This window comes from Mustela nigripes, chromosome 16 (genome assembly GCF_022355385.1).
Source record: "Mustela nigripes isolate SB6536 chromosome 16, MUSNIG.SB6536, whole genome shotgun sequence".
Taxonomy (NCBI): domain Eukaryota; kingdom Metazoa; phylum Chordata; class Mammalia; order Carnivora; family Mustelidae; genus Mustela; species Mustela nigripes.
The window spans coordinates 59,676,386-59,745,192 of NC_081572.1; the positions used below are offsets into that span (position 1 = coordinate 59,676,386).

Sequence of the window (68,807 nt, forward strand, 5' to 3'; positions counted from 1 at the left end):
GCAAGCGGGGTCCGCAGAGGAAGGGTCTTGACCAGGCTGCCCCCGAGAGCCTCATGGGTTCATGCCTTCCGCCAGCGAACTGCAAACAGGTACTGGGCTCCTGTTCTGTCCCAGCTCCCGTCTGGGGCCAGGATGCAGACAACACCTCCTCTGTCACTTTCTTCTTCCCTCCCTTCTCCTCTGCCTGCCCTGTCTGTCTCATTCTGCAGCTCTGTGTTGGGGGGCCTTGCCCAGCTTGTGACTGAACCCCAGGCTGCTCCTTAGTTGTCACAGCCCTGGTGCTGGAGCCCCAGACCCCTGCTTTCCCAGCCTTTCCCAGCCTGGTTGTGCGTGGGGACACCTCCTACATCAGGTGCATGACTTTTCCTGTGACCCCCACTCAAGGAGGTCCACCAGACCCCTCCTGCCAGCATATGTTTCCTTCCTCCCCATGGGCGTGCACTCAGAGCCTAGACCAAGTAGTTTCAGCAGTAGAGAGATCTTTCCTTCATTAAATCTGCTAAACACGGGGCCCTGGGTGGCTCAGTCATTAAGCATCTGCCTTGGGCTTGGGTCGTGATCCCTGGCTCCTGGGATTGAGTCCCACATCGGGCTCCCTGCTAGGTGGGAAACCTGCTTCTCCCTCCCCCACTCCCCCTGCTTTTGTTCCCTCTCTTGCTGTGTCTCTCTCTGTGGAACAAATAAATAAAATCTTTTAAAATAAGGAAATAAATAAGTTAAACACTTAAGAACAGTTTGATGTTAATATCTAATAAAGGAATAAAATTATTTCTCATTTTTTATTCATGAGTTTTAGTTAGTTATTCTCAAAAGCTGAACATAAAGTTTCAATTTGTCTAAAGATTTTTATTTGAGAGTGAGTGGGAGAGGGAGGAACAGACTCACCGTTGAACAGGGAGCCTGACTGAGGATTTGATGCCTGGACCCTGGGACCATGACCTGAGCTGAAGTTTAACCAACTGAGCCACTCAGGCATTCCCTAAAGGTTTGATCTTCAAATGCAAATGTATTTACCAAAAGAATACTCTACTTTTTTTTTCAAACTCCCACTTACAAAAAACTTATATTTTTGGCCTGTTATGTTGCATGGTAACAAAAGAAGTAATGAAAAGCAACGTGTAAATTCATACGTTGTATTGATGACTTACCAATAAATGGATTAACTATATTAGGTATCGAACATTGCATCACAATGTGTCTGCTTTGAGTATCCATCATGAGATCTATTCTGGTTTTTTTTTTCCTTCAGTTTTTTAAAAAAAATAATGTTTCTCAAAATATGAATACAAACATTAGAATATATTTCTTGATCATAAAAAATAAGTAGTTCCCTAACTAAAAACATGTTGTTACTGATATACATATACTGATATATACTGATATAAAATTAAAAGTATTTTGGAATATTTAGTCATAATGATATGTCATCTGTAATTGTGTAATGGAACTTTTATCCTCTTCTGAATAATTTAATAGAAATTTAGTCTTAGAACTGAGGTAGTAAAAGTCTATTTATTGGTATAACTTTTTTTTATTCAGGTTGTATTTCCTCAGTTTGATCTCAGTTTCAATTTGCAGTTGTTACTTTCTGATCCGAAGTAGCTGGTATTGTATGCAATATAAATTCTTGAAAATTTGCCAGCCTGTGGGTGAATTTCTAATACACTGAAATGGGGGTGTTGATGAAAGGGAGATGAGAATTCTCTTCGGTACACAAAGGTGACAGATGCAATTTCTCATGGAAGCAGACTCCAGAAATTATGCAAAAAGAGTAAGTTTTTCAGTTGCACAAGACCCAGGTACAACCGCTTCAAAACTTAGAGCGGAACCCTGGGGTCATGCTGAGCCCTGTATGCCACCTCCCCAGCAAGAACAGAACAAGGGTTCTGTTTCTGTCTGAGAAAGAGTTTGGCCGTCTCGTATGAAGTTGGACATTTACTATAAAACCCAGCAACTGGGGCGCCTGGGTGGATGGATGGATGGATGTCTGCCTTAAGCTCAGGTCATGATCCTGGAGTCCCGGCATCGAGTCCTGCATCGCAACGGGCTCCCTGCTCAGCAGGGGGTCTGCTTCTCCCTCCGCCTTTCCCTCTCCTGCCCTCCCCTCTCCTGCCCTCTTTCTCTCTCTCAAATAAATAAATAAAAATATTTTTTTAAAAAAACAGCATCACGGTCCTGCAGATCTATCCTAGAGAAAGGAGAGCGTAGACACACACCAGCCTGATTGTATACAGGTTCCCCACAGTTGCATGAGCAACGGCTCCAAGCTAGGAACCATGACCTGTGCTTCTGCAGGTGGGGGCGCGAACAGCCTGCTCTCAGTCCCAACAGTGGGAAACTGCTCTGCAGTCAGACGGTCCAAGGGGATTATGTTGGGTGCGGGGAGAGAAGACCCACACCCGTCTCAAAGGCTACCTACGGCATTACCCCCTTTACTTAACATATCACGAACAGAAGTGTTGAGAGGGGGGCAGAATGCAGCCTTGGCTGCTGGGACCAGGGTTAGGGGAGGGGGTGGCTCTGGAAAATGGACGGAACATTCTCTATCCTAATCGTGGCGATGGACGCACGAGTCTACAGGTGAGCCGGAGCTGCGCTGACGCACACACTGTGCATACAAAAATCATCACATCCAGACACAGTCCGCCGCGGAGCTGGTGGTGTTCTGCCTGCATCGATTTCCTGCTTCTAAAAACTTCCTGCTGAGCGGACTGCTGCCCCAGGGCCGTCTGGCGCGTGGCACTGGGCAAGCCTCGGGAAGATTTTGCAAATCCTTATGAATCCAACTATTTCAAAGTTTTAAAAAATCTTACTTTCAGGGATCATTTCTATAGTTTGTTACTAGAGAAGTTTCTCTGAATGTGTAGAGTACTTAAAAAGATTTTTAAAAAATTTTTTGAAAAAATCTTTTTAAAATTGCAGTAAATAAGAAAATACTTGAGACGGATGCATCCAATCCCTCCCCGTTCCCAGTTTACGGCTGATACCGCAGCAAAGAAACGGCATTGCCGGGGAGACTGGGACATGCCTGGAGAAGCTGCCAGTGAGTAGGTTTTCCTAGACTTTGGATATTTCCCTGTGAGTCTGTTTGCCGAGATCTGGGCACAGTAAAAACATTCCTCTGGGTAGGGCTTCTCCAGCGGCTGGTCACTAGAACGGGTGACTTGTTTCCATAATTAACTTAGAAACATTGTTTTAGTGCAAACATATCTTGGTTGCTAAAAAGCCAGGGCCTGCTTTTTGCAGAATGTTGGGTGTGGCGCCTAGAAGAGAGTGTGGGTCAACTTCCCCCAGGTCAGGTTTGCAACAACAAATATTTACTCGAGGGCTGCAGCCCGGCTGGCTGTGGTCCGGGCTCTGCTCCCGGCTGTGGGCAGCTCCACACCCTTCTCCTTCAGGACTGTGGGTCCGTGTGGCATGTTCTCCCATTCAAGACCCTGTCTGAGGAAGGAGACACCCCCAGGGACGTGCTCCTCTTGTGGCAAAGGGCAGGACGGAGAGGGCTAGGGGGCCTGTAGCAGGGACAGCCCATCTCATGCATTCACCCCCAAGGAGCCCGAGCCAGTCTCAGCCAAGTCCAAAGTCAGGCAGCGGGGAATATACTCCATCTACAGGGGAGGGTGGCCAAGGGGGAGGAAATTAATAATCATAATTGTGAGCACATAATCTGGCATACCACACATGACCGATATTATCAAACCCAGGGGTCTACCCTGGCACTTTTCAAAAGTGTGGTGTGTGGAAACCGGATCAGCTTCTGTGAGTCGAGTGAGCTCAGTTCCAAGAGTTCCGTAAACTCAGAAGGGAGAGGTTCGCTGGGGGTCCTGCAAGGCAGCATTGATCTTCAGAGGCAAAATGAGGTCAGACCTGTTTGTGATGGAATGTAAGTGTGGTTAACTTGACAATAAAGACTGGCTTTGCCAGTCAGGTGGTATGGGGGCTGCTTCCCGTAAGCTGACGGTGTTCTATGTGTAACCCCAACATTTCGACACCAGCGCGGTGAGAGCACGCGGTAACGGGAAATCACGGTCTGTTCCATCATAGGGATTGAAGTCAGCAATATTGTCATTTTCCCAAATCTTTCTCAGTGTAGAAAGTCTTGGGAGATGCCTGTATGTGAAGGTGAGATTTAACTACCAGTTGGAAATCCTATAATGAGACCTTTTGGCAGACTTCTCTGAACTGAATAGGAAAATGACTCCGAAGATGAAGCCGGGTAATTTCCAGCTCTTCGCTGTCAACACCATTGGACGAGACCCAACGGAAGTGTCCGCGGTTGCAGCATCGAAAACAAGTTCCTGTGACCAGTCATTCCTTGATTTGGAGTGCATTTGGGGAAAGTTCACAGAATTTGGAGGCACCGCTTTAAGAAATGTTCTGTTCTCATCTGTCCATTTACACCAGCAAAGCCCCTCCAAGCTCGTGTCTCCGACAGCAAAGACAGACACGATCGATGCCGAATCCTGACTCATGCAAATAAGAAGCAGCCGTCGTCCTTGGGCTAACCGAAGACATAAAAAAAAGCCCGTCGGACGTATCGTGCTGCGTTGCAATCAAACCCCAGTTCTTATCTATAATAAGTATTTACCAAAATGTCCATGATGTTTCTGTTGGCAAAATGAACAGTAAGAATTGTTGTTGTCATGACCCAAAGCAGAAGTGAATTGTCGCACTGAGAGCCTTCCTGTCATAGGAAACTCAAAAGCATTAATAGTTCAGTTTGCACATGCATCTTTTGTTGCAGAAAAATACAACTGGGAGAACCCTAGAACACTCCAAATGAAAACTACCTTAGCAGAGTTTTCATGAGCTGAGTGGAATGGAAACAGAACACAAACAAGAAAAAATATCTACATAAAGTTTTGGTTTATCAAGGAGGGGTTTATTGGAGTATTTTTAAAGTGGATCAGAGCAATGATTAAATTACTATGATATTACAGCCCACTGGCCACATCTTGAAAAGTAAACGGGAAGCAGCAGTTTTCATTTTATTTTTAAATGGTTTTTATAATAACTAGACATGACTTTCTTTGCAATCGTAAGTTGGAACCATATGACATTGTTAATATTCCACCATTTTCCAACCTACAAATACGGCAAATTCATATGATGCAAGCTAATATTTAAACTCATGATAAAGAATTTTAGATACTGGGGCACCTGGGTGGCTCAGTGGGTTAAGCCTTTGCCTTCAGCTCAGGTCATGGTCTCAGGGTCCTGGGATCGAGTCCCACATCAGGCTCTCTGCTCAGCGGGGAGCCTGCTTCTCCCTCTCTCTCTCTGCCTGCCTCTCTGTCTACTTGTGATCTCTGTCTGTCAAATAAATAAATAAAATATTAAAAAAAAATTTTAGATGCCAATGTTAACAATGAGGGACGAGAAACATTTTCCCGGAACTATCTTAGGGACTATCGGAGTAAGGAAGTCCGCAGACCTCTGCCCTAGGAAAAAGCTTCTCTTGCCCATCGGTACAAGGACACATAATTTTTTTTTTAAGTTATGGTAATAGTGTTTGCAAGAGCAGAAAAATCACAACATCCAAGCACAGGAGAATGAAAAATAAATTGGGGTATTTTTTCTTTGTTTTGTTTTTGTTTTCGTTTTTGAGGGGGGAGGGAGAGAGGGAGAGAGAGAATCCCAAGCTGACCCTGCACTGAGGGTGGAGCCCAATACAGAGCTTGACCCCAGGACCCTGGGATCACGACCTGAGCTAAAACCCAGAGTCAGACGCCAACGAATGAGCCACCCCGGCGCCCCTACAGTGGGGTGCTTCCATGACAAATCTTCATGTGGTAATAAAAAAAAGGAGGGATCAGAAATGCACACAGACATGTGAATGAGGGTAGCGGAGAGAGCTTACAACCGTCTGGTGAAGTCAGGAACTTAAAGAATTCTTACTGCACAACAGTATTTATTCCATTTAAATGTCGTATGGCTCGCTCTGGGGTCCGGACAGACGTAGTAGAACTAGAAGGAGTATTGGAACAAGGAGACATCGCATCGGGTCTAGTTCTGACCTGCTGGGAAGGCGGCCAGTGCTCAGAGACGGGAGGAGAGTTTTATTATTTAACTGGGTCTGGATACAGGGATGTTTGTTATCCTTCGCCCTTGTTAACGAATTTTAAATGTTGCCAAATAAATGTTTGTAACAGTTTTAAAGGGGCCTGCATGCTCACTCACTGCAGAAAAGCCCGATTGAGGCTCTGGTACAAAATATGGGAATGACATTCCGGATGAGGTAAGGGTTGCTAATGTCTGGCTTTACTGCAGGTTTCCCTCCCCCCAATCCCCCAGAAGCCAGCTTTGCTCTGGTGGGGGCAGAAGCGGCCCAGGCTGGAGAAGCTTTGTTTGTTTTTATCGCTATGTACATCAGTGACGTTTGAATTAAAATGTGGAGTTTGATCCCTCTTCCAAATTGATGCCGGGTCCAAAGTTCTGTGTCACGAAATAGTAACGCTGCCTTGACCCGAGGACGGGCCAGAAACCCCAGATCCCGCTGGGCCCCGAGAGGTCAGATTTCCCCTTTGCTCTAGTCGGCCCCTCACCTTCTTGCCCAACAGCCTGGAATTCTTTCCCTGAGTCCCCTTCTCCATCTTCCCTGTCCCATGGCCAGCAGGAGCGACGGGCGGCACCTTTCCCCAGGAAGATGGGAACGTTAACGGTGCATTGCATGTCATGGCAGAGGATGCCCTAGAGAGTTCTTTCTGTAAAGAAAGCTGTTCCGAATCCCAGGTGACATATGGGTCGTGGGGATGGGGCACGGAGATTTCCCTCTCTGCAGTGTCCTCGGTACCACCGCTACAACCGCTGTCCTTGCAAAGAGCCTGCTTTTCCCCAGCTTCCTGGAAGGGCAGCTGCACTTCTGCCTTCTGAGAACACAGACCTAGACCCAGTCGTCTACACTTGCTGCCCACAGCCTCTCCTGCTTCTCTTAAATCCATGCCAGTGCAGCGTCTGTTGCCATAACTACACTGAGACCAAGTGACCGGCGGTCCCCTGTCGCTGGTCCCAGCGGCCTGCCCTCCGCCCTGGGCTGGATGCGCTCCTGGCAGCTCCGGCCATTACTGAGCTCTGTCCTACAGATGGCCCCCCACTTCTTGGACCACCCCGCTTCTGAGCTCTCTGTCCTCCAGTCCCACACCCGCCCCCAGGACACCCCACTCTCTGGCCTTCCTCTCACCTCCCTGGAGCTTGTCCTCTGGCTCTAGTCCTCTGGCTGCTAGTTCCTGGGAAGCTCAGACCATGCAGGAACCCCAGGGCTGGGCTCCTTCCCCCGTTCATCCGGCTCCCCTTGAGCTCCAGGTTCACATCTCGGGTGACCTGGGTGGGGGCCCTATCAGAACCCCTAATGGGCACCCACAGGTGTGCACACAACACCCGGTCTTAATTAGTGGTTTGGCCACAGGAAGAATTCCATGCTGAAAACCGCTTTCCCTCAGAAACATAGAAAAATTTTCTCCTCTGTCTTAATTTCCAGTGTTTTTATCAAAAATCATAAATCCATTCTTTTTATTTATTTATTTATTTATTTATTTGACAGAGAGATCACAAGCAGACAGAGAGGCAGTCAGAGAGAGAGAGAGAGAGAGAAGCAGGCTCCCTGCCGAGCAGAGAGCCCCATGCGGGACTCGATCCCAGGACCCTGAGATCATGACCCGAGCCGAAGGCAGCGGCCCAACCCACTGAGCCACCCAGGCGCCCATAAATCCATTCTTGCTTTTGATTATTTTTCCTTCCTGGAAACCCAAAGGAGCTCTTCTTGTCCCTGGTGCTCGGAAATCTTGGGTCAAATGCCTTCTGGTTAGTAGCATGTGTGTGTGTGTGTGTGTGTGTGTGTGTGTGTGTAGCACTTGGAACCTTGGGAAACTGATGTCCTTTCAATCTGGACGTTATTGTTAAATTATTTCCTTGGAGAGTCCCTGGGTGGCTCAGTTGTTACGCGTCTGCCTTCGACTCAGGTCATGATCCCGGGGTCCTGGAATCGAGCCCCACATCGTGCTCCCTGCTCTGTGGGAAGCCTGCTTCACCCTCCCTCTGCTACTGCTCATGTTCTCTCTCTCTCTCTCAAAAAAATAAATAAATAAGATGTTTAAAAAATTTAAAAACATTGTTTCTTTGATCGGTTCTTCCTCTCTGCTTTCCTCAACTTCCCCTCCCAAGATTTCTATTCAGTAGTTTTTTCTATTTCTGCTATCACATTTATGATCTCCAAGAAGGCATTTCTGTTCTTGGAACAGTCTTTTGTTACAGTGTTCCCTCCCTGTTTCAGAAAGTATCTTTGCACAAATCCCCTTTTGAAGGCCTATCATTATGATACTGTTTCCCATGACCAAAAAAAAAAAAAAAAAAAAAAAAAGGCGGGAAGTTCTAAATCCTAATTCCCAGGAGAATGAATTAACAGCTTGAGGTATACAATTAGCTGTCTTTCTGCAATTAAAGTGAGTGAACGTTTGAATGTGGGTGAATCTCAGAAAAAGTCTGAGTGGGGAAGTGAGCGGTAGAAAGAAATACATTTTAACTCCATGCATACAAGGATTAGCAACATACAAAAAAATAACATTATACATTGTTTCCAGGCCCATGCATATGGAGTAAATAATTAAAAGCCATGCAAGGGGATAATAAGATTCCAAATGCAGAAGAGTAGTTATATACAGTTACATATGAAGAGTAGGGAGAGAGGAGACATCAGTTTTTGGTTCTAATACCTTCCTTTTAATTTTTATTTTATTGTTTTTTAAGATCTTATTGATTTTTGCAAGAGAGAGAGAGAGCACGAGTCATGATGGGGACCAGAGGGAGAAGCAGACTCCCAGCTGATCAGGGAACCTGATGCAGGACTCGACCCCTGGACCCCAGGATCATGACCTGAGCCGAAGCCAGATGTTAAACCGAATAAGCCACCCAGGTGCCCCAATATTTTTTTCTAAAGCTGAGTATCAGTGAACAGATTTTTTTTGTCTGTTTGATATTTTTTAATATTCATAATTTTTACATTTATATGAAATAAGTGAGGAGATTAGTTCAAAACTTAAAGTTTATAAAAAGGTCAAATGCTTCTTTAAAGGAGGTTCTATGCCCAGTGTGGGGCTCAAACTTACCACCCTGAGATCAAGAGTTGTGTGTCTCCCAAAAACCATAGGATACTTAGGAATGAACCTAACCAAAGTGGTAAGGGACCTGTACTCTGAAAACTATAGAACATGTATGAAAGAAATTGGGGAAGACACAAAGAAATGGAAAATGTTCCATGCTCATGGCCTGGAAGGACAAATATTGTGAAAATGTTTATGCTCCCTACAGTAGTCTACACATTCCATGCCATTCCTAGCAATATACCATCAACATTTTTCACAGAGCTGGAACAAATAATCCTAAAATTTGTATGGAACCAGAAAAAAAAAAAAATAGCCCAAGTAATGTTGAAAAAGAAAACCAAAGCTGGGTGGCATCACAATCCCAGACTGAAGTTATATCACAAAGCTGTGATCATCAAGACAGTATGGTACTGGCACAAAAACAGACACATAGATCAATGGAACAGAATGGAGAGCCCAGACCTTGACCTTCAACTCTATGGTCAACTAATCACTGACAAAGTTGGAAAGAATGTCCAGTGGAAAAAAGACAGCCTCTTCAATAACTTGTGCTGGGAACATGGGACAGCCAAAGGCAGAAGAATGAAACAGGACCATTTCCTTATACCACACACAAAAATAGACTCAAAATGAGTGAAAGAGACAGAAATTCATCAAAATCCTAGAGAAGAATAGAGGTAGCAAACTCTGTGAACTTGTCCACAGCAACTTCTTGCTAGACACGTCCTGGAGGCAAGGGAAACAAAGGAAAAAAATAAACCACTGGGACTTCATCAAGATAAAACCTTTTGCGCACTGAAGGAAACAGTCAACAAAACCAAAAGACAACCTACAGAATGCGAGAAGATTTTTGCAAATTTCTAATCACATAAAGGGCTAGTATCAAACATCTATAAAGAATGTATCAAACTCACCACCCCAAAAACAAATAATCCAATGTATGGAGGTTCCTCAAGATGTTAAAAATAGAGCTACCCTACCACCCAGCAAAAGCTTTACTGGGTATTTACCCCAAAGATACAAATGTAGGGATTCAAAGGGGCACGTGCACCCCAAAGTTCATAGCAGCAATGTCCACAAAAGCCAGACTATGGAAAGAGCCCAGATGTCCATCGACAGATGAATGGATAAAGATGTGGTATTAGATAGATATGGATACGTGTTTGCGCACACACACACACACACACACACACTGGATTACTACACAGTCATCCTAAAGAATGAAATCTTACTATTTGCAAGATAAGTGAAATAAGTCAATCGGAAAGACCATTACCATATGATCTCTCTCGTGTTGAATTTAAGAAACAAGACAGAGGAGCATAGGGGAAGGGAGGTAAAAACAAAACAAGATGAAACCAGAGAGGGAGGAAAACCATAAGAGCCTCTTCATCATAGGGAAAACTGAGGGCTGCTGGAGGGGAGGGAGGAGGAAAGGGGTAAGTGGGTGCTGGGCACTAAGGAGGGCAGCTGGTGGAAAGAGCACTGGGTGTGATATACAACTGACGAGTCAGGGAACTCTGCCTCTGAACCTAATAACACACTATATATTAATTGATTGAATTTAAATTTAAAAAAATTTTTTTAAGGTCACGTGTCCCACAAACTAAGGCAAAGTTGCCCCTACAAAGAGCAAATTTTATTTGAAATAGAAAGGTAACCTGTAAGCTCAAGTCTCTGCTTAGGAACGTTAGTAAAAATAAAATAGAATAAAATAAAACAAAATAATAAAATACAAGGACAACAGAGAAGCTATCAGCAAAATCCCAGCTGTCTTTGACAGGATGTGAGTAAATAAATAATCTGGCTTTGCTTAATTTAGCCAAATGGGGACAGTGCCCTGATCATAAAGGTACAAAGAACCATCAAGAAGGAATCACAGGGGCGCCTGGGTGGCTCAGTGGGCTTTGGCTCAGGTCATGATCTCAGGGTCCTGGGATTGAGTCCCGCATCGGGCTCTCTGCTCAGCAGGGAGCCTGCTTCCTCCTCTCTCTCTGCCTGCCTCTCTGCCTAGTTGTGATTTCTCTCTGTCAACTAGATAAAATATATATTTTTTTTTTTTAAAAAAAGAAGGAAATGCAAAGGAAGGAAACCCACACAGGGCAATGGTGCTCCCGGCTCGCTGACCCCAGGGCCTGTCGGGGACCGCATCTGGAAGTCGGCTGTGTGGTGCTCTCCGGCTGCCCTGGTGAGGGCGCGGACGGCCCGGAGTGTGGCTGGCGGGAGTGACAGCGGAGTTCTCCCTCCACACGCCCCCTGACCCCTTGATTTCTCTACCCCTCTGAATACCGCGGCTTCCTTCCCACCACCAAGGCTACGGTCGAGGGGAAATGAGGCAGTGCGGTCTGCTCTGCATTGCCTTCCTTTTCCCATCAACAGCCCAACGTTCCTGCGCGCGTTCCCAGAATGAGAGATGACGGAGTCCCTTCTCCCAGCGACGTTTCCACTCTGGCCATTCCCGGGCATTCTCGCGGCCATTCTCGCGGCTGTGTGCTGCCTCTCCCGGTCCCCTTCTGCCACCACGGCAGGCGGAGAGCCCCCCAGGAAGAAACTAGAGCAGCACTAGGCAGATGGTCCCCCCACAAGTCAACGCCCGCCATCAGCCACTGCCCATTCCCCAGTGGCGCACACGACCGCTGCTCCAGGACTCGCCTCCAGTCTGTCCCTCTGTACTCCATGCAATCTGTCTGCAGTCGGTCTGCAGCCGCTGGAGCCGGGAAGAGCGTCCTGTGCTGGTGGGCGGGGCCAGGGGGTTCAGGTCCGCTGGCCTGGGGTGAGCCCAGCGCAAACTCCAGCACTGTCGTCGCTCATCTCCCACAGACTTGTACACCTGCCGCGGTGCGTAACATGCGTGCCAGCGATGTGTCCATAAAAAAAAACACAAGGTAATAATAATTCAGTGAAATGATTAATTTTTTAAAAAGGAACAAGACAACACCGGTGGAGACCTCAAGACGGAAGCAGGGGTGTTCCCACTTCAATGCCACCAAGTGGTCGATGGGATGGCCATTCCTTTATGCATTAAGTATAAATTTGGGGAAAAACAAACACTGATCATTGTTTTACAACCTCCCTGAAGGCACTGAAGGGACAGCAAGAAAACCACCGAACGGTTAGACGGAGCCCGACGTCAGCCATCACCTGGGAGAAGAGAGCACAGTCGGGGGCGGTTTCCATGTTCTCAGCGTTCGGGACAGCAGGACACCGACAGCCGGGATAAAAGCCCGTCTTTCCGGTCTGAAGGAGACTGGGAAGTCATGGGGGAATCAGCAAGAGGAGAGTGTGAGAGAGAAGGGGACTTAAGTGCTGCCGATAAATTCTGTCCAGATCCCCGGATGCCCGTGAGCTGCGGACACAAGGCCCATGTAAACAGCCACACAGGAAGACCTGGGCCGCAGTTTGGGATTCAAAGTCCAAATCCACCTCAGAACAGTTAAGTGCCTGCTTAGACACACCCCGCCCCCCACGTGGTGCTTTTCAGACAGTATCAGAGAATTTGGGTCTGTCCTCATAATAGTAAGTGTCCGAGGTTCCCTCCCAAGCTGCTCGACTAGCAAAGAAGCCAGCGGGCGGGACCCACTCCCACAAGAAAGCGCATCCGTGGAGTCCAGCGGCGGAATCGCCCCTGGCTACTCGCAGGGGATTTGGAAACAGCCGCAGTCGCCGCGCACAACAGCACAGAGGAGGAGCGTCTGTAACAGATGAGCAGATAGGAAATCTCAGCAGAGCAACGGAAACTAGTTAAACAAACAAACAAACAAAAAAAAAAAGGGGGAGAAGTCTAAAAATCGAGAAACGTCTGAAATCGAGGAAATGTCTGCAAAAGACGTCAATGTAAAGCTACGAGAAGCTGGGCAGAGCCCTAACAGGGTAAATATGAGGGAAACGACACCTAGGCATGACCAGGAACTTGCTACAAACCCAGGGGAAGGGAAACTGGGGACGGGCAGCCCACGCAGCCCTGAGGCGCCGTGACAAGTTGGGGATGCAGGACAGGAGGGCAGGGACAGCAAACGGTCCCCCAGGGCAGCTCGGCTTCTGCCTTTCACGTCAAGGGATACAATGTCAGCCCCACTGAGTCCAAGGAAAGTAAAAAATGTATATTATAACTGGATTAGGGTCCCATGGGTCCTGTAACGTGTCACCGGAAAATTCATCGATGAGAACAACGTACCGTTTGTTCTCTCCCTCTCTGGAGGTTGGAAGTGTGAGCGGGGCTTTTCCCCCGGGGACTCGAGGGCACCCATGTCCCCACCTCGTCCTGTCCCCATTTCCTGTCCCCACACCCTTAACTTAACCACATCTGCAAACCCCTCACAGCTGTGCGAGCCAGGCTCTCTCTTCCCCAGACACAGACCTATTGCCCCAGGGCACGGATCTGCCCGAGGGCCTTGCCTATTTCCACCCCACACACCTGCCTCCTGTCTGTGGCCTCCCACTCCCCCCAACGAGCCCGCGTGCACACACACACACACACGCCCGCACGCACACAGCGGTCCAGGTTACTCCGACCTGACCGTGGCCGCCGAGCCGGGCCACACCCCCGCCCACCTCCACCGTGAGATCGTGTCTTGGTACTTACCACGTTCAAGCACGGCCTTTTCCTGTAGGCTTCGCTTCTGCAGCCTGCGAGGTCTCTGGGAGCACAGACTTGATTTTATGGGACAGTATCATCCCTGAACCAGGAGCTTTTAGGTCACTGGTCTGTCAAATCAATTCATAAATAAAGTAAAGGGGAAAATACTGCGGCCCAGCCTCTGTCTACTGTATCTTGTAAAGCAAACTGGGATCGGGGACTAATTCAGCCTGACTGTGCCCTCTGCTCTGCGACGTCATCTCCCACCAGCTCCGGCGGTGCCCATCTTCTCTTCTCCTGCCATCTGGCTCATGCCCCGTAGGTGCACCCTATTTCGTATAGTCAGGAGATGCTCAGTGTACGGATTTTTCCTCTTTCGTGCCCCAGACATGTGACCACTGAAGACTGGAAGCGCGCGGTCACTGGTCTTGTGCCCTGTGACCCCGCGTTCGGCAGTCCCTGACGTGGCTATTCTATGACTGAGATCAAAGGCCCGTTGGGGCTTTGGGAAAATGTCCAAGTGGGGACAAGGAGGGGAGCTGGGATCACTGTTTGCAGGTGCTTTAATGAGTGTGCGAAGACGGACCTCAGACGGAAGGACAGGAGGGGAAGGCACAGGGGCCACAGTGCCTTGGAGCCTCTCACCCATGAGCTTAATGATAAGATTCCCTGCCCTTGCACGCTGGCCAAGCAGGACCCAACAGGACACCCCCTGCCTTTGCCGCCCAGCCGGCCCGGAGTCAGCCCTGAACACAAACACAGATATTCCAGGCCCCGAACCTCATGTGGAGACTACTCATTTGATACAATTGCATGTGGTTGGAACAACCAACTCCCACCCAAACACACGGCACTTGGGGGAAGCAGCAATCTCGATGAGCATGTCTCCCAGGACTCAGGTCCACTCTGACCACAGGATCCTTCCCAAGGCACCACCGAGAAGTATGCACAACGGCACCGTGTAATTTCTGTCTGGGAAGTGAAATGCCTCTGTCATGACATCATGTCCCGAGCACAGCAGTCCCTTGAGAGAACGACGCCCGGCAAAGACGGTGCTCGGAGCTGACCACTGGAATCCTCTCCTGAGGCGTCCCCTCCCAACTCCCGTCCTTGGTCACCTTTCACACACAGTCTCTCTTTTCACTCTCAGAACCGGGCCTCAGGGTATGTGTTGTCGTCATTCCAGACCGCAGACCAGCCCAGAGCTTGTGCTTTCCCATTTCCCTCCGCCACGTGACAGGTGAGGCTCCAAGGAGTGGCTCCCGTGACAGCCCAGACCCCCTCCGGTCCCAGGCCGGCAGGGACGGCGGCCAAGCAGGGAGCCACAGTGCCCTGTGGGGCCACACACGGCATTTCTCATCAAGGGTTTTATGGGACGGGGTTGGGGAGGGTTGGGGAGGGTTGGGGACCCGGCAAGGCGGCCAGCTGAACGGTGAAATCATGCATGCCCACAGCGCACGCTCCTGTCGTGGTGGGAATGGGGAACAGGCTTCCAGACTCGGTGAGGAAACAGCAACTGCCACTGTCCCCCCCATCCCAGCACCGAGAGCCCATGTGTGGCCACATGCTAGACGTCATCAGTATCCACCCTTGCCCTGGAGGCCCCTGTTTGATTCCCAACGTTCCGGACATCAGGGCAAGCTGCGTGTTCTAGCAAAGCCTGCTCTCCTGAGCTGACGCACGCAGCGTGCCCACTAACACCGGAACACACTGGTGTTTAGACAGGTACACCACCGCATTCAAATTCCCCAACTACACTGCAGCATCTCTGTGGTGTTTACCAAGCGTGAAGATAAATACAAGTATGAAGCTAATGACCGACAGTTCTGATTTTTTTATGAACAAAATTCTGGGACATAGAAATATGTACGAAATGCCCCAAAGAATGAACACGAAGTATATAAAACCCAAATGTTTCCAATGTTCCAATGATGCCATGTTGCCTCCTTTCTACTTGTCTGGCCGATCATGTCCTGCTTCTTCCTGCAGGAGAAGGACAGGGGGACAGACACGGGTTTGCTGTTCTGTCAGTTCAGTGAGGCAGGTGCAGTCTGGGGCCACCTGCCCACCCCCACCGCCACGTTCCCAGAGCTAATGCTCCTCTCCTTCCAGTTTCTGGAACGCGTCTTCTTGTGGAGACGACCCTGGACAATTCAGCTGGAACTGTAGCTTCCTTCCCCACCCCACACACCCCAGCCCCTCATCTTTCTCTACTGTTCTCTTTTCTGTGGCATTTATCGACTTCTAACATGTCATGTAATTGCTTGTGTGTTGTGGCCCAGTTATACAAACCCCACCACTCCCTTGATGCTACTCTCCCCCAGACATGAGTACTCCACGTTCTCACTTTTTAGCTGTTTCTTCTGGTATTTAGCTCTGTGTTTCTCAAGAACCTCCTTATACAGGTATTTTCTCTTCAATTTTAGATTAATCCATGAGGATTTAGAGATACAGATTTCTCTTTCTTACACCACCTACCTACCCTACACACACCTCTGCTCTCTATCCTCCCATTCTGGTTAAATCAATATTCAACATGTCATCATGACCATGACCATGGACGTTACATTATTATGACCGTGTGTTAGGACTATGCCACATGTACTTTCTTCTACAACTTTTGGTTTTCCCTGGACTTGATCATCGCTTTGGTTTTTCATTTGCTTCACTTTCTAGGTTCCTGTCATTACAACATTCTGAAAATTTTCTACTGGATCTGAAAATTTTTCCCTTGGTATAATCAAACACAGTAGGATTCTATGCATTTCTTTTTGGGGACACGGTGCCCCCCGACCTGATGAATAGCTCTCATTCTGGGAAGTTATAATTCTCTCAAGTGCTCTGTTCCCAGATTTCAGGATCAGGTCATCTCTTTCTTGTTTTGCTCCTTCTTCAGGACACATTATCCTAAAATAGTTTCTTAAGAAAAAAAGCACCAAAGGCAAATTTTTTAAAAAGATTTATTTATTTGTTTGTTTGTTTGTTTGTTTGGGGGTGGGGGCAGAGGGAGAGCGTGAGGGAGAGACTCAGCAGACTCCTCACTGAGCATGGAGCCTGATGGGGGGATCTCACAACCCCGAGATCACAACCTGAGCTGAAATCACGAGTCAGATGCTCAACGGACTGAGCCACCCAGGTGCCTTTCTTCCCTGCAATCCTGAGTGGTGGTTGGGTTAACCTTTATTCCCTCTGGGCGTGTTGGAGTCTGCCGCCCATCTCATCCTCTGCCGTCGCTGCTGACCAGTCCCCTCTCCATGTAACTTTCACCCTGTGTATACGTTTTTTCTCCGATTGATTTCAAGACCCTCTTTGCTTTTGTTCTGTGGTTTCATGGGCGTAACTAAAAGAAGTTTCCATCTCATCCTGCTCAGAACAATGAGCTCAGATGTGCTTCTCTCTCTCTCTCTCTCAGGATGTCTCCTGCCCGAATCTACAGATCTTTGTCTTTGATGAGTTCTAGGAAATCCTCAGCTATAATCTCTTGAAATGCCCAATCCTCCCTCCCTCCCACATGTTCTGCCAGCCCCGCTGTGGAGCACGTGGGCGGCAGTTCGAGCTCTTCCATTCTAGTTCATGTCTTTACCATTTTCTAGTTTCTTCTCCTACGTTCCAGGGGGTTTCTTCAAATTGACCTCCAAGTTCATTCTTTCTGGGATGACTCCAATCTGCTGCCTTTGACCCGTCCACTGAGGTTCAATGTCTGTCTTTTTCACTTCTAGAAGTTCTTTCCATCTCTCTCTCAAATTTGCCCATTCTTTTTTCAGAGGATCGTATTCTTTTTTTTTTTAACCTTCTTTTTTTTTTAAGATTTTTATTTATTTATTTATCAGAGAGAGAGAGAGAGCACAGGCAGACAGAATGGCAGGCAGAGGCAGAGGGAGAAGCAGGCTCCCTGCCGAGCAAGGAGCCCGATATGGGACTCGATCCCAGGATGCTGGGATCATGACCTGAGCCGAAGGCAGCTGCTTAACCAACTGAGCCACCCAGGCGTCCCCAGAGGATCGTATTCTTTTCTCTTGTTTCAACCGTTTCCAGTTAGCTTAGGTTACAGTCTGTCTCCTGTGGTTCTAGTTTTCTGAAGGGTTTGGAGACTGACCCTCCTGCTAGTGCTTGTGCTTCAGCCTCTCAAGGGAGATTGCTTCCTCAGGTGTCGGTCTGTTTGGTGAGAATGACCCAGTCTGAGGTTGTGTGCCCCCAGAGGGATTTTGTAACTGCTTCCGCCTTGCTCCCCAATTTTTATGTTAATTTTTATGATTGGGTGTTTCCAGCCCACGAGGTCCTTGAACCCCGGGGCCAAGCATGGCGTGGGCCTGCGACTTTGAGTTCTCGGGAGATGGACTGTCTGTTCCCCACACTCTGATTTCAGCCCAAGGTAAACAGGCTGACTTGCCACTGTCCTTTTCCAGTGAGCTGGATCCTTTCTCTCGCCTTCAGGTTCCCAACTCTATGCAGGGGGAGAGGACGCTTACATCTGCCCTCCCCCACACCACACACACATGTACTTTGTGTGGATGGACTTTTCTGTCATCCAGGCCCTTAGTTCCGAGACCAACCCCGTGTCTCCTCCCAGAGTGTCCGTGAGGCCTTCATTCCCGGAGCTCGGAGTCGTACAGTTTCTGGCAGAGTCAGCCGTCGACTTACAGGAACGATTGTCATGGTTTTATCCAGCACTTCTCCATGTCTGTAGGGACCTTTCAGGGTATCTGGTTCCATGTGGTCCGGCCATTAAAGCCAGAGCTATTCGTTAATTCGCCACATTGGTCATGACTGCAGAGTAGATGCCGCACGGTCCCAGAGCATGTGAACTGTTTCCCGCTGGAAAGCCAAGAGCCCCTCCTGCTCCCGTCCCAGACGACAGAAGATCAAACCTCCGAGGTGGAGAAGGGCATCTGCCCAAAGATAAAAACAGAAATGGATTTCTTCTTCCTTCGGAAAATTCAGTAAAGCAAGTAGCAAACTGCAGAACCGACACCGACTCTGCCTTTGAGGTCTGAGCCCAAGCCGAGCCCCGAACGTCCAGCATCACCTCCCCTGCAGAGGGCGAGGTGGCCCATGAGGTCCAGGGGGTGTTCTCAGTGTGGCATTCTCCTCCCCCCACAGGCCCCGCAAGCCAACGCCAGGGACCCCACCTCTGTTGTCTCCTCGGCCATGAACCATCTGAACGGTGGTTTAAAAACCCAAGACCTGTGGGATGTTCGCAGACACAGCCACTAGGTCCTTCCCTAGCTCCCCATTCTCCGTGTGCCCGAGTGCCCTCCCTCAGAGCCCTTACCGCCCGGGTCGCCTGCACAATCTCCCAGAGACCGGGCCCCCTTTGAGGGCAGAGCTGGCTCTGGCCACTCCGCATCCCCAGCTCCTAACCCAGGGACTGAGGCAGCAAAGGCTCCAAAGCTCCCAAGTGACTGAATGAAGGGGGGCTCCCAGCCTCGCTCTGTCACGGTAGTTAATGCCATCGAGGCCCCGAGATCGGAAGAGTCTTGGTCGAGATCCTGAGTTCTTGGTGACTTGGCCCCAGCAGACCAGGATGCAGAGCCATTTCCCTCAATATCCTACCTCTTTACATCCTAAATTATCTTCCAGTAACCCTAAGAATTGGCATGAGAGATCCTGGATTGTCACGTGTCAGTGACAACCCAGAGCCCTTTACAAATGGTCCGTCTTCACTAGGAGCAACAGGCAGGAGTTTTGTTCCTGTTTCGTAGATAGGAAACCGGGTGGAGAGATGAGCCTCCCTGGCGAGACCCAAGGAACCTCAACAAGTTTACATGGGGTGGAGACTATTTCTTAGTCCCCGTATAGTATCTTACTCTACTCACTCCACCGTCCGTCTTTTAACTCGATATGATGCGTGTTTCTTACAAAACAGAAGCCCTAACCTTTGCTCCTAACTTCTGTGGGGGTCTCCAAGGGCACAGGTGCATACCAATTTACAAAGATGGGCGATCTTTGTCTTTGGGTGGGGGGGAGTGGTGCCATCCCCAGCCTGTCATGTCTTTCCCTACTTTCCTCCATTCTTACATAACCTGGTCACCAGATTTAGCAACTAAGAAATGCATTCCTCAGGACAAAAACGGTTAAAATAATTGCATGGATATGCTTACACTAAGAAAATCTTCCTCTGAGAGTGAAATTTAACGGGGCGTGTCCTGTGTCCTCGGGCAGCCCTCTTCTGCAAGCACAGACTTGCACAGCGCATGTCTCATCGTGCACGTTTCTCGGCACCTTAATGTTTGGATCCAAAATACCCCGGGGCACGTCTGCAAGCCAAATGATGTGGCTCTTTGCCAGGACATACGGCGTGGGTCTTCTCTAATCTGCCCCCTCCCCGTGAAGACAGGCCTCTAACACCGTCCCAGGCCCCCCATGAAGTCCCCAGATACCCAGAAGGTCCCCCCATGCCTCATCGATGCCACCTGTGGCTCAGGGTTTGTGCTCTGGGAACCGGGTCAATGCTGATAGGCAGAAACAGCCAGGACCTGTCTCCTCCTCTGCAAACATACCAAACGCTTCTACCCCCACTTCTTGAGGAGAGAGGAAACCGGGAGAGCTTCCCCGAAAGGAAACCGCGTAAGACGCTCTACTGGTATGGGGCGGACAGCCACTGCGGACGGAGAAGATGGCACATTACCGGGGCTTCCCGCACACTCTCTGCGGCAGTCCTGCCCGTGAGAAGAGATGGGTTTTCTTCTTTAGGTTTCTTCCTTTTAGGAGAAAAGGTTGGGTTTTAACTATTTCCCTCTTTTGGACGGAGATGTTGGTATGCCGGAAGAGACACACAAGCCAGGAGAAGAAAGGGCTCCAGCTCTACCACCGGCCACGCCCAGGCGTCAGGCCCTGGGACAAGCATCCAGACCCCACAGTCCCGGCCCAAGGGGGACCCCAGGCTTGTCCCTGGGGAATAAAAACGCCCTCCCTGAAGTCTTTCCACCTTTCTTTAAGACTGCTTGTTGGTCTTTTCTGGTTCGAGAAGACAGCAGGTGGGGCAGATGTAGGGGGCGGGTGGGGGGAGAGCAGAAGGAAAGGCAGAAACAGAGAGGGGGAGAGAGGAGAGGCTGTGCCCCCCGCAGGCTCCCAGCGAGCCCTGGAGCTGTTGGTGAAAGGCCAGTCCCCCAATGCAGCGTCCCCACAGGGCACCTTCCTTTCTGCGTGACCTTTGGGGACACCCCTTAGGGCTGGTGGGGAGGGGAGCGCCAGGGAGTGTTGGTGTATCAGACACGCGGACCCTCTCACACTGGGAAGGTGGGCAATTCTCAAGCCTGGACCTCAGGTGGGTCTGGTTGGCCAAGGGGGACATGTCTGAGTTGGGGAAGTGGAAGCCACTGAGCACGGTGGCCTTTCCCACACATCCAGGGCTGAGCCACAACCATAGGCCCTGCATCCTAGGCTCCTGCACAACCTCTTCCTGGTGTGGAGAGGGGAAGGGCAGGAAGAAGGCGGCCCCCAGCCCCACCACCAGAGCAGACCCCTGGCCCCAGCCCCAGCCCCTACCACCTGCCCCACCCCCCACTCTCTGCCCCCAGCCCTTGTGGCCCTCCTGGATCCTGGATCCCAGATCCCTCTCCCAGCTCCAGCCCCCCAGACACCATGAGCCTTACCCTCCCCCTGTCCCCCCTTCCCCATCTCCTGGCTCCCTTGACCCCAGACCCCAGTTGCCTCCCCCGGCACCGACTCCAAGCCCCCCAGGCTCCCATCATACACACCCCCTGCTCCCCCGGCACCAAAACCTATCTCTCGACTTCCTGGATCTGCACCCCTCTCCCACTCCAGTTCTGGCCGCCTGGACCCTGGACCCTTGGGCCCCCAATAACACCCACCCTAGCATCCCCCCAGCGCCCCTCGTCTTGGACTGAACCCCCATCCCTGGATACCCTTGCCCCTCGGGCCCTGTCGGGATCCCCCATGGATCCCCCAGCCCCTGGCCCCCAGGGAACCCTGCCTAGGGAACCACAGTACTCCAGCACCCAGGTCCCCGAGCCTCCCACACACCAGACCCCAGGCCCTCCCAGACCTCCAGCTCCAGACCCTCAGACCCTGCACCCCACCTCCAAAGTCCGTGTCTCCTGGCTCCCCAGCCCCAGCCCCCTGGGCCTTGGCCTCAGTCCCTTCCCCAGCTACCCCTGTCCCCTCCCTACAACCTCACCCCTGCCCCCCTCCCCCCTCCCCCGCTGTGGGTCCCTCCACTCCCCGTGGTGCCTGAACCTGCCCCTCCCCATCCCCAACGCCCCCCCACGGACCCCTGGATCCTGGACACTCGTACCCCAACCTCCAGTCACCCTCCCACCCAATCCCCCAGCGCCCTGCCATGCCTGAACCTCCTCTTCCACGCTCAGACACGTGCGTGCGTTGGCGCGCGCGCACACACACACACCGGAGCCCAGATCCCTCATGGACCCCAGACCCTCCTGCACCCTTGCACCGCAACCTCCAAGGACCCCGGGACCAGGTCCCCCGACACCCCTGCTCCTCGGCCCCTGGCCCCGGCTCCGGGAGCCTTCCGGGACACCGCGCGCCGGGCAGGTCCTGCCCTCTTCACGCACCGTCCGCCGCTCTGAAGACCCCATGTTTGGGCCCCTGCGCGGCGCGCCCCGGGGACGAGCGGAGGCCCGGCCGGCCGAGCAGGGCGGAGGGCGGCGCGTCACAAAGGCGGCGGTCCTTGGCGCTCATACCCCGCGAGGGTGCGCGTCCCAGCGGGAGCTGAGTCGGCATCAGAGCGCAGGAGGCGCGGGCGGAGCAGGCAGGCGGCTCGCGTCCCCGCAGCCCAAACCGGGCGCAGCGAGCTGGGGGCGGCGAGCGGGTAACGGGCCCCTCCGCCTCCCCTTGGAAGCCTGCGTCTTCGGGCACCTCCGGCCGCGGGTGGTGGACCGTCCTTAGGCTTCCTTCCCGGGTTGGCAGCTCTGGGGCTGGTGGGCAGGACTCAGCCCTAGAGCCCTTGGGGTGGGGGTGAGTTGAAATCCCGTTTCCGCACTTATTAGGGTGCTCGCTGGGAGCCTTCCTCAGCTCTCTGTTTCCCCATCTGTAAACTGGGCGTCCCCACGCGCCCCATCAGGGGATCCTGCAGAATGTCTTGGCATCACCACAGGTCCAGCGTCTGCTATGTGCCAGGCACTGTTGGGGCGACTTCCACGCATCAGGCTCATGGAATCCTCCCAACACAGAGGAGCACCATTTTCATCCCTGGTTTGCAGATGTGGAAACTGAGGCACAAGGGAAATTAACTTGCCGCAGGCCGTACATAGCAACGGAGAGAACCCGCCAAGCTCCCGAGCCTCTGGCTGGCCAGGAGGTTTAGGTGGGGAGGGAGGACATTGCCAGTAAGGACCAGGGCTTGTGGACCACTTGCCACAGCTTTCCCCACCTGCCAGATATGTTCTCCTGACACCGCACTGTGGCTTCACGTGTCTGATGATTCCTCCAACCAGTGACTGCCGGACAAAGGCTTCGTGTTGAGCCTGGGGACTGGTCTGGCTTTTCTCAAGCACCTTGCTTCACGCTTAGCCCTGAGGGGGCCCCACAGCCGCAGGCGCCTTCCATGAATGAAGCAACGGCCCTCCCTCTTCCTTCGTTAAATGTGAAGGGACTGCTCCGAAGAATGAGGCTGTCCCTCGTCTCAGGGGTGATGCAGGCTGGGACAAAGGTTACACTGAGGGACAGACATGGGCGAGAGGGGAAGGGGCAGGCGGCAGGGCAGGCAGTGTCCCTGGGACCCCGCGGATGCCGTGCCAGAGCCCACAGGGAAGTCTGTCTAGATCTGGAGATGGGAGAACCAGCTGGAGGCTGGTGAATGTCTCATGGGTGTGGAGGGAAAGTGTGGGATGGTGAGCACAGGCACAGACCCACGTGAGACACCTCAGAACGGGTCAGTGCGTGTGGGCGGGGACACCCGTGTGGACAAGGACACCAGTGTAGACAAGAACACCAAAGGAGTAAAACCGAAGAGAGTTCTTGCACGAATGTCTGTCCTAAGTTGAGAACTATGTTTAATGTGTCCCTCAGCTCCTGAGGCCTGTCACCAACATGCTGTGTGACCACAGGCAAGCCCCTTCACCTCTCTGAGCCTCAGTTTCCATCTGTAAAGACACAATTCTCAGAATTCCTTCAGCTTTGCATTTTTATGAGCTACGATAATCCTGGGCCACTTGGTGGAGTGGCCACTGAAAGCATGACGAAGCAGTAGGGTTTCCACCTGAAGACGGGGGCGGGGGAGTGGTAAAGGGAAGAAGCGTTTTCAGGCCGGGAAACACTGAAAGTGGGTCATGAAGACCTCAGCAGATGGCTTTAGAAATTCCAAGGGCTTGGCTCGGGCCTGGCGCTCCTCGGGCCTCCCCAGCCTGGCTGAGGGACCACGTGCAATACAGTGGCCAGCTCAGGCAGCTCAGAGACCTTCCAGGATTCCCCACCTCAAGACCCAGTTTCCAAATCGTGTCCTGCAGGGAACTTACAAACCCACCCACTCCCGCAGTCACAGGGCCCTGGCTCCAAGCTTGGAGCCTGCGCTCTGCTCTGAGCCGTCCTCCTTCCTCTGCCCTGGAGGGCCCTTTCTGTATCTCAAGACTGACCACATCGCTTCCGGACAGGTGACCCTGTGACCTTGCCTGGCCCCCCGGGGCCTCAGCTGAGGCTCTCCACCACTGATGCCCGACATACTGCTACCCTCTTGGAAGCAAACACAGTCACCAGCAAGCCAGTGATTCTCATCCTGGGAAGGGGGCCCATGTGTCAGGATTCCAAAGCCTTGGGGAGCCCCTGGTGCCCTGAACACGGCCTCTATCCCATCGTTCGGGGCCCCCTGACCCAGGAGCACGTCCTGCAGCTCCAGCTCCCACACACCCATCCCTTACAAGTGAAGCCCCAAACAACTTTTAGCTCCCTGCATGTGCACACGTCCCGAATGGTCCTCTGCCCGCGGCTCTGTACGATCGTTCCCTCTGGCCGGAGTGCAATGGTTCCTCCTCCAAGCTGTTCGGCCTCGCTGCTCCTACTCACCCTGCAAAGCCCTGCCCGGGAGCCACCTCCTCTGAGCAGCCCCGTCCACTCCCTCCTTCCCCAGACAGAATTAATCACCCCCTTTGTGCTCCCTGCACCACGAACACACCCGAGGCTTCTCATGTCTCCTGCCGTGCTGTAACTGAGTCCGGGGTGGGACCCCAGGGGGCTCCCCCAGCAAACCGAGTCCTTGCAGGGGTGCCCTGCCAGGCAGCTCTATGACAGACCCCACCTGCGCCCACACGGGGCCTGCTACCCACGCGGAGCGCGCATCCCTTCGCTGGGTCTCGTTTCCACTAGGTGAGTAACGGTTCTTCCTTTCTACTCCCCACAGAAAAGGAGTGACTGCTTTTCTTTCCTCATTTTTGGAAGCCCTGCCTAGCACACGGCTGCTGCGGACACCCCGGTTCCTCGATGGACGAAAACAGCCAGCCACCCCCGCCCCAAGACCAGGGCTGCTGGGCCAGACTGCCTGATGTGTGCCTGCGTCGCGTCTTCTGGTGGCTGGGAGACAGGGACCGGTCCCGGGCCGCGCTGGTCTGCAGGAAGTGGAACCAGACGATGTTCTCGGCCGACCTGTGGCGGTACAGGACCATCACGTTCAGCGGGCGGCCCTCCCGGGTGCACGCGTCTGAGTTCGCGTCCGCGCTCTGGTACGTCAAGAAGTTCGGCCGCTACCTGGAGCACCTGGAGATCAAATTCCTGAACCCGTACAACGCCGTCCTGACCAAGAAGTTCCAGGTCACCATGCGGGGCCTCCTGTCGTGTCTGGGCAAGAACAACAGCCGTCTGAGGTCGCTGTCCGTGCAGCACCTGGAGCTGGACCGCCTGGTCTGGCGCAGCAGCACCCGTAGCTCCTTCCTCAAGAGCCTGAGCTGCTTCCTGAAGAAGGTGGGGAAGCACCTGAGCTGCCTGAGCCTCAAGGGCGCACGGCTGACCGTGGAGCAGGGCTGTGGGCTGCTGGGCGCCCTGAGCCACCCGCGCGGCCAGAGCGCCTTGTCGCAGCTCAACCTGGAGGATTTCTTCAGCCACCACCTGGCCGTGTACAGCAGCGCACGCTTCCGCAGCACCATGGCCGCCTTCCGCAGCCTCTCGTCCCTCACGCTCAACTACAGCTGCGTGTCGGATGAGCTGCTCGAGGCGCTGTGCCAGAGCAGCGCCGGCACCCTGTGGGCCCTGAATGTCAAGTGCCACATCCACGACCCTCACGGCCAAGTCATCTGGGGCATGTCCTGGGCCAAGCTGGCCAGGCACGCCACCAACCTAAAGGTGAACTTCTTCTTCGAGCGCGTCCTGAAGTACGAGCGCCTGGTCCGCATCCTCCTGCCGGAGGTCCCCGTGCGCAGCCTCAGCCTGCGGAGCTGCTACTTCAGCGACCCCGACTGGTCCATGCGGCCCACGCTCACCCACCTCCTGCCCACCTTCCGCCACACTCTGCAGGTGCGTGGGGCCCGGGAGGCCGCGGCGGACCGGCTGCCGCTCAGGTCACCGGTGTCCCCTATCCCACCCTCCCCACCAGCGAGAGGCTCCCGACGGGGCCGGCATGCTCCCAGAGACCAGCATCCCCCCGCCAAAATCACGGCAGGTGATGGTGGCTCATGTCTACGTGGGACACAAGGGATTCTCTGGTTGGCTGCCCACCAAGGAAAGCCCCTGCGTGCTGCTCTGAGCAAGAAGGGGCCTCCCCGGGGGACGGCAGGCCCCCTCACAGCTCCCAGCAGCACAGGCATCAGTGAGTCCAAACCAGAGAGACCAAGTCACTGAGGAACCCAGAGCTGTGGGCTCTTCTCTAACCTGCCAGCTTCCCCGGGGAAAAAATCAGGATCGCTTTGTCCCTTCCAAGGGCCGCACAGAGGGCTGGGTGATTCCTATCAGTCCCTATAAATACCACCAGCTGCAGGAGGGCTGCTCACCTCGGCCATTGCCATCCTTCCGCGTGTGGAGGGGCTCGAGGGACGGTGGCTGGCCAGTTGGCCGTGGGGCTGGGACCAGTGCTGTGGTCTCTGAACCCCAGGTGCCTGCCCCGTCTCTTTGTCTCTTCCCCGGGACCCTGGACTACAGCAAGCCGGCCGACGGAGCTGCGGGGGAGTGACCCAGCCAGGGGTCCCTGCGAGTCTGCCCACCTCCATCCCCACTGGTGCTTTTCCAGAAACTGACGTTTGAGTTCAACAACCACCACGAGTCCCTGGACGAGGAGCTGCACCTGCTGGTCTTGTCGTGCCGGAAGCTGCTGTACTTGAAGATCTGGGCTTTCCTGGACGTCAAGTTTGTGGAGCGAGTCCTGAAGAGTCAGGAGGAAGGCCAGTGCGCTCTGCGCACTCTCAAGGTAGGCTCCAGGCCTGGTCTCAGAGCCGGTGCTGGGCGGGCTGTGCTCCTGCCAGAGTCCCGATGCCCAAGGCGGTGGCGGGGGAAGGCTGTGGGGGGGTGGGTTGGCTTCACCGACGGGAGTCAGGGCTCCCTTCGCTGGCGGCTGGGATGGGTGCGGGGCGCGGGGTGTGGGGCGCGGGGCGGGGACTTGAGGCCGGGGACAGGGATGCGGGGAGCGGGGCGTGGACGTGGGGCGCGGGGGCAGGGACGTGGGGCGTGGGGCACGGGACGTGGGACGCGAGACGCGGGGCGGGGACGCGGGGCGCGGAGCCGGGACGCGGAGTCGGGACTCGGGGACTTGGGGAGCGGGTCGCGGGGCTCCGAGGGCGGCTCCCCCGAGCGCGCCCTGTGTCGGTGCCGGCGCAGGTGAGGATCTACACGAACAGATACGAGACGAACGACGAGGACCGGACGCTGCGCGAGATCCACAGGAAGTACCGGAAACTCATCGACGCGGAGCTCAACTACCTGGTCATCGCGTACCCCATGATGTAGCGAGCGCCCCGAGCGCGTCCCCGGCGCCCCGCCCTCCCCGGCTCACCCGGCTCCCTTTTGCGGGTCCCGCCCGGCCCCGCGCCCCGAGAAGGCTGCGACCCGCCGTGGCGGGACTTTAAAGTGCTATCTTTACCAGCGACCCGGGCCCGGTGTCTCCTCTGTCGTGCACACCCTGTGGCTCGGCTTCCTCGCACCCGCCCTCAGGCCCCCGGAGTCGTCCCTCCGCCACTGACCATCCCCCCCGACCCTACACAGCCGCGGGTCCTCCCAGGGGTGGGCGCTCCCGCTAGTCCACGCAGCCCCTCCGAGCTCGAAGGCGCACCCCAGTCCTCCCCCATCCCTGCGGAGGGGACCCGGCTCCGCCTGCCCGGAGCACTCCACTCCCCTTTCTCGAGTGCCCTAAGGTCCCGGGGTCCAGTGCCCACCGCGGTGCTGCGGGAGAGGAGGACACAAAACCAGGCGGGGCGGCCGCCGGGTCTGCCAAGTGGTCTGAAAGCGCGGAAGAGCGCCAGCAGAAGTGCCGCGGGGTTATGGGTGGTTTTCCTTTTCCTTTTGTGCCTTCTGTGCTGTCCTTCATCATCAGGGCTGAGGAGGGAATCCGTCTTTAATGGGAGGTGATGGCATATTCCTGAGCCCCCGGAAAACTTGCTCTGCTTGGGTTGTTAGGAGATGTTGCACGTGTTTGCCTCTAGAATTTTTTTCAATAGACCTAGATGAAGGAAGTTTCAGACTGCCCTAGACAAGCTTCTCACCGCAGACCAGGGTTTCTGCGGCCTCTTGTCTGCTGTGCCTGCACGTGTGTCTGCGTGTCTTTAGGCAGTGCTCCCAGCTCCCACACGTCTCCGGCCTCATTGGAGCACCCTGCACGCTCCCGTGTCCTGTCTCACCTGCATTCAGGACAGGCCAGCAGGGGCGAGGGGCGGGGGTCCCCCTGTGGGGAGCTCCCAGGTGGTGTGCAGACCCGGAAAGGGGCTTGGGAGCCGGAGGGTCAGAGCCTGTGCAGGTAATGGGGAGAGTCACCCAGAGTGCAGACTGGTTGGTGGAGGGACTGGCTGGTCGGTTGGGTTTCTTCTCCGCACCAGTTCTGGATTTTAGTTTGCTTTTATCTCCAGGTGCAAATCTGAGTGTAGCAGACTGTCATACGAAGGCACACCGACATTTTACCGACCTGCTCTCCACGAAAAGGGTGGGCTCAGTCTGCAGTGCTCAGAGTGTCACGACTCGCTGGATGGTGGAGCCCCCTGGGTCTGCTCCAACATCACAAAACTCCAGAGAATGGGTGAAAATCCTCGTGATGTCTTGGTGTTGGTAAGATATTTGACCCGTGGATCCCGACCACGGGCCTGTAGGACACGGACAGAGACTCCACCAACCAGGGAGCAGAAGCAGAACAGAGCGCAGGCGAGTCCCCTGGGAAAATGCCATGCACGCAAGGTGTGTAAACTCAGCAGTAAATGAAGACGACCGCGGACTTGTGACCTCCCTGGGCCACAGACTCCTGTCATATCCATCCACCGGCTGTGGGGCTGCAAAGAGCACCATTTCTGCGCAGAAACACGGAGAACATCAGCGTGACCTTGACCCTGCTGATGAGCAGGACATTGACACCGGGGTGCCTCCTCTCAGCTGCTGGGGGGGGGGGGGGGGGAAGCGGCCCTGGGGACTGGTGGGGGCCGCCACCTCTGAGTTTCCAGCCTGGTAAGGAAAGTGGGACCACGGTTCCCAGAGGGGCCACACCATGACCCACAGGCAAGCTCACACCCAGAGTTCGGTTTTTGTTTTTGAAAAGACTCTCAGAGGAGAGGCTTGACTCCCGGCTGAAGGGTCCAGAAACCGCGTCCTCTGTTTTGACCCGAGCTCTGTGCCCTGTGCAGGCCTTGCTCGCTCCAGTCCCTCGCATACAAATGAAGCTGGGGCAGGGTCCCGGACCCTAACCTAGGTGTCAGCAGCGGCATGGGCTGCTCGGGCGTGTATCGGCCTCCCTGGGTGCCAGCTTCTCTGTTGCACGTGGAGAAGTGACCGCACACCCACGGAGTCTGCCGCAGGGAATGGTGGTTTAATACTTATTCCCCCATGCGTGAGCCTGCCCCCCACATTGCACAGGTGTTGGCATCTGTGTTAGAGAGGAAACAGCTTGCGCAGAGGGGGTGGGTCTCCCGTGGCCACACAGGTGGTTAGCAGAGCCCGAGCCACCGTCCCTGGTTCAGCACCAGGGGCTCTTCCTCCCGCCCCGCGCCCATGTGGCAGGCCGGTGGAAGTGGCAGCGGGCAGAGCCCTCCCTGCGTGTGGGCTGTCCCACACCATCTCCCTGACCCTCACAGCACCTCCGTCACCCCTCTTTCAGCACCAAGAAAACGGGGCTTAGCAAGGCAGACCCGCCCAAGGTCAGTGGCTCGGGAAGCGCGGGAAGCAAGAGTGTTGGAGTGACCCTGAGTCCACAGCCATTCTCTTAACGAGCGCCGACCGCCTTGCTCGGCAAGGAGATTTGGAGCCGACTCTGTTGTCTGAGCGCAAGGGCGCTCGGGAGAGTACATGAAGACCTCCGTTTGCCAAGTTTAGCTTTGAGACGCTGCTGTGTGAGACGGAGCGCTCCGGAACCAGGCTTTCTGAGCGAAACAGAAGATACGAATACAAACTCCGTGATGTTAGAATGGTGGAGGTCACTGTCCCAGAAAGAGTGTCACCACTGTAACCTGTTAGAAACAATCTTTTATAAACACAAACACCCCCTCGGTGGGTACTTCCGCCTTCCTGCCTCCTGCCCAGATACCCCCGGCCCCCTGGAGAGGGCACTTGAGGAAACTTCACCCCCGGTGGAGCGACACCGTGGGAGGGATCTGCCCGGCCTCCCGGGGCAGTGCTTTGGTAATTAATCTGGTTCCCATCCCTGAACACTTGCCCAAGCACAGCCTGGGCACAAACGGGCCCCTCGCTGCTTGTCGAATGACAGACGACGATCTCGTCCAGGTGTGATTCCAGCTTTGTTGGCCGCAACCCGTTATTTCAAAGCCCTGTTTTGTTTTGGCGCATTTTACCAAGTGATGACATGTCCTCTTTCAGCAGCAAGAACATGCGCCACTGCCACGGAGGCCACGCACAGCTGATGTGGCCAACCCTGCCATGTCCCCTTAGACCACAGGAGCCTCTTTTTAACTGATGGGGCAGCTGAAGCCCTGGGAGGCCAGGAGAAAGCTGTGGAGGCCACACCCCAGGCAGAAGAGGGGGCTAATCCCAGCCCAGTGAAGCACTGAGGCTCCCTGAGCTGGGTCCCCAGGAAAGGGTTTCCGCAGAGCCCTCACCCCCGCCCCCCGCTGCCACCTCCCCAGGGACAGGTCCCATAATCCTGCACAGTCCCACAAGCAGCGCAAACTCCGATCTGCCCTCTAGCTGGGAAGGGGCCCTGGGACACCTCCAAGCCAGAGCAGAAGAGCACCCAGGGCTGTCCCCAGTGCTGTGGGCCCAAGAGGGCTGTGTATTTGCTCAGCACTGGGCGGGGGTGGTGGGGGTTGACACGCAACACGGTGAGGGGGAGGGGATGCTCAGCACCGGGAAGGGTGACGCTCCAGGGAGGGGACGTTCAGCACCAGGGTGGGGGCCATGAGGCCGATGTCCCCAGCCTCGGAGAGGCCTCCCCACCCAGGTTAGGGGCTCCCCTTGCTGACAGCACAAACTCCCTGGAGTAAGAACACCCTGATGGTAAACCTCCTGGGAGTCGGGCCCAGGGCAGACACTATCTGTGCCTCAAGACACCACGCAGAAATGACGTGGGCAGGACCCTTGCGGAGAGCCCGCCCAGGCCCATGGAGCCCCACGGGAACCTCAACCCCGTGGCCTCCAGAGCCTCCAGTCCAACGACTGACTTGAACGTGGGCATGAGTGGGGGCCTGTGTGTGTCTCCGGCTTTACAGTACTTGGGAAGGAAGAAAGAACAGAACCTTCCCAAGGAGTATTCCCGGGTCCGGAGACCAGCAGCAGACTCGCCCTCTCTGTTTACGCTCAGGAGGGCATCGGTCTGCGGAAGCCGTCCCCGTGCCCTCCTGAGGCTGAAGGAAGCCACCCCAACAGTACGCCCCTCCCGGCCTGCTGTCCCCACCCTGCAGCTGGCATGGCCCACGGGTGCCCCTGCCAACGGAGAACAGGGAGCGCTGCCCCACCCCCGTACCCCACGATTCCCCACGGCCACCGCCAGGCCCACCCGCCCCTCAGGCCCCACCGCTCGGCCGATTCCTGGGGGCTGGACGGCCTCTGGCCCATGTGTCCACTTCACTTCTCCGGCAGAGATGAGCCCCAAGAGGCCTGCAGGGGCAGGTGGGCTCCCATCTAAGCTCCGTAAGACTCCGAGTGGGTGGGGTCTGCGTCCGCAGCACCCGCCCTGCCGGTTTCCTAGGAAAGACGGAGGACAGCAGCCAAGGGATGTCCCGTGCCTGTGACGAGGAGGGAGACGGCAAGTCTCAAGAGGGATCCAGACCCATGGGGTCCAGAAGGGAAGGCGGCGGACTGCTCCCCAGGCTGCAAGCCTGTCCTCTGGAGGTGCGGGGAGACAGGTGACCCTCGAACCAGCACTACACCCCCCACCAGGCCCGAGCCCCACCTCCCTGAAATGAGAGCCAAGCTCCGGATTCTGACCCAGTTTAATCGATTGGTTTAATCGGCGTGGGCCCCATGGGGGCGTCAGCAGACAGCATCGGGCTGCAAGCCCCCCGCCTGCTGGCCCTGGTCGCCGCCGTCCCGCAGGGGGATGGACTTCCTCATGTGGGTGCACAGCACCTCGTCGATGTAGATGGTGTTGTCCTTGACCTGGATCTCCTCCTGCAGGGCCAGCTGCCTGCGGTGCAGGCCCTGCAGCTCCGCCTGGGCCTGGCCCAAGGCATCCTTCAGTCTGTGGGGGAGAGAGACAGGACGCTGACTTCTCTCTGGGATGGACCGTGGACACCTGCCCCTCCCTCTCCGCCTCTAGGCAGACTTCAAACTGGGGGCCACAGGCAGAAAACCCAAGAGAGCCCCCAACCTTCAGAATGGTGCATTCTTACCTAAACGTCTGGATCGGGGCTCTAGAAAAGTGTAGCTAGGGACCCGCTTTCTGCGTGGCCGCAGTTAGGGAAGCCTGCCCAGGGGAAGCAGGTCCTGTGAGGGTGTAGATGTTGTCTGCCTGCCGGCAGGCTCCCCACACAAGCCACCTACCTGGCCACATTGTGGGCGATCTCGCCCACCTCCCTGAGCAGCCGGTACTGCGCCACGTCGCGGCACAGCTCCACGTTCGGCCGGTGGGTTCTGGTCTCCAGGCGCGTGTGAGCCACCTTGGCAGGCCCCTCTTGGTCAAGGATGGCCTTCTCGAGGACAGTGATGTTCTTCTCCTGGCAAGCGATCTCTTCCATGACCTTGAGGAGGGATTGGAGGAGGGGAAGGCTGGTGGCGCTCACGCTCGGTCTGCGGTGATCACGTCAGGTGGCGACAGGGGACTCCCACTCAGCCCAGCGGGGACCCCCACAACATGCCTGACCTCTCGCCCCTGCAGCTGTGACTGCTGGGGACCAAGGGGCTGCCCCCGCCCCAGAACCTCGCAGGTGGAATGGAATGACTGGCCACTGTTGCCTCGCCCCTCCCTGGAAGCAGCCGCTGGCCTGAGTTCCACCCCCAGAAGCCTGAAGAGTCTCTCCGAGTGGTTTCTGGGGTTTCTCTGATGATGGCTTTGTGCACAGAAAAGATCACTCAGAAATTACTTGGATTTTTAGATTAATATTTAAGTAGCTTAAATTTTTATTTCTTCCTTAAGCTTTTGCAGTTTTAACTTTGCATCATGGAAATTTCCAGATGCCGATGGAACTAGAGAGGCTACTGCCCCTCATGTGCCCCTCATCAACCCAACCAACAGTCAATACACAGCAGGTTCTCCCCCATCCCAACCCTGTCCGTCAGCTCGATTATCTGTAAATCCCAGATATTATACTGCATTAGTCTTGAATTGTTGAGTACATGTTTTTAAAAGAAAAGGTCTCTCTTTTCTTTTAACCTAACTATAATATCTTTATTACCCCCCAAAAATAATTCTTTACTATCACATTATATCTTATAGTATTCAAATTTCCCTGATTGTCCCATATATTTTTTAAAGATTTTATTTATTTATTTGAGAGACAGTAAGGACAAGCAAAGGAGCAGCAGAGGGACAGGGAGAAGCAGGCTCCCCACTGAGCAGGGAGCCTGATGTGGGGCTCGACCCCAGAACCCTGAGACCATGACCTGAGCCAAAGGCAGAGGCTTAACCCACTGAGCCAGCCAGGCATCCCCCCATATTTTTTTAAAGAGTTGGTTTGTTCACATTAGAATCCAAAGGAAGCCCACACGTTGCATTTGGTTGTCTGAACTTTTCCTTTTCACCCAATAAGGAAACAAATGTGCCTCCAAAGATGAAACGGGGTCACCCACCATTGCCTTGGGGGCTGGCCTTCTCGGCCTGCTCTCTTCTGGCCCCACGTTGACCAGAGAGAGGCTTTGCTCTAGAACTGCATCGGGGTCTCCACAGAGCAAGGCCACCCACCCGGGCAGCGCCACCTTCCACCAGCCCCAAACCAGACGGGCTGGAGTGCATACACATCGGGTCCTGAACACCCAGTTTTAAAAATGAACGTGAGCGACATCGTTTGTTACGGACACTTTGAACACACTAGAGCAATGGTTTTTCATTTCACCTAAGTCCTTCCACCTTTTGCAAAGTACTGCTGGAGATGGTGAACGGCGCCCCGGGCTGTGTCCAGTCCTCAGGACTGCGCTGTGCGGCCGCCCCTGTCTGCCCCTCCTGCCCCCGTCTCCCCCTGAACCCACCGCCTGTGCTCAGGACCCAGGCCGCTGGCTCCCGTGGCCTAGCTGTTCCACACCTGGCCAGCCCACGTTAAACAGGCAGCTCGGAGCCGGCCGTGACGGTCACGTCCACGCCATGGAAACCTGCCAAGGCTAAAGTTCAGGGTCTTGCCTTGTGACTTGTTTCCTGAATGCCAGTTTCCTGGCACACCCCTGGGAATGGAGAGGCACAAGGAGCCAGAATCCTGAGCCAGCGGGGGGTTCGCGGAAGCTGGCGGTACCTAGCTGACTCAAGGAATGTCAACACTCTCCATCCCCCTGGCCTCATGTCATGCAGGGTGGGGTGAAGTCCCCTCGGGTCCCCAGGAGCCCATGCCCTGCTGTGAATGGGGAGCCATGAGTGCACCTCCCCCCGTCCACCCAGGAGCACAAGGCCCAGGGCCGGCGGCCCAGGCCAGCAGCTCCCCCTCCAGCAAGCTCACCTTGGCCAGGTGGGCGGCCAGCTGGTCCCTGGCAGCCTTGGTCTCCTGCAGCCCATTCCTGAACGCCATGTCCACCACGTCACACTGCCTGTGCAGGTCACTGGCCGTCTGCGACAGGATCCGGTCCACCAGGGCCTTCAGGGCCAGCGAGTTGTTCCTCTGCCTGTCGGCCTTCTCCACATTGTTGTTGGAGAAGTCCAGCCAGTCTTCCAGACTCACGGAGCTGCAAGGGAAGCCATCAGTTGCTCAAGGCGCGCCTGGGCTGTGGGACAGGGTGGGCAGGGGAGACAGGGACAGGGTCCCAGAAGTCTGTGCTGGCGCCGAGGTTTTTCTCCTCGGCCGGGCGCAGGAAGTGTGGGGACCCTGGGCTCGGTCCACCTCCTGGTCCCTGTAGCCGTGCCACCTCCTCCCCTGAGTGGGGGCCGTGGGAAGGGGAGCCCGGGAACTACCAGCTTGCCCTCGGGATATCTGAAAACACGACAGGCAGGCGAACCAATTCTCAAGGTTTATAGGGATTTGACATCAGACGCTCCCAAAGGGGGACCCCAGGGCACTCAGCACTGTGTCAGAATGACCCGCGGGCTGCCCTCTGCCCGGTACACAAGGAGGGACCCACTCACTGTGGCTCGACCCTCACGGCCTTCTCCGAGTAGTGGATGTTTGGGGAGTTGTTGTTGAGGGAGAAGCAGATGTCGTCGATGGTCAGGGCCACAAACTTGTCCTTCAAGTCCTTCTCCAGGTTGTACTTGGCCGAGCGGTTCAGCCTGCAGGGAGAAGCGGGGGGTGCCAGGTCTGGTGCAGGATGCGGCACCTGCTTCCTTCGGCCCAGCCCCCCCCCCCCACAGCCCCAGACGCTGGGTGACGGCTTAACCAACCCACCTACATCTTCCTGACCCTTCTGATGGGAGGGTCCGAGCCCCAGCAGGAAAGGGCTCCAGTTCACTGTCTGGTAACTCCAACCGTGCCCGCCCCCCCCAATGGCCAGCCCGCCGCTGTCACATGGGCCTCACACCGCGGGTTGCATCCTGTCCCAGGCTCCATCCTGGATGGGCCGTGGGGAGCCATGGACGGGCACACAGCCGCACCTGATCTGCTCAGACACCTCCTCCAGGGTGCGGGTCAGCAGGGCCATGACCCCGCGGATGATCTCGGCCTCCTTCACCAGCTCCTGCTCCACCACGTCATGCACCAGGTCGATGCCCACCCGCTTCTCCCTGGCCGAGAGGAGGGGCTGGTCACAGAGCGCCTGCTGGGGCGCTGACTCCACTTAGAGCTACCTGGACGAGGGGTTTGTGGGGGACTTGACCCGGCAGGAGGCCTGGCTGTGAGATGTCAAAATATCCAGAACTCAGGGAGCCAAGATCCATGGGCCGCTGGTCACCTGCTCAGAAAAATGCCAGACGCACTTCCCCTTCACTTGGCCGTGACTCTGGGAGGCTGTTCCTTCTGACCTGTCATTGGGCATGTTCGTTTGCCTCAGAATTGTGAACACGTGGGTTTCTTTCCTGGAAACAGGAGCTCATCCTGATGTTTGCCAAGGATTTGAACCCAGAAAGGTGCTCTACAGCGGAAATGAGGCAACGTCCACTCTCCCCCGCCGGGCGCTCACCCCACTTTGGGGGCCACCACGATACCCAGCTTCCCTCTGGAGTCAAGGGGAGGAGGTAATTCAGTTGGGGTCACGTGCTCTTAACCCCGGAGGGACCTATCACCACCTGACTCCTCCACCCTGCAGGGCAGTGCCTGGCAGGAAGGCTCCTCCCCCACCCCCTGCCCGCCCCAGGGTGAGGTCTGGGGAGGCTTCCTCTCCCTTGAAATGGGGATACTCTTTCCACCTTCGCAGGGTTGTGGCAAGGAACAGGGGAGGCACAGATGGTGCCTCCCTGGCTCGCGGCAGCAGCACCAACACCCTCCCAACACCCCCGCCCCCCACAACCACCCTGGGTGTGAACTTGAGCAGCCAGTGGCGGGCTCTGTGCACACCTGCTCCTTCCCTGGGATTCACAGACCCCGCATCTGCTGGAGGGGGCTGCTCTTCCCAGGAAGAGGGAGCCGCCTCAGGCTCAGGAAGCAGCAGGTAACTGCACACCTGGGCACCACGGGTTGCTGGGCGTGAGGCGTGGCCCAGAGAGGTCATGGGCTCAGTCTGCTAGGTCCTGACAAACCTCGAACCTCAGTGGCCAGACCAAGGAACTACAGCTCCAGCGTCGCAGGGAAAGAGTTCTGGGCCCCCAGAATGACCCGTAGAAACCTGCGTCTGAAATCGTTCTCCCAGCAGCCAGTGTGCGGGGGCACTGGACATGTAGGGGCCTGTATTGGCAGCCACAAGAGGCCCTGGGCGCGCGGAGTAGGGGGGGAGCTGTGACAGAGAGCAGGGGGAGGGGGACCTGCGTCCTTCCTCCTAGAACGTCCCACTCACAGGACTTGAAGGAGGGAAAGGACAACGCACAGGGCTCCCTGGGTTCCAAAGTGCTCCAGTGAGGCTCTGCGTACTGGCGCAGACTTGTCCCCTGGGAACCTGTCCTCAAGGGCCGTTTCTGCGGGTGTGGCCCCGTGACTAAGCGCCCTTCAAAGGGCTGCACGGGCCAACGGGGACTAGCAAACCCAATTATTCCTACTTGCTGGAGCATGGAGGGGAGGGCTGGAGCTCTGGCTGCCATCTGGAGTCACAGAGTCACCCGGGGAGTGAAGACCCACACCATGTCAGCCCCACGCTGACTTCCTGCAGATCCCCTAACTGTGAGGGACAGAGCATGGCCCTACCTCAATTCAGCCTTAGTTTACAGTGTTCCAAGTCTCTGCAGCCAAACCGAGTCCCAACCTACATTTAAGTGAAGGTGTGAAGAGCTCCTTCCGCTGCCCAGCACGGCGGGCTCCAAACACGGGCTCCACAGCCTCACCGGGACCCAGCACCTGGCGCAGCTGCACTTTGTCCCCAGCAGCGGGACCCCACGGCAGTGACTCCCACCTGTACTCCAGGCACATCTGGTTGATATGCAGGGGCTCCTTCATGCTCTCCAGGGCGTTCACCAGTCTGGTCTGGTACGTGAGCAGGTCCTCTGTGATGTACACCAGCTGCTCGAGCTTGTCGTCCAGCTCCTTCTTCCAGAACCGGACTTCCTCGAGCCTCTGTTCTGAGGTGCAAGGAGAAAGCACACGGCATCACACACACGTCTGCCCACTCCCCGTGCTGCCATTTCTGGGATCAGAAACGTAAAGACCACCCTCAAACCACCCCAGCTGCGTTCTTTTTGCGGGGGCCCTTTCATCTTGTAAGTGCTGATTAGGGGACGGCGGGAGGGCATCTCTTCTTATAAGACCACCATCCAGTTAATGCAACCATCGCCCATGAATTAATGCAACCGTCACCCATAAGGGTTGACTCTAAGGCTTTAAAAGCCACTGTTTTTAATAACTTTAAATTTTATCAAAGATCTAGACATACGTTGTTTGAAAAGTCAACCCACCCAAGTGTTGCAGCTCTCTGACCTGTCCCTACCCACTCCCGCTTTCTGGAAGCAATGCATTAAAAAAAAAAAAAAAAAAAAAGATTTATTTCCTTATTTTAGAGGTTGAGGGAGGGAGGGGCAGAGGGAAAGGGAGAGAGAATCTCAAGCACACTCCCTACTGAGCACAGAGTCCAACACGGGGCTCGATCCCATGACCCTGAGATCATGACCTGAGCCAAAACCAAGAGAGTCAGAGGCATGGCCGTCAGAGTCCCCCAGGTAACCCAGGAGCAATCACGTTCTAGACACTTCCAGAATTTCTTCTGGCCTGTGCTCCTCACTCATGATCAGTTTAGACGATATCTACCAGTTCCCTGTGACTGAAAGCCAGGATCTGCTCTGGGACAGCACGCTCTCACTGCCCCGTCTTCCCTGTGGGGCTGCATCGCCGTCTTGCGACAGAACAGCTTGCTTACAAGATCGTAAATGCGTAAATGGGGTCTACATCTGGGCTGTGGGGCGCGCTGCCATCTATTTCTCCTCTCGTGGGATTTTCTGGTTTTAGAGGGGCTGGTAGTCATGTCTTTGTTTCACGTTCCAGAGACGCAGGACTGTTTCCTTGGACGTTCTGCCAGAGCTGCAAACACCCCCGCATGTTCGGCCCCACCAAGGAACCCGCTGGGTTTGCTTCTTTCCAGGACCTCTGCCCTGGAGAGCTTCCTCCTCCCACCTTCCCTCCCGCTTGCTGATGATGGTCGCAGGTTCTGGAACCCCCTCAGCTTCGCACCTGCCACCGCCCCCTTCCTCGCCATCACATTCTCCTGCGCTCACCCCTTCCCTTCTTTTGAGTTTTGCAGACTGTGCGCTCATGATTTTAATCCCCAAGGATGCTTTCTCATCCCTGAGCGGTCTTCAAGAGTCTGTTTCCTACGTGCAGTGTCTTCTCCAAATTTCCTGAATATTTTATGGCTCATCTTTTCTTCTGCCATGTGTGTGGGTCTGTCCGGGTGTCTGTCATGTTAGAGGCGCCCCTCCAATGTCTCTGACCCTTGCTTGGTTATGTTTGAGGCTACAAGCCTCGCATGCCAACTGGGACCTCTTTCTGCAAGGTCTAGGTTTGCAACTTGACTGTCCAGAGTGAATGGACAGCCCAGGCATCTCTTAGATGTCCAGTAAGGGTGTCAGATCAGTAAGAGAATGAACAAGGGAGGCTGCAAAGCAGGCAAGGTTAGCGTCCTCTGTCTTAGGGCAGTGAGCTCAGAGACAGAACCAGAAGAACGCACATTTTCCCCCAGTATTTCAAGATACTCCATCACTCCTCTCCTGACCACGGAACGGAACGGCACCGTGGCCACACCTCCCCGTGGCATCCAGGTGTGGGCACAAAGGCAGCAAGTGGCGCATCTTACCTAGTTTCTTGTCCACATCGCTTTGAGACTTCCTCGTGGTCTTTTCAATCTCATCCACAAGCCTCTGGCTCTCTGCCACCAGGCGTTCGGACCGGGACCGCTGGGCCTCTGCTCTGTGGTACTGGTTCTTGTTAGCGACCTGCCACTCTGAGGGCAGGAACTTGGGGGGAGGTTGGAGCAGTTTGGCCATAATGGCTTTCCAAAGTCCTGGTCACAAAGACAGACACTTGTTGAGTTTCATCAAAAGCACTTGGTCCTTTTTTTACGTCCGTTTTTATTCGAGTGTGACATACATTCCCAAAGGTGCATTCACCACCTTCTACACACAGAAGGAACCATCCGTGTAGCCTGACCTCAGCTTCCTTCTCTCACTGGCCTCCCACCGGGCTCCCACAGCACAACCACTAGAATGTAGTTTTGGAATTTGGGGGCTTCATGGAAACAGAATCACCCAGTGTGTTCTCTTATATCTGACCCCTCCACTCAATGTCATGTCTGTAAGATTTGTCCCATTGCCCACAGAGCTGCGGTCTGCAGCTGTGGTCTTTCTGCAGGACACGGTGACTACGCCACGCCCACCCATATCTACTGCGTGCTGATATTTGGGTTCCTGTGCGGGGCTGTTGTGAGAATGCCAATCTCAGATGTATCTTTTGGTGACCACAGGCACACATTTAAAAATGTGTCAGAAAATCATCAGAAAGGCTGGGCCTAGGCAGCATTCACTTTTAGGACATCCTGTGCACAGAGGAACCCAGCCACAATTCTGAATGAACGATCGTGTGTGGTATCTGTACACTCAGAGCTGGGTATGGAGCCCACTCAGCAGGGGATACGAACCCTCTGCAGGACAAAGAAAAGCCAGAAGGCGGCCTGCGCTGTGTGTGGTTGGGTACCCCCTGCTGCCCACCCCACCGCACCTGCCATCTTCTCGCCAGGGAACCTGCTTCCCACCCCACCGCACCTGCTCTGCACCACCCCACCTGCTTGCGCGCAGCCCTCCGGGGACAGCTGCCCGCCCACGGCCCTCAGGGCGGCGGGGCTTCCACACCCCCACGGCCCTCCGAGTGCGGGCTCAGAATGCCCCGGAGCAGCACCCGCGGGGTGGAGAGGAGGCCGGCGGGGGCTGGCAGGGAGCCCAGGCCGGGGGCTGGGCGGTGGGCGGCCTGCACTCACCGCAGCGCCTGCGGGAACCGCGGACCACACGCTCGCCGGCCGCGCCCGCACCCCACCGCACCCCAGCAGCAGCTCGAGCAGAACCGCTGGTTACTAACCCGCGCGTCTCCGTGGCAACCGGGGACGCGTCCCCTGGGCAAAGGGGGCGGGGCCGGGCCGGCGGCTCTGCGCAGGCGCGACCCTGCGGCCTCTCGGCGGCCGGGGCGGCAGACTGGGGACCCGGCGGTGCCCGCCGCCCACGCCCGCGCGAGACACCAGGCAGGGGACGGCGACCACGGCCCCGAGCCCGGACGCGCGGCACCCGCGGGGCTCAGTGGGCTGAGCCTGGACACGGGACCACCGGTCCGGCGCGGCGGGAGAAGCGAGAGGCCGGGCGGTGGCGGGCGGGGATCGGGGGTCGGAGTCCGGGGTCGGAGTCCGGGGTCGGGGTCGGGGGCCGCGGTCCGGGGTCGGGGGTCAGCCGTCGGGGTCCGGGGTCAGGAGCAGCTGTCCGGACCCGGAGTGAGAGCGCGGCGCCGGGAGTGCGCTAGGGCTGTGGGACCCGTGCGTCTCCGACGGAGAAAATGAAGGAACTTCCCACTGGGGGACAGCAGGGCGGCCGTTGTGCTCACAGCCCGAAATCCGGGAAATGGGCTTTCAAATCTCCCGCACAAAGGACGGGCCGCGTCACCGCTTTAAGGCAGCCAATGGGAACCCAGCTCCCCTCTAAGGACAACCAATCAGGGGAGGCTTGGCCTCGTGAGGACCGCCCCTAGGTCTCCCGAGGCATCGGAGTGCCAGCGAGCCCCGCAGAGCGTCCAGAATATTAAGTGCTGCCTGTCCCATGGCCTGCAGGGAAGCTGGTGTTGCATATTCATATCCCCGCCCCCTGCGGGGCCGCTACTTAAGGAGCGTGCAGCGCCTTGCAGCAGTCGGGGTCCGGGTTAGGAGCTTCAGTGTCTGTCCCTGACCCGGAGGGACGCTGCGCGCGTGAACGGGGCTGGGGTCACGCGGCTCCTGAGTGCGCAGGGCTCCCGCACTTGGGCAGCTGGAGGGTGCATGTCCTGGGGAGCCCACCAGGCCCGAGGCCCCCCGCCCCGGGGCGTCCCGGATTTGCAGGTACGCAGGCTTCGTGGAACTGTTGGAAACGGTGGAATGGGCAAAAGTAGTGACACCAGCTCTGTGGCTTATGACCGCAGGTTACCGCCGTGTCTGCGTCGGGGTGCACAGTAACCTCGCCCTGCCCCACGGGGTGGGAGCGCTGGGAGAAGACGCTTGAGACCTCCCGGAGCACCGAGCACCGGGTACCAAGCACCGGGCACGGTCTGGGATGGAGCGACCACGGGCGTCTCCACGGATGGATCGTGCTCTGCAGGCCTCACTCGGACGCGGCTGCAGCTCCGGTGCTTCAGCAGGAAGGAAGGAGAACGACCTCTCCGTCTGCCATTTACTCTGGAGTCCGGTGTAACTGCAGTACCTGAAAATCTTTTCCAGAGAAAAACCTCATGTCCTACAGGCAAGCCAGCCCAGGACTGAGCCCGAGCACCTGGCGCAGGGCTGCAGGCAGGGACTCACCCCCTGGCACCAAGCTTAGCATCTGCCCAGCTGGCCAGCCACCAGACCTTAGGCAGCGGGAATGTTCAGGGTTAGGGGCACGGAAGCTCTCTGTGAGTTGGAGATTTCCGTTGGTCGGATAAAGCTGTGTTCCCCCAATCTAAGTCATTCTGGTGCCAACTTCTTAATTACCGACCCAGCCGTGCGTCAGGGACCCACCTGTAAAGTTACTCAAAGGCACTCATTTTCACCAGTAAGCATTATTATTTTAGAAAAGGACTGTCACAGGGGGAAAGCTAGTGTCCCTGGTAGCATAGACAGTAACCATGCGTCATCTCACACATGTGTGAATTCCAGTTTCGGAGGAACCACTGGGCAGGAGGACCGTGGGAGGCCCCGGAGCTGCGGTTCTTCGGGCGGTGCCACTGCCGCTGTTCTGACCCGGTGCCTTCTGCTCTGCTGTGCGTTTCAGACCTCAGAGTTTCCAGCCACGTCGTGTGCACGGCGCTGGAGCTCTACTCCCCTTAATTTCATTTGCCATGAAAGACCTCGGGGAAGCAGTATGGGGGTTTTCAATCCATAGGTTTTCTTTTCAGATTTTGAAACACCTCTGGAGAGAATCCGATGCTCGGAGTTGCAAGGAACATGTCTGAAGCGGCCTGATGTGAGCACCCTCTGCTGCAACCAGAGGCTGCCTGGTGCTTGAACAAGCCTGCGACGGGGACCTCATCACCTTCCCAGGCGGTCCTTCCCGGGGCTGCTGTGCTGCAGAAGCATTCCGGTAGTTTCCACGCACGGAAACTAGTTGACGTCTTGAGCCGTACAGAATAAATCTGGTTTCCCTAAGCATGAGTTACCTTGATGTATTCAAAAACACGTGCCCTTTCTCCCCCAAGGAGTCCGCAGGCTGGCTCCTCTGGCTCCTTCACCCTTCTATGGGGTGATGGCATTTCTAAGCTTCCCTCCCACCCTCTCTCCTCCGGACTTGTTCCAGTTTATCTGTAGTCCAAAATGGCATGTAATCTTCCCACACCAGAGGGGGGTGATGATTTTAATGGAGAAGGACGGCTTTGCAGCACCCAAACAGCCACAACCAGAGCTTTCGATCATAGCACACTTCGCCAGGCCCTCCACAAAGCTGACATGAACTGCTGAGGAGAGTGGCAGGAGCCCTGGGGCCACAGGGGGTGTAGACAGGGCAGGGACCTTCTGCTCCTGCCTCTGCCAATAACCCTTGACCTTGTCACTTCTCTCTGACCACATTCCTCGTTTTGGACCTGAGAAGGAGGGCACGACAGAAGCCCAGAGCGACACCTAAAAGTGTCTTTCATTAAGAAGGGATTACTGAGCAGAGCTTTTTTTCTTTTCTTTTTTTTCCTAAGGCTTTATTTATTTGAGAGAGAGAATAAGCAAGCAGAAGGAGCAGCAGAGGGAGAGGGAGAAGCAGGCTCCCCACTAAGCAAGGAGCCCAACATAGGGCTCAATCCCAGGACCCCAGGATCATGACCTGAGCCAGAGGCAGACGCTTCACCGACTGAGCCACCCAGGCACCCCAAAAATCATTGTTTTGACATTATTTCATCTTACATCGGTCATAGGAAAGTATATAACACATAATCAGCATGTATTACATTCACAAAATTGGTTTAAAGATGCAAGTCTGGCTCATACTGAGAAGGACTTCTAGAACAAAATAACCATTCAGCGATCTTCTTATTTAAATAAATGAGTTCCAAAAAATTAAAGAGAAAAAACAAAACATGCTTACACTATATGGCATTTCCTAATGAAAATACCAGAATTTTCCAGGAAAAGTAGTGTGAGGGCTTTCTTTTCTTGAAGGGCATTCTTTCCCCACATAAATTGTGTATTTAACAGAGTTTATAAAGAACGGGTCCCTAAGAGCACAGAGTACATCCAGACACAGCGCCTGTCTCTGTTCTGGATGAGGAGGTTATCGACTGTTCAGATCTAAAGACTCAGTTTCCAGAAGACGAAGGACCATGGTGGGCAGAGGGGCCAGCCAGGCCTTCTGCAGAAGCTTGGGCAGCCCAACCTGATCATGGGAGCTCTAAGAGATGGTTTAAAATTCCTATTGCATGGTAAAAAACGATGTCATTCATCGTGAGTTCCGTTACATGTTGACCGTGGAGTTGTTAAATATGGATGTGTTTGTTCTCCTTCACCACAAGAGTGAACCTTCACCTTCAAGAGTCTGGCCTTACGCTCCTGGTAGTGTTTTGGTTTTCGGGTTTGTTTTTTTTTTAAGATTTTATTTATTTATCTAACAGAGAGAGAGAGATCACAAGCAGGCAGAGAGGCAGGGGAGGCAGACTCCCCGCTGAGCAGAGAGTCCAATGCGGGGCTCGATCTCAGGACCCTGAGACCATGACCTGAGCCAAAGGCAGAGGCTTAGCCCACTGACCCACCCCGGCACCCCCGTGCTCTTGGTATTTTTAACGGTGCATGCTACCGAATCTTGAGAAGCCTTCAAGTATTTCTGGAATGTGGGCAGCCCTGTGCAGCGAGCCCCCCAGGGGCACTTGTCCACCTGTGGGTTCCCACCCCCAGCTGCAGAAGAACTGAGGTGTTGGAAGCGCTGCATCTTCGCAGGTGCCTGCTGTGTCCCACCAGAGGTCTCCCCTCGGGGCTCACTTTTGCACAGGAAACAGGACATAAGCCTCAAATTGTCTTCGCCCTTGGACCGTTCCCTCCGTTGATCTGGAACAAGAATAGTTTTTTGTCCTGCAGGGGTGAGCGTGTTGAATAGATCCCTTGTGCTCTAGGAGAAGAAACGTCGTGCCTCCCGGCTCACCGCCATCGCTGACCCTGGGGGCTCTGAGGATAAAGTGGCTTGGATTTCACCCCAGAGGATTAACATTTCATAGAGCACCTCAAGCCGCTTGAAAGTCAAGATGATGTGGGGCCAAGTGTGCACTAGACTCTTTGTATGGTTGGTTTCTTGTCTTCGGCCATTTGTGGGGTGCTGTGGCTAAAGCTGTTGAACCTAGTAAAGTAGTGCCATTCAAGGGCTGACCCAGTGGCAAGATGTGCCCCTGGAGGGTGGGGCAAAGGCTGCCCCGACCCACCTTCTGCCCTTGTCACAATCAACTCCACACCTGGGGCTGAAGGAGAGGAAACATGTATCCTCCTATGTACAGTGCCCGGAGACCTGCAAATTAAACAGGCAAAGACAGTAGCAGGAGAACAGGCATACCATTTTTATTAATGTTAATGCTTTTACATGCATGGGAGCTTCACAACAAGGAAGAAAAACTCAAAGAAGCAGCTTGACTTGGGGGCTTAGTGCCATTTTAAGAAAAGGCTATAAATTATTGAGAAAGTAACTAAAATATATGGGGGGACTAATAGACAATAAGGACTATTTATTGATCGTCCTTAACTGCACCAACTGATAGTTGATGCAGATTCATCTTGGTGTGACCCCCAATCTCGTGATAACAATCCCCTTTACCTGCAGGGGGCACCTCTTTCAAAGGAAGACTGACAACCTGCTTTTAGGCAGATAAGGGGAAAGCAAAGAACTTTTCCTGACCTGCTGATGCCCAGTGACTTTCAGCTCAAAATAGTCCTTATGCTAAAGTGGCAGATCTCCCACTGGCCTCTTCTGACCAACCCCCCACGCCGCCCCAGCTTCGTCAGCACACCCAGCTGGGGAAAGGGGGCTGAGCCCAGCACACAGCGGAGATTTCAGGCAGTCTCTCTGAGTCCTAGCTGCTACCCCATGCAGGATGGTTATTCTGTGTCCAAGGGAGGCCTGCCCTCCCCACAGCACCAGTGTGGCCGTGGACTCCCATGAAAGCGGCCCTCTGAACCCAGCAGCACAGCAGCTAGCATCTCAGATGGGAAGACCAAGCCTCCTAGTTCCAAGCATTGAAATGAGATAATGAGGGGGTCCTGGGTGGCTCAGTGGGTTAAGCCTCTGCCTTTGGCTTAAGCCTCTGCCTTTGGCTCAGGTCATGGTCTCAGGGGCCTGGGATCGATCCCCACATCGGGCTCCCTGCTCAGAGGGGAGCCTGCTTCCCCCTTTCTCTCTCTGCCTGCCTCTCTGCCTGCTTGTGATCTCTGTCTATCACATAAATCAATCAATCAATCTTTTAAAAAATGAGATAACAAGTGATTTTTAGAAGTGTTTAGTGAAAAATACAGATCGGCGATAAGTTCAGACAGCCCGAGCTCTGAGTAATAAACGGAACCAGGCCTTGAGGCAAGGACCCTGTCCCTCCACAAGGGGCCGCCATGGGGACGCCCGAGCAGGTGTGGGAGCCCTGAGCTGGCCAGGCCAGGCTAGAGAGATCTGTGGGGGACCTGCTGGAGCGCAGCCAGGCTCCAAGACCACGCTGGCCTGCGGGGGCATCCGTGTGACAGAACGACTCCCGGGGACGTGTCTTTAGACCGAGAGCCTTGAGGAGGGGGGCCTCTCCCCGGGACTGTGCTGCTGTTGCTAAGAGGCCTGGGAGGCCACAAGCGAGTCGACCGGATCGCATTTCCTCTGCTCAGCCCTTTGAGAGCCTCACCCGCCCCTCGTCCCGCTGTCCCGCGCAGTCGCAGTCGTGCTGAATGAACGAGCCCACGCGAGGGTGGGCAGGGGAGGCCGGGGAAAGTTGCAGCCAGCCAGCCCCTGAACTGCAAGCCGGGCTGCCCCATCCTCCCCATGCCACCGCCGCTGCGTCTGCGGGGACAGGCGGAGCCCCTGGGCCGAGGCCAAGCTGCGCAGGGCAGGGGTTGGAGCTGGGGCTTGGTCCTACGTCCGCGCTACCTCTGGGCAATCAGAGACCAAGTCAGAACCAGGACCCAGGTCTCTTCGGGACAAAGGCAGGAGGGACAGAAGAAAACTTTAGGAGGGGGCCCACGGGGACCATTTGCAGAGAGACGGGGTTGTTCCAGGGACAGAGAAAGCTCCAGGCTGAGCTGGGGTCCCGCATGTGTCAGCTACACAGAGAGCCAGAGCTGCCCAGACCAGCAGACGCCCCACATCCTCCCAGCCCCAGCCGAGCCCCAGGGACCGCTGCACTTCCCAGGAGAAGCCCCCAGAAGCCTGCTCCTTCGGGGCACAGGGCAGGGCTGTTCCTCTGAGCCCCAGCGCCCCTGTTTGAGGACATCCCAAAATTACACTAGTACATGTGATTGACACCCGCAAGCACTCACACGGCAGGCACCACTCACCCCCCGACTTTGCAGACCCCGCCAGCTGGGCACGGTGCCCATCGGGGGCGAGAGGGGCCAGCCACCCGGGGAGTCTCATGTACACCGAGCAAGGGGGCACACCTGCCTGCACACCGCTTGTCTCAGCCACGCTCCCTTCTCTGCGAGTGACGCAGATGACTCAGGTGTTAAAAGGCAACCTGCTTCTGAGACAGCGTGGTGGGCTGCTCGCTCCCCCAGCAAGGATGAGCAGGTCCCCCGGGTGCCTGGAAGACGCAGAGGCCTGGGGGTCCCAGTGAGGGGAGGGGACCGGCCTCTAGACTCTAGGCTCTGACATGGGAGGCCCAGCATCCACAACAGCGAGAACGCTCGAGGCACAGCCCGAAAATCAAGGTAACGGACTTTCTCCTCCTGCTTCTGACGCTGTGTAGACAGCCCCACAGGCTTGCCTGTCCCCCTGGCCAGAGTAGAGGGTGCCCAGGGGGCTGTCCGGCCCCTAGGGACAGGAGTGAAGACGTTTGTGCCAGCAATCAAGAGGTGAATGACATTCGTAAGGACTTACCAAGAAAACAGTTTGGGATGCATTTCTGAAGGAGAATGAGAATAAAACACTTAACAAGAAAGTTTGGAAGATAAAACAAAAGACAAAGAGAGGAAAGGTGAGAATGCGGACCAGTCCCAGAAGCCTAGTGTCCCGCCAAGGGCTTCTGGCCTAAATGGTATGGTTTTCCAGAACAGAGACCAGGTGTCTCCAGGCTGGAATGCCCCACTGTGCGCCCGACACGAGGAATACAGACTCACGCCGAGACTCATCATCGGAAACTTCGGGGACCCTGAGCAAAGAGAGGACACGCAGGGAGATAACTCTTGTGGACGACCACTTGGTCTCTGAACCGTCTTGGCGCAAGGACCGGTGAGGCGTGAGAGCAGAGAGAAGGTTCACACCTGCTCCGGCCAGGTGCCCGCCTGTGAGGAAGGACACCCAGCATGAGGATGGGCAACGGGACTCGCAGGCTCCCACAGGCTGGCACTGCCAGGACACATGTGGTGACCACTGCTGGAGACGGCGTGACCGCGGTGTGGAGAATAGCGTCCGGAAACACTGAAGCGCTTGGGGGAAATGCTAAGCAAGTCACAGACACAGAGTAATGATTGGTTCCAGCAAATCGATGGAGAATGGCTCGTGCAAAGGGCCTGAGGCAGGGCTAGGCGGAAGGAGGGCAGAGGGCAATGTCAGTGGTCCTTAGGGGCCAGGAAGCTGCAGGGTCTTGCACTGAGAGCCGTGTGCCCTCACCTCACTTCCCTGCTGGAAGGAAAATTCCTCCTGACGTGTTGAGAATAAAGCGGGAGGTGGGGGGTGCCTGCCGTGCTCCAGGGCAGGACGCAGTAGGGGCTGGGACAGGGAGCTCACCCTGGATGCCCCGTGAGGTGTTCGGATTTGGGTGGACTCTGAAGGCCGAGCCCAAGTGTTTCTTGACATATTAACTACGACGTGTGACCGAAGGAGGGGGTCAGAAACAGCTCCCGGGTTTGGGTCTGGGCAACTGGAAGGTTGAACTTGTTGTCAATGGGGGACAATGTTCCCAATAACTACTGAGGAACCAGTCACCGTGTGCTCGGCGCACAGACAGCAACGATCACATCGTCGTTATCATTACTATTAGCTCTCATGGTTCTAGCGGTTCACCGGGCTCAGCCACACACGTCTCACGTGGGTCCGTTGAAGATTCCAGTTGGCGGGGTGCAGACATCCCTCTCCCCCTGTAATCTGCACACCGTCTCCCCTGTATGGGGGCCCCACATGGCCAGGCCCCGCTTGCGGCAGCCCAGCGCTGCACGGACGCACCCCACGCATGACCCAGTCCCAGCAGGTCTGTTCCCCAGACTCGAGGCGCTGTATTCAAGGAGAGCAGGGATCTGTTTCCCCTCTTGATGGAAGTGAAATCACAGGACTCATGACCGTGTTTTGAAGCCACAGCAGTTTGGGGGAAGGAGAGAGAAACTCAGCGGGGGAAGGGCTGGAGTCGAACATTACTTGCAGAGCCAGTGGAAAGCAGACCCTGACCGCGGCTTTAGCTCACACGGTGATACTACTGCACTCTCTCGCAGAGTGAGAGAGCCAAGCGCCCGCCGCCTACTGTGAGAAACCACAGAAGTATGCAAAGGGAACATGGAGAAACAAGAGTCGAACAATGTCGTCCAGAAGCACGGGTAAATACAAAAGGAAATCCATGAAGGAGGAACCCAGAGGACACCTCCTGGGCAGGCGTGGGGGTCGGTTCCCCCGTTTACTCTGTGCACATGGATTACTTTGCCTAAATTAGTTTTTAGGAGGGTGTTCATTTTGTCTCAGTAAAATTGACTTTAAAAGGATATAGGAAACAATTTCCAAACAAATTCCCCCACAGGGACCCCAGCGTGCAGCCCAGGGAGGCCTCAGCAAGCCCCCAGCCCTCCAGGCTCATGGGGCAGGACCAGCACCCACTTAGGAGATGGGAAGGGGGGCCCGGGAAGCTCACAAACCCCTTAAAGCCCAGAGGAGACGGGTTTGCTGGCGTGTGGCTTCAGGGTCGTCTGCAGGGAGCATGGTGGTCACCCCCACCTCGGGCTTCATGGGCAGGTGGGGTGGGTGGGGAGGGAAAGGGCCATGTGCTTGGAAGGAAAGTCTACCCTCTAAATCGAGTGCATTATGTTTTCCTGAATAAAAACACACCTGTCATGAAATCCACTGGCCCAAAGACACTTGATACAGCAGCTGCGACGGCCCCTGGCTGAAAATACCCCGTTTCCCCTGAGTCACTCCGTTCAGGTCAGTGGAAGCCTCTGGATAAAGTAACAAAGAAATACACAGATCTCCGCTGGAGTGAAATTCCTTGGCCGGGAAGAAGACTGCAGAAGGGCACCGGACAGGGCGTGGGGACAGGAGGGAAACAGCCCGGAAGGCAAGGTCACGGTAGATCTGTCAACCCTCGGCACACTGTGACCAACGACCCCCGATGTGTAGTTAGCTACACGAAGGACCTGCTCTGGTCACTTCAAAGCCTTTATAACACGACAGTGTGGCCTGGTAAATGATGTCCCCCCGATTTTCCAGCGTGCCTCGCAGTGGTGGCCATGATGTTGGAGCAGTTTTGACAGGCGAGCGGACCCGGTCGAGGGACCGCCGTGCACCTGCTCCCGGCCCAGACTTAGGCCCAGCAGACACCCCTACCTCCACAGCAGCAGCGTGCGTGGCGGCAGGGATAGGGGCCCGACAATGCTGGGACAGTGTTCTGTGCACCCCACAGGGCAGTGCTTCCACCATTAACCAATCTGTGGGTGTCGGGGCAGGCAGAGGTGGCCCAGTCCACTGTCCCCTCACCAGTTGTGGGGTCTCTGGCTGGGCTCCCAGCACTTCTCTGCTCTAACCAGTCGGATTTTCTGTGTTTCCCATCTCAGGACTGAAGGGAAGGACATGGTGGTCTCCCTGTGACACTAAGAATTCTCCTTCCTCCAAGGCAATGACCTGCACCCTGGGGGCTGAAATCTGACCGTCCTCCCCAGCAGAGGCTCCAGTCAAGCCCGGAGAAGCTAAGTTACAGCTCGTTATCCGGCTTCATTTATTAGCACCTGCTGAGTAAACCAACACCGACCCCAGCGTAACCCGGCGTTAGGGACTCTCTGGAGGTTGCAGGGAAGCAGGCTTGAATAAGAATGTGCCGCTAGAAAGAAAGGCAGTGGTGCCTGATTTGTTCAAAGGGAAGTCCTTGGCCTTCAGAAAGGTGGGCTGGATCCATGGGGCCGGTTCTCCTGACCTGACGGGACACTGTTGCATTAGCATATACATTCGAAACACTCACGGAGCCCCTACTGTGACAGGCACCTGTGGTCCGGGGATTGAATACAGCAGTGTGTGTGTAAGGCAGCAAAACCAGCAGAGGCGCGGAGAGTATCCGGGAATACCTTCCTGGTTGAAGGACGTGTAGACTGAGCCCTGGGTACTGGGTGGGAGACAGCTGGGTGGACCAGGAGGACAGCGCAACCAGGAGAGCTGGGGCTGGACTCGGGCCGGATCAGGTGGCCTTTGCGGCCCCGTGAAGCGATCACTTGTGCTGAGGACACAAGGACCATCTGGTGCAGGTGACATGATGACTCTTCGTGCAGAGAACAGGGGCCAGTTTTCAGGGGTGATGGTTGTGATCTGAGTGAAAGTGATAGGAGCCAGACACCCTTCCGGGGCACAGTGGACGGAACCCGAGATGAAGAACCACAGGAACCGTCCTCACACGTAAAGAATCAAGAGGGATGAACGAAAGATGGACGCAGACATGAAAAGAGAAGGATCATGGGAGAAGATGCACGAGTGTATGCACACAACACGCTCGTGTTCCCTCGTGAGACAAGTGTAGACAGAAACAACGCTGATGCCGCCTCAGGGACCGGCAGTCCCTCCGGCTGACAACGCTCACTGGGGGGACATCTCACACGTTCCCGTGGGGCACAGGACAGCTCTGCCCTGTGGACGCGTTCAAACCCTGAGTTTCCGGCCAGCAACCTTGCTGCTGAGAGATGCCGGCACGAGCGTGAACCTCACACGCACAGGCCGTGCTCTGCAGACGGCGGCCGCACGCTCCCGAGGGAAGCTCACAGCCACACATGCACCGGAGGACCCCACGGCCGTGCCGTCCCAGGGAGGACACCACTGCACAAAAATGGGAGGCAAGGTCACAGAGAGGACGCGCCAAGAGAGGACACACCACGCGATCTGTGGCGTAAGAAAGGATGGAAAACGGGCGCCTGGGGGGCTCAGTTGTTAAGCCTCTGCCTTCGCTGGGGTGCTGGGATCGAGTCCTGCATCGGGCTCCCTGCTCCGCAAGGAGCCTGCTTCTCCCTCTCCCACTTCCCCTGCTTGTGTTCCCTCTCTCCCTATGTCTCTCTCCACCGAATAAATAAATAAAATCTTTTTAGAAAGAAAGAAAGTCAAAAACAGGTATGCATTTGCTTCTTGTTGTGGGAGGGGGAACAGAGGGAAAGACAGACATGCGGGGTGGATACACCAAGAGCTAAAGCAGACCAGTGGACGAAGGACGGGAAGAGAAACACCCATCAATACAGCTGGGACTTTCGAGTTAGGTAAACAGTGTCACCTCCAGAAAATGAAACAAACTAATGGAACCAAACCCTCGATTGAATACAAAGAGAAACAAATGAACCTAACCACGTATCCAATTCACAGGGGGACTTCAGAGAGAAAACAAGCGACGCGAGTAACTTTGAATCCAGTGTTCTGTGCCTCAAATACATATTCCACGCGCCCAGAGGCCACCTCTAGGGGGGGCAAAGGCTGCAGGCATCGGCTTCAGACCGGGACCCTTTGAGCTGTGCCTCGTAGAAGAAATGCGTCCCTACAGGGACACTGCTGGGAATCAGAATGTAGAGCGGAGCGTGAGCACAGAGCGGAGGGCAGGACAGCAGGACCGGTGAATCCCGCGGTGTCAGATCTGAATTGAGGGACTGCTGTCCCTGAAGGCGTCTTGACACCGACTGTCCTAGCTATGGTCACCGAAGGGACCTCAATGCAGGACACCCAGAGCCGGTGTCCTGACGGATACCTAGGAGCTCCGGCTGAAAGAGGCCGGGATTTCTCCAAGCAATGCCTGAGTCCAAGTTCAGGTCAAAGGTCAGCCCAGAACACCATCGAGGGAAACAGCGAGGTGCTTGGAGATGGGCGGGGACACATGGAAAGGGTTCCAGAGCTGTTATCTGCCAGTGGTTGGAGCCTGAACCATGCCAGCACGACGCCGAGGACTACAACACCATGAGCAAAACCAAGGAAAACACCAAGAATTTGTGAGTTTACACAGAACCTAAAAATTGCCATTTTCGAGGCCAGTGCAACTACCGATGATAAAAATCATCTGTCAAGAGCCCAAAGGCGTTTGGTGCAATCGGCCCTCCTGCGGACACAGAGCAAGCCCACGGTGTGAGCTCCTCACATCCTGCCATGCCGGGTATACTTCTCCCCAACTGGTGTCCGCTGGGGGTCCAGGAGGTTCCAGAAACACCCAGCGTGGGGCACAGCCCAGGCTCCGCCAAAGGGTCGAATGGAAAACAGGCAACAAACGAAATGGCAGGGACTGTTCTGAATCGAGACGTGGGAGACGCAGCCACTGAATGTCGTGCGTGAACTCGGATTGACCCTGGAGTTTTTTTAAACTATTTTTTTAACTTTTTTTTTTTTTATTTTATTTATTTGACAGAGATCACAAGGAGGCAGAGAGGCAGGCAGAGAGAGGAGGAAGCAGGCTCCCCGCTGAGCAGAGAGCCCAACGTGGGGCTCGATCCCAGGACCCCAAGATCACGACCAGAGCTGAAGGCAGAGGCTTTAACCCACTGAGCCACCCAGGTGCCCCGATTTTTTTTAAACTTTTGAACAGCCACGAACACCAAGTGGGGACGAGTGGAGAAACGCGAACACAGCCTGTTCACGTGACTTTTTTGCGTGCATGTCTGATCTCTGACGGGTGCTAATCTACCGCGTGCAGAGGGAACGTTTATGCTCCCGGTGGGTACGTGTTCAAGTCTTCGCTGGTAGACCTTATGACCGCACGGCCCAGCGAACCAGAGATAGAAACACGCCCATGGTAGAGTGTTAACCACACAAAGGAGCTCACCCGTTCCCCCAACTCTTCTTCTGACGTTTCTGCAAACTCGAGGTTTGCTCTGGGAGCAGAGAGACCTCTGATACTCCAGGACACTGAGGAGGAGAGGAACCTTGGGCCTCTGCCCCAAGCCTTCCGTGAATGCCACGCAGGGAGGGTGTTGGCAGTGTGGGCGGCCCGTCGGCAGTGCACGGGTGCAGGGAGACTTCAGAACTCCAGCGGAGCGACACGTTGTGAAGACGCGGCCATCTGCTGAGTTAGCCAGCCCTGGGGAAGGAGCTAATTTTAGAGGGGAACCCAGAGGTGAAACACCCCATTCAGACAGACCTGCACTGACTCCCAAAGCCCGCATCAGCCTGGGGTTGTGAAGCCCCGATGTAGGAGACCGAGAACAGAGTAGCACAGAGGAGGGATGGATACAGGAAAGAAGGCCGTGCCGCAGACCAGGAAGAAACAGCCAGTGAGACAGGGTGGCGGGGAGGTGTGGGGGGGGTCAGGGACACCAGGAAGAGGGTCCAACCCTGCCAACAGCACTAAGACGTCAACCACACCGGGGATGCTTGGGAGTGATGACCGTGTGGGCTTATAAAAGACAAGTGTGCAGCCCTGCCATCGCAAAGGCCCTGCATCCGCCAGAAGGATGGCTGGGGGCACCCAGAGACACCCAGACGCTGCTGCCCCCACCCCCCGCCAGCCCTGTCGCCTGCCCTACTGGCTCCGAGCCGGCTTCCAACTCTTTGGCCCACCTGGTCCGCATGTCCCTCCCACACAGGCTGCCGGGATGCCCAGGAGAGCACAGCCTTCTCGCTCCCACCTCCCCGGGGGTTTCCCCCTGTTCAGTGCTTTCTAGGGAAGAGGCAAGCACAGGCATTTCTCATGGGCACTTTCAGAAGACAGTAAATGTTGTTTGACACCAAAGCAGGACCAAGAACTAAGAGACAAGAGATCAAAGGCTCCAAGAGCAAGGGAGATGGGACAGATAACCACTTTCAGAATCCTCGCCGCTTAGCAGGAGCCCGTGATCAACAGGGGTGCAGAGGAGAGGGTAGGCTAAGAAGAGGAGCACGGAGGGCTCAGGCTGGCCATCAGGTCACCACCCATCACTGGTTCAAGAAACCCAATCCCAAGCTGCTTCAGCTGGGTCGGGAAGATGTCCTATCCCACACTGACCAACTTTACCCACATTTTTAGCTGCCCCCCCCAACCGCCCAGAGTCCCACAGACCTGGCATGGCTGCAAATAGGGCCCCCTTCTTGCCTCCAGTTACTGGGTGCCTGCCGTGGCGGCAGGGGAAGCTGAGAACGTTCCACATCTCGCACATTTGCGAAACTTGCTGGCTTTAACAAACTGTTCCCCAAACACCTGGCCTGTACGTGCTCCGCTACCCAGCCTGGGCTGTATCATGTTCGGAGACCTGACACGCTCTCCCTGCCTTGAGAAATGACCCAACAGCTGTCAGAGAAGCTGAAGCCCATCTCGGCTCTGGCAAAACGCTCACATTGTGGAAACACAAGCCTATTTGGTCAGACTTAATACGTTTTACAAAAGCCAGGTGAAGGACTCTATCTGGAAAAGCAGGAGAATCTTAGAAGCACTCTGAGAAGTAATTTTCTCCGGGGAGGAGAAAAAATGTGGAGCCATGGGCAGGACAGTGGAAAGGCAGCTGGATTTGGATGTCACAGAAGGGAATGTTCACGTGACCTTGATCTCACGCCGGGCTCTTCGCGTGTCCTCAGGTGGGCTCCTTCCCGCCTTTCCTGCCCAGTCTTGGAACCCATGGGCTTTGTCCTAGAGGGAATCGAGCTGAAAACCCACTAGGTTATAAGAGCCGCCAAAGGCCACAGAACAGCTCATCACGGAACCTTCCTTAAGGACAGCCCGTCTGTACCACTGAGCCTAAGACAGGAAGCATCCCATGCCTCCAGCGTAAGAGAAACTGCTGCTTACTCCAGCAGCATCTGCCCCGTAGGACGTGCGAAGGTGCAGGGCCGTGTGCGCCTCAGGAGAGCTCCGGGTCCCGCGTGTGAACGCTCCGTAACAGATAGAAACACTTCACACAGAGCCCCAGTGTCCCAAATGGGCTCAAGGCTTAAAACCCTAAGCTGCAGTTTGGGAAATAAAAAAATAAAAAACAGGCACCATATCTCTGCTAACAGGAAGGCTGACTGTCCTGGGTCTCCAAGAATGAGAGAGAGAGAGAGAGACAGAGAAGCTCCCACTGTGGGGAAAACCAAAGGACGGAGAAAGACTTCAGCCCCAACTGGCGAATCTGCTGAGCTTCTGCTCACCCTCCTGGCAAGTTCCGCTGTGTCCTCCCTTGCACCCCAGAGAGCTCCTGCCGTGTCCCCCCTTGTGCCCAGAGAGCTCTTGCCCCCCCCCCAAACATACAAGGACCACGCATATGAGCCTGAGGAGGCACAGGCTTTGGCGTTTGGAGCTTGTCGCATGAGCTCAGGACCTATCAGCTCCTTAGAAAGCTAGAATTCTAGAATTTTGTGCCTAAAATCCATCCCAGTTGGGAGAAGGTCTTGAATAAGCTAATGGGTACATGTGGGGGCTCTACAGATGTTCTGCGAGAACCTAGCGCAAACAGCTGTACGTGACCCAGTGCTCCCAATGGGACGGCAGTGGAGCCCAGCCGTGGCTGTCCCTGGCCCACCCATCAGCGCCCAGAGGGCGACTCCCAGTTCTCACTCACACAGCAGCAGGGGCAAGGAAAGACGTCCCAACAAATGTCCAAACATGACTGCCAACTTCCCAGGCGGTGACGGAGAAACAGAGGCAGACTCGGGGTGGGGAGGGGATTTGGGCAGAGTTTCATGGGAAATGCAAGCAAAGATCTACCGTCCACAAGGCCCATGTCTCGGAACAGAAAGAACAAACCGTGAGTGAAGCTGGACACATCGTTTTATGGACAAACAGGCAGCGGTACAAGCGCAGTGACTTCCATAGATACCTGCAGCAAATCCCCTTAAAAATGTGAGTAAAAACTAGCTCTCTGCGCAAAGGGCCTTGTCCTCCCCTAAAAGCTTTAAGGTCCTGAGAGCGCACTCTTAGCCAGATGCTCTTGGGGCCTCCCGGGCAGGATGGGGCGCCTTGGGACCAGGCGACAGCCTTCCCGTCTCCCCAGAGAGCCAGGGTGACTTGAAGGTCATCTGTTGCCCAGGACCTGGGAGAGATTAGACAGTTTCTTCCCAAGACGCGGTCTTCATGTCGGGCTGCTGGCGGAGAGTCCCCCCCCGCCTTCCTGGTAGAGGCCCAGAGGGAGGAAGCTACGCTAGTATGGGGACGGAGAGAGCTCTGGGTATGGTCATAAAACACACCTGGCGACCTGCAGAACGCCGTGAAGCCAGCGTATCAGAGTCACCTGCGGGGAAGCAATCTCGCATTCCAGAACCCACAGGCAAGCCTTTTACTGGAAGGGAGATCATGACTTAGCACCAATCGCACTCTGGTAGCCCTCCCTCTTCTGGGAGGCCCCGGCCGCACCCCACGCACCGCACAGTGCCCATGTCGAACGGCACAGTGGGCCAATGGCTGCGTGGCACAGGACAGCGACACTCTCACCCAGACCGCCAGGGTCACCCAGCTGGGGGAGCGCGGGCGGCCTCTCAGTCTCCTCCCAGGGCCGGCCCTGGCCAGCCAGGCCCCGCGGGCTTCATTCAAAGCGACGCAGGTGGTTGTACAGTGACTGGACGTAGGTGAAGACACACATGGGGTCCGGCCTGTGGCCCATCACCATCATGTCCTCCACCTCGATGAGCCGCTCGCAGTTGGCCAGGTTCCTGAAACACAGAAGCCCTGTCAGGGCAAGGGTCCCGGCCACCCGCCGGCCCCGCAGCCCTGCCGACAGAACGCCCCCCACCCCGCCCCGGGCCTTCCCAGGACCCGGGAGACCCCAGGGTCCCTCCCTCCAAGGCAGCACTGCCTAGACCCCGCATCCAGGAGCCACCGAGTCAATCCAGGTTCTCACGTCACCAGACTGCCTTGATGCACACTTCGGTGAAATTAACGTTCCCTCGGAAATTTCACTAAACGCACTTATAAGTTTGAATCTGAATTCTATTAGCAGTCTTTTAACACTTGTCTGAGACCCACGCTGGGAGACACGGCCCACGCCCGCGAACGTGCCCACGGTTTCACAAAGGTGCCCTCTGCCCCCGAGATTTCCCCCAGATGCTGGTTTCTCACCCTCCTCCACCCTGCTTAACTCAGGCACCCTGTTTCACCACCTGCTGGCTGACGGGTCCCAAGGCCAAGGCCAGGAAGTGGCCTACGACCCCCTCATGGCCTCCAGGCCCCCGGGGCCACACACACTCAGGAACACTGGTCTAGCCTTGGGGCCTGGTGTAGAGGGGAAGCTGGGAGTTCTCTGGGCTGGAAAGAGAGGGGTCTCCCCGCTGTCCCCAGCCCCCGGGGCAGCACCCACAGTGACAGGGGTCAGCGCCAGTCTTCAGACTGTTGGTCCCTCCAACTGCTACCCATGCTGCCCAGGGCACAGGAATCATGGCACTGACTGGGCTCAAACGCCCACACCTGGTGCTATCAGCATCCGTCCCTCTGTGGTGGGGCGGGGTTCATGGTCCCGAGGTCCCCGCCTCCTCCCCCGTGAACAAGTACATGACTGTCAGGGTTCACGACCTGGCCCCTTCTTTACTGACTTGGGGTAAGAAAGACACTTCCCTTCTCCCAGGCTCCGACCACCCTGCACCAGGCAGCGGGGCTCTCTGTGCCCCCAAACAGCATGGTTAATTAACACCAGCGGTACTTGTCATTTCTGTCATGGCGCTCAATTTAAGGAGCATGCACATGGACGGGACAGCTGGTTAGAATTTGGACTCTGAGCAGCTGGGTTTGGAGGCTGGCTCTGCAACTCGTGCCCCCATCCCATGCTGGTACCCTGGGGCCGGCGGGCCAGTGCTGGTGCCTCCCATGGCCCTTCCCTGGTCCCACGCCCGGGACTGGGATACAAGCTCGGGGCCCTGCCCTGCATGCTGGCCGGACACCAGCCTCCTCTCAGAACCCAAAGATCAGAGTGAAACACAGACATCTGTCCTGGGGCCCACTGCCGCCTCCCCCTTGGTTTGGAGTGGGTCCCTGTGAGGGAACCCAGTGGTTTCATGAGGTGATGGGGGGCTTGGTCCCGGGCAGGGCTCCATGGTGTCCCTGGCGGGCCAGGTCGGAGCTCCGTGTCAGTGAAGTGTGAGCTCTGACCAAGGGCAGGCCTGTGGGGAAGGGTTTGCTTTGCTGGTGGGGAAGCATTGCGAACCCAAGGCCTTCCCACCTCGGCACGTCTGCCGGGCCATCCCCCAGACACGGGGTCCACAGCCCCCAAGTTAGATGAGAGCCATCTTGAAATCCTGACTGTCAGCCTGGAAAGAGAACAGAGTGCCAGCCCCCAAGCACTGGGGACAGGAAAGCAGCTCTTTCTGCGGTGGCCCTACTCGGCTGGCCCTCTCTGCCCCAAGGCCAGGAAAGTTCCCCTCACACGTAGGCTTTTTCGCCTCTGCGTCCTTCCTACCTATCCGTCCCACACGTGCATTCTCAGCCTGACTTTTCCCCACATCTCCTGCCAGAAGAGAACCTTCCGAGAACCTCCCTATCGTGTCTTTCTACAAGACTAAACAGCTCCAAGGGCACCAGGGACCATGTCTGCGTTGCTTCTAACGTCCTCCCTGCCTTCTTACCAGAGGGCGCCCAGAACGGCGGCGTGTTCCAGCCCGTGCAGGGAGAGAGTGCTGACCCCCGTCTGCACTCCCGAGGCTCCCACCACGGGCTACACTGCCCAGACAGCAGGGCTTCCCCATCAGGGTGGTGGTGAGGATAGGGATGAAGGCCTCCCCGGCCTTCGACGAGAAGCCGTGGGCAAGGTCCCGGCTCCCCTGCCAACCACCAGGGCCCCAGGCCCCACCCCACCAGCCACAATGGTCACATAGAGTCTCCTAGGAGCTGAATGAAATTTCAGAATCAGAATATGGTAAGAGGAAATGATGATCGGTACTGATTTTTACAAAAATACATGAGTCTCAAAATACTCGAGGCCCCCCTGGCTCTTTCTGAAGAGCTGAGGCCCAATGGACACATCCATAAACCGCTCTGGTAAAAGGCGACACCAGCTCGCCGCAAGAACTCAGACACCGTAGACGCGTCCAAAGGATGAAGGACGACCATTTTCTAATGAGTTCCCGAGGCCGCACTCTGCCTGGGGCTGGTTCCGACTCTGCCAGTCCAGCTCTACCCAGATCCTCCATCAGCACGGGCTGGCCCAGGAGGGACGTGGAGGAGGGGCACGGGGTTATTTTTACTTAAGGCTTCTCTAGATGCAGATGCCCAGCGCGGGCGACCGCCTCCCAACTGGCTTTGGAGACACACGGTAACCGGAGAGAAGGACACGTTCCCCACAGGGCATGTGGGAGCCGCGGCCACGCACCCGGCCCTGGGCCTGCCCTGATCCACGGCTAGGGGTGGGGCTGGTGTGGAGAGGGGGCCCCGGGTGGGGGTGGGGTGCAGAGGGGACCCCCCACCGTGCCCCCACCCACTGCAGCCACCTCCAAAAAAGGGCTGGTGTTCCCGCCTTCCAAGCCCCAGAGGCCTGTCCAACAAGGGAGCTCGCGCTGCTGTCAACACGGAATTGCTGGCATATGAGGCCGCAGGAGTCTCTGGGCTGTCGGTCCCCTACTGGGACGAGGGGCAGCACCAACCCTGGCCCCACACAGGTTCCCAAGCCTCCGCTGTGCCTCTCTGGCCCTTGCTTGTGGAAGGGTCTGGAAACGCTCCCCGACGGGAGGTGCCCCCGCGTCCGAGGAGCCCGTGTACCCTCCATCGCACCCCACCCGCTCCTGGCCAGCCTGCTGCCCACAGAACCAGGTGACCCAAACTGCACCTGTGAGGTCACCTCCCACAGGACCCCCAGCGGAGACCCCTTCCCAGGCCCTGAACAAGCTGCACCCCCGCCCCTCAAGGCCGCAGAAGAGCCCAACAAGCCCCCTACCCCCGGCCACCAAGAGCTCAAGGCCACAGGCCGACCATCCTCCCCTCCCCCGTCACAAGCAGGCTCAGGCCGCAGGGAGGCAAGGCCAGGCTGCGGCCCCTCCACCCGCTCTGGGGAGGAGGAGTGAAGAACCCGGAGCGTACGGCATTTCACCCCCAGGCTGGGAGTAGAGGAAAAGTGTGTCCAAGTCTAGAGGCTCCAGGAGCCCACCCCTCCTGCGGGGAGAGCGCAGCCTCCGATTGCTCCGGCTCTGGCTGCGGGGTTTGGGGTGGGTGAGGGGGGCTGCATTCCCAGTGGCCCAGGGCCCCTCTCCCCATTCCGCCCAGCCTGGCCCAGGGCACGGCCCCCTGGTCTTGATGAAAGAGAACCCCGGGGGCCGCATGCGCCCCACACGCCCCGAGTCTGCACTTTGAGGGCCACCATTCCTGGGCTCCCACCAGCGAGGCGCCCTCCCCAACACCGGCCGGCCCCCTTGGCTCTGCTTCCCGCCGTCTGGGTCCGGTTGCATAACACACTCCCTCCAGAGCTGCCTCTGTGATTAGGATGACAGCTACACCAAACAGCCAAGAAAGGGAAGGTTCTGGAAGGATACACGGAGTTCCTGGGACCCCGAGTCCAAGCATGTCACCCGAGACCACACTACAGGGCAGTACCAACATTCCGACAGCTCTGCCACGAAGCTGGTAGCTGCCGTCTCCATCATGCCCCCCCGAGCAGGAGCTGCCGGCAGCCCCGGAGAGCTCCAGCCCCTCAGCTCTGGCGGGACCCATGGACCCGTCCCTGGCCAGGTCCAGGGTCCAGGCCTGGAGTGAGGCCTACCCCTGCTCAGGGCACTGGGAACACGCAGGCTGCTGGGGCCTGATGTAAGCAGGCACAGAGGCTGCCCCGCGAGAGAGAAACGTGCCCTCCAGGAAACTTGGCTTTGCGGGGGGGCTTCTTTCCCTCCGACCTTCTGCCCCTTAATTCCTGGAAACTGAGCATCTGGTAGCCCTAAACATCCTCCACTGTCCCCAGGCTGCCCCACCCTCTGCCCCCTGATGGTGTCCAGCCAAAGGAGGCCCCAATGTGCGGACAGAGCCCTTTCCCCCAGCCCCTGCCCCCCGGCCACTGGGAGCTGGTGCATCTACTACTCTGTCCCTGCAGCCACTCTCCAGCCCCCCGAGAACACAGGCAGACCAGCCCAGGGAATTGCCTGCACCCCCACTGGAGCCCTGATGCCCCACGTGCCACCTCGAGTCAACCACCACATCCCAGACAGGAATCCCAGACGGGACACCCCAGACTCTGCCCCACCCAGCCTCCTTGCAGAGAGTGGGTCTCCGGGAAGTAGACAATTTCGTATCAGATGCCAGGACAGCATTAGAGAAGCATGATCGACTTGTCAGAGAAGCTCTTAAGATGTCTCCCAGGCAGACCTTCTATCTCCTGCTCGCCCCAAAGCAACGGAATCTCCCCGCCCACCCCGAAAGAACAGGTGGGGTGCCCTGGGAGACCCCACCCCGCGGCCCCCAGACCACACGGCAGGGCCAGGCACCCAGCAGGAAGGGCAGGTGCGACGAGCCAAGCGGCAGCTCCACAACGAATCTGGGCGACCCCCCAGACTAGCGTCTCCCGGGTGGTGCAGGAGGTGAGCAGAGTGGAGGGCCTCGCACCCAGCCTGCCTGCGGCACCCCCACCCCAGGGCCGACGCCCGCTCGGGACCCGCCATGCTCACTCAGCCATGGTAAAGGCCAGCTCAAAGTTCTTCTGCCGCTGCGCCGGGCTCAGGGCGCCGTAGTCAAAGGCGTCAGGGAAGAAGGAGTGCACCAGGGCGCAGAAGGCCATCCCGTCGCTCCAGCTGGAGGAGAAGTTCTGCAGGTCCACATGCTTCCAGGCGGCCAGGGGTCAACACAGGGAGGTGAGTGGGCGCACGGCTCCCCCACAGGCTGCCCCTCCCAGCGCCCACCAGGTCAGCAAGAAGTCACAGCCACCAGACCCCAGCCGGTCAGGTGCACAGGTCCAGCCTCAGGAGCCCCAGGGTTTCTGAGCACGTGCTGTGGGCGGCCAGCAACCCCCGGGGAAGGCCAGGACTCCAGCCCACCCCTATGCCCCGGCCCCAGAGGCACCCTGGCCCCTGGGGAAGCCGGGACTCCAGCCCACCCCCACGCCCTGGCCCCCGAGGGGACCCCGGGCTGGGGCGGAACCCAGCTCACCTGGTAGCCAAGCGTCTTCTTGCGACACCACTCCAGCAGGAGCTGCTTGATGCTGCTGGCGCTGGCCACCCCGAAGCTCTGGGACCGCTTCAGCTTGGCCCGTGCCTCGCCTTTGCCCCTGTGCGAAGGGTGCAGCCTGCAGGGGGGCCCTCCTCCTCCTCCCCCCAGGCCCGGGGCTCCCCGGTGATCCCACGCCCCCAGGAGCATGTCCCCGCCGGCTCTGCTCCCCCAGGGAGAACCTCCCTTGACAATGTCCGCAGGTCGGTCCTCCCTCCAGCCCCCAAGTTCCTGTCTATACCCCAGCCTGGAAATCAGGACCCCCGAGCCCTCAAGGCCTAAGGCCGCTGTCCGCAGCTCCCCCTTCCCTTCATCCCAGCCACCCTGAGGCCACACTCACTGACAGGGTTCCTTCCTAACCAGAGAGGGGTCCTCATCTGTACCCCAAGAACACTCCCTAGCAGCCGAGATCGGGCTGTCTGCCTCCGCCTCCCTCCCTGGTAGGAGGCCGTCGGGACGGGAGAGGCGTCCTCACCACACAGGCCTGGCCCCACCCTGCACACGGCAGGTCAGGCTGACTGCTGGATACCTTCGCAAACACCAGCTCTGTCTCTGCGAGGGACAGGGTGCCCGCCACCGTTCCCCTGGGAATCCCTGTCGTGCCCAGAAACCAAGGGAGGGTGACAGAGGGCCGCCTGGGGCACCCCCAGAATGGGCAGGAGAGGGGCTCTCGTCACGGGAACAGGGCCGGGCCCCACTCTGGGTCAGGTGTCCGTACTTGCCCGCGGTGTCCTGCTCCCACTTCTCAAACAAGGCCTTCCGGGCCTGTGCCCCCGACGTGCGGGGCAGCGTCTGCGACCTCACCAGCTCCCTGCGCCGGGCCTGGGCCGTGGCTGGCGGCGGGGGGGATGGGGGCGACCGGGGCGGCGTTGCCAGGGGTGGGCTGAGGAGAGAACCACGTGTCAGGAACACCAGGCCCCCACGGCCTCAGCCCCCCACCCTCACCCCACAAGTGACAGTGACGGCGGCAGGGGAAGCAGCAGGGACAGAGGAAGCCCCGCAGGCTCCAGGCCCACCCTGCCGAGCTGGTTGGGATCCAGCCTCTGTCCAAGCCGCACACCCAAGAGAGCAGCCCCCTCAGCAGGTGCCAGGTCCTGGGGCGGGCAGGGCGGGGGTACCCCAGACCAGCCCCACGGGGCCCAGCCCGCCCACCACTAGATAAGACCCTCTTTGTTTCCTCCTCAACCGTGTGCCAGAAAGTCACAATTTCCCTTTATGATTACAAGAAAAGCTGAGCCCCACCGCCCCCATCCAAGCTCCAGTGTCCGTCTAGCTGGCCTGGGGGAGCCAGGAGGAGGCCTGCACCCGGGGCGGTGGGGGGGCCCACACACCTGCCGCAGCCCAGGGGCCTCTCCAGGTGCCTCCTCCATCCCGAGCAGGCGGCGGGAACCACCCAGCGGAGATAGCCTGGCCAGCGGGGTGCAGACTGCCTCCCTCCCTCCATGCTCTGTGGGCCTGAGATGACCCTCCCAGCCTCGCCAGGCCCTGATCTGAGGCGTCCACATAGAAACAGCCGCCGCCACGTTTCTCCAAGCAAGACTGTGCAGGGTGCAGGGGGAGAGCTGCCCCGCCTCCCCGGCTGCCCTGGCTCTGGACCCTGGCTCGCCGTGGGGGCGGGGACGAGACCCACCTGTCGCCGTCCCTGCCTGTCAGTGCTGCCGCACGGCCGGCACCAGACCGCGGGACACAAGGGCTCTTCTCTGCTGGACGGGGAGAGAAGACAAGTAGGCCTGGGTGCAGGGCGGTCCCACCGCCGGCCCCTCCCGGCCCCAGCATCGCTCCCCGGACAGGAAGTTGCCCCAGGCTCCCGGCCCCACCTCGGCCAGCAGTTGAGGGACAGGAAGCTGGGAACGTAAAGCAAGGACACAAAAGGGCTGGTACAGGTCCCCACCCTGCATTTGAGGGCCCAGGCCTCCCGGGCCGCTGCATCTGCAGCAGACACTTCATTCCCAAACCCTCATTCTGGAAGCCCTGCCCCGGGACCACCACCGACAGCCTGACCACAGGCCAGACCCGGGGAAGCATGCCAGACTGTGCAGGGGTGCAAACCACCTTCTCCCCGCAGCTCCGCCTGATGACAGCCATGGGGCGTGCCTCAGTCAGACAGGGATGGGCCGCATGGAAAGGCCAGGGGAGGGGGTAGTGGTGGGGGCCGGGGTGGGGCTGCAGTGCCGCCCCAGCTTTTCTGGGTCTCTTGACAAGCTCCCACCTCTGCGCCCTGCCCGCCCTCCACCTTGGGGTGGGGTCTGCCCCCAGGCCCTGCTCTCTTGCTCCTACCACTGGGACCGGGAGTCCAGGCCATGGTGGGCTCACTGGGGCTCAGGCTGGGCACCCCCAGGACGGCAGCAGACGTGGGTGAGAGAGCTGTGGCCGAGGTCTCCCCGGAGAACCTCTCCGAGACCCGTGTGACGGCTGTGACGGGCTGGTGGGGCAGCCGCAACGAGAGGCTCACGGGACGCGGCTTCGGAGGCTCTGGAGCCGGGAAGGTTTGGGCAGTTTCCGGGGGTCCTTCACCCAGACCTGGAACACGTGACCATGGGGGCAGGGGGCAGGTCAGCCAGGCATCCAAGCCGACTCAGACGCCCCAGGAGCACTCTAGCCTCCCTGCACCTCCCCTCTCACCTCCTCCGGGAAGGCCTCCCTGACCTCCCTCTTCTGCAGACACCTCAAAGCTCCAACCAGACTTTATGTCTGTTCCAAACTGCCCTCAGAGTCAGCTCAGTAAGCATGAGCAGCCCGTCAGCCACTGCACTGCTCGCCGCTTGGACGAGCGCTCAGCCCCAGCCGCACTCCTCGGGAAACAGGGAGCTCAACACCTCCCGAGAGCGCCCGTTTCCCTCTGTGTTTAGAAAGCTCTGCTTCACCCTGAGCAAAGCCGCCCCCTGACAGTCTCTCTAGCTGCTGGGGTCCGGGTTCAGGACCCCTCCCAGCCAAGCGCTGGCGGGGCACAAAGGCAACCCACGCCCCCCCCCCCCCCCCCGTCCCGTGCCGTTGCCCCTACCTCCCCCTGGCTGGTGCCCGTTCTCGATGACGTCCGAGGCTTTCCGCGCCTCTGGTTCGCCGGCTTCGTCCTGGTGGTCCAGGCTCTGCAGAGACACACGCCCAAGGAAGCCCCATCAGGCAGGGCCCGCTGCCCCCCCGCAGACCACTGTCTAAAGGGCCCCCTCATTCTGGGGCCAAACAACCCACACGTTTGAGAGGCAGCCCCCAGAAGATACCGCAGTGGGCCCAGGTCCCACGGCAGGCTGGAGTACACCCAGCCCCCGCCACGCAACCCCTGGGGTCCAGCCAGGCAGACGTGCCCAGAGTGCCAGGGACAAAAGGTAAGGAGCCATGTATAAGGTGACCCGGCATTCTCCAGACCACTCCCCAGGCCCCGAGAGCCAGCACCCCAGGCCGGGCAGGCCCGTTCGTGCTAGCCGGACCTGCCAGCCAAGGGCTGCCAAAACCAGAAGCACAAGGTCCTCTGGGCCAACGTCGGGCACAGGGCACCGAGGACTTTCATTAGACCCAGAGCTATGAAGTGCCCAGGTGCCCGGAGCGGGGGGACTGCCTGGTTCCTCGGGGCCCCTTCTTCCCTCCACACAGCAGCAGAGCCGACCCCAAAAGCCCCTGGGGGCCTGGTGTTCCAGCCGCGCCACCGACCGCCATGCTGCTCGACTCAGATCAGCCCCTTCAGGTCTCCGTTTCCCTGCTGGAGGCGGAGGCAGCTCCACGAGTCCCCTCTGAGCGTCCCACAGGCGTCAGGACCTTTTTCTGGGCCTGGTGCTTAAACCAACGTGCTTCTGCCTCCCACAGGCATGCTAGCCTGTTCGACAGAACCCAGGGGCTCAGAGAAGGGGCCGTCCTCGGTCACACGTGAAGACCCCCTGACATCTGTGGCTGGAGGAACATTCTCCTCCACCGGGACCCTGCCCTTCTCACAGGGAGGGTCACGTGGAGGCCCAGACCCGGGGGTAGCCTGGCAGGAAGGGGATCCAGGCCGACCACTACCAGGCCTCTCCTCAGGGGCCACACTGGGCACCTGGAGAGGCTGACCGTCCCCTTCCCCGACACTTCCAGGCTGTCTCATGGTCTGCAAGGTTCCCAGACGACTAACAAAACCCATCCCGGGCCCCAGACTCAGCTGCTCCCACAGCGAGGGCTAGTGGCGGCCACTCTGTCAGTCGGGGTCGGGCGGGTGGGGGACCCAGGACCTGGAGCACACACCACCAAGCCAGCCTGACAGTCATGCCTCCGGCAAACTTCCTCCAGCCCAGTGGGCCTGGGAGGCCTTCCCAAGCCAAGTCTGGAGTAAGCCCGGCAGACGAGGAGGGGAGGCCATTCCCGGCGGAGCGACTCATGTCTGCAGAAACAGGCTTCCACGTACAGAGCACTCTGATCCAGCAGCAGGAGACACACCGCGCAGCCCCTGGTGCTGGCCCCGAGGGAGGGGACACAGGCCCAGGCTGCAAAGGCAAGACCAGAGCTTTGGGGGGAGGGAGAGAAGGTGGAGGATGGGGAGGGACGAGGCCTCTTCAGAGCTTGGGCTTTGGATCCTAGTGGAGAGTGTCCAGGAGGAAGAGGGGAGTGTCGGTGGGAACGGAAGGATCTGGGTCTGGGGTACATGGAGTGTAAGGTGAGCCTGGGGCAGCGGGGACACGAGGTCAGGAGACGGCTTGGTGTCTGTGCCCGCAGCTGAAGAGGAAGGATGGAGGACCAGGTGGAGCAGGAGTCCTGCCTCCCCAGCACAGCGGAGGAACAGACGCCCGGGGCGCATGGGGCCTGGGGTGGAGAGAAGCAGCATCTCAGAGGGGAGTAGCCAGACAGGCAGGGGGAGGTGGGAGCATGGGAACCAAGGAGGCAGGTGTGCCACAGCACCCATGGGTGGTCTGGGGTCAAGGAGAAGGTGGCGATGAGCTCTAGACCCTTCATGCTGGGTTCACGGAAGAAGAGCTTGCTGGTGAGCTCAGGGACTGAATCGGGCTGGTGGGGAGAGAAGCCGGTGGAAACGCTGGTTGTGCCAGAAGACAGAGCAGTTACAGGGGCTCTTCCAGGTGGATGCGGTGGGACAGGGGACCCTCTGCAGGTGGGGTCCGCAGAAGTGAGAAAGGCCAGAATTCGGGTGACCCCTCAGCTCCTGACTCAGGAGGGCGGGGGAAGGATCAGGCCCCCTTGCGGGTGCAGTGCAAAAGGCGGGGGGCACTTGGGAGCACCCGCAGAGGCACCTGTGGGCTGATCTGAAGCCAACTCAGCAGGGGGAGGAGAAACAACCCGTCCACCCTGAACCCCAGCCCCGACCTGTCAGCAGGGCCAACTCCGCTCTGGGGTCTCCATGTCCCCCCACCCACCCTACTCTGGTCCAACCGGTGCCACAGGTCCAGGTAGGAGCCTGGAGGGACAGGCTGATGGTGA

The 68,807-nt window shown here is 56.8% G+C and overlaps 3 protein-coding genes and 1 pseudogene across 6 annotated transcripts in view; 2 read left to right on the forward strand and 2 right to left on the reverse strand.

Annotated features, from left to right (window-relative positions):
- Positions 1-2,803: 2,803 nt before the first annotated feature.
- Positions 2,804-2,883, forward strand: LOC132004657 (small nucleolar RNA U3; annotated as a pseudogene).
- A 22,188-nt stretch (positions 2,884-25,071) lies between these two features.
- On the forward strand, positions 25,072-27,519 carry FBXO39 (F-box protein 39). The gene is made up of 3 exons (XM_059378665.1): positions 25,072-26,097; positions 26,807-26,983; positions 27,391-27,519. The coding sequence occupies exons 1-3, from the start codon at positions 25,072-25,074 to the stop codon at positions 27,517-27,519; spliced, it is 1,332 nt and encodes a 443-aa protein (XP_059234648.1).
- Positions 27,520-32,139: 4,620 nt separating this feature from the next.
- On the reverse strand, positions 32,140-40,964 carry TEKT1 (tektin 1). Of its 3 annotated transcripts, none has more exons than XM_059378748.1 (8): positions 40,932-40,964; positions 39,658-39,864; positions 37,768-37,933; positions 35,885-36,013; positions 35,420-35,563; positions 34,800-35,022; positions 32,701-32,897; positions 32,140-32,398 (listed from the first exon to the last, which is right to left on the reverse strand). In XM_059378748.1, the coding sequence occupies exons 2-8, from the start codon at positions 39,845-39,847 to the stop codon at positions 32,191-32,193; spliced, it is 1,257 nt and encodes a 418-aa protein (XP_059234731.1). In that variant the 5' UTR covers positions 39,848-39,864; positions 40,932-40,964; the 3' UTR covers positions 32,140-32,190. The 3 variants fall into 3 exon arrangements, with proteins under 3 accessions (XP_059234731.1, XP_059234729.1, XP_059234730.1); XM_059378746.1 differs by lacking the exon at positions 40,932-40,964 and adding an exon at positions 40,834-40,918; XM_059378747.1 differs by lacking the exon at positions 40,932-40,964 and adding an exon at positions 40,641-40,797.
- A 16,098-nt stretch (positions 40,965-57,062) lies between these two features.
- The window catches only part of SMTNL2 (smoothelin like 2), a 16,304-nt gene continuing 4,559 nt past the window's right edge, over positions 57,063-68,807 (reverse strand). Inside the window, exons 2-8 of one of the 2 annotated variants that reach the window (XM_059380869.1) lie at positions 66,415-66,499; positions 65,691-65,933; positions 65,044-65,113; positions 64,132-64,296; positions 63,357-63,474; positions 62,879-63,030; positions 57,063-57,958 (exon numbers count right to left, since the gene is read on the reverse strand). In XM_059380869.1, coding sequence (XP_059236852.1) covers positions 57,832-57,958; positions 62,879-63,030; positions 63,357-63,474; positions 64,132-64,296; positions 65,044-65,113; positions 65,691-65,933; positions 66,415-66,499 — 960 coding nt within the window. In that variant the 3' untranslated portion in view covers positions 57,063-57,831. Of the gene's footprint in view, positions 57,959-62,878; positions 63,031-63,356; positions 63,475-64,131; positions 64,297-65,043; positions 65,117-65,690; positions 65,934-66,414; positions 66,500-68,807 lie in introns of both variants that reach the window. The other variant, XM_059380868.1, reaches the window with a different exon arrangement.

Bases quoted from the DNA above. Each gene is read 5' to 3' on its own strand.
- FBXO39 (XM_059378665.1), top strand. From the start codon at position 25,072: ATGGACGAAAACAGCCAGCCACCCCCGCCCCAAGACCAGGGCTGCTGG. The intron at 26,098-26,806 runs GTGCGTGGGGCC...GTGCTTTTCCAG, and splicing joins CCTTCCGCCACACTCTGCAG to AAACTGACGTTTGAGTTCAA. The intron at 26,984-27,390 runs GTAGGCTCCAGG...GTGCCGGCGCAG, and splicing joins GCGCTCTGCGCACTCTCAAG to GTGAGGATCTACACGAACAG.
- TEKT1 (XM_059378748.1), bottom strand. From the start codon at position 39,847: ATGGCCAAACTGCTCCAACCTCCCCCCAAGTTCCTGCCCTCAGAGTGG. The intron at 35,564-35,884 runs GTGCGGCTGTGT...TTCTCCCTGCAG, and splicing joins GAGGTGTCTGAGCAGATCAG to GCTGAACCGCTCGGCCAAGT. The intron at 32,898-34,799 runs GTGAGCTTGCTG...TCCCTCCTCAAG, and splicing joins TGGCCGCCCACCTGGCCAAG to GTCATGGAAGAGATCGCTTG.